The 72,089-nt window shown below is 43.6% G+C and overlaps 1 protein-coding gene across 2 annotated transcripts; it reads left to right on the top strand.

Annotated features, from left to right (window-relative positions):
• The first annotated feature begins 32,866 nt into the window (after nt 1–32,866).
• CNR1 (cannabinoid receptor 1) lies at nt 32,867–66,416 on the top strand. Of its 2 annotated transcripts, none has more exons than XM_081186994.1 (2): nt 32,867–33,839; nt 58,250–66,416. In XM_081186994.1, exon 2 carries the CDS (start codon nt 58,309–58,311, stop codon nt 59,728–59,730), a length of 1,422 nt encoding a protein of 473 aa, XP_081043120.1. In that variant the 5' UTR covers nt 32,867–33,839; nt 58,250–58,308; the 3' UTR covers nt 59,731–66,416. The 2 variants fall into 2 exon arrangements, with proteins under 2 accessions (XP_081043120.1, XP_081043121.1); XM_081186995.1 differs by lacking the exon at nt 32,867–33,839 and adding an exon at nt 53,762–53,904.
• Nucleotides 66,417–72,089: the final 5,673 nt, after the last annotated feature.

The following is a 72,089-nucleotide window of genomic DNA, read 5'->3' as shown; positions in this document are numbered from 1 at the left end:
GCAGATATTGGGCAGGACTTGGGCATGGTGTGGTTGCATCCTGCACAGTAGATCCTATGTTGAGCAGCGAGTTGGACTAGATGACTTTCAAAACCCTCCCAAATTTGAAATTCTATTACTATATGAGAGAATTCTTCCTTTCCATAGTGAGGAAAATAGTGGCATGAACATCTTTTCTTGATTTTAGAAGATGGCCTTTTCCATTTAAAAATACAACCACGTAACAACTCTTCACTTAGATACAGCTCCTTCCTTGGTATGCAAGACTGAGGGATGGCAGCGGGAGGATCCCATTCAGTTCACATTTAAAAGTGAACCTCCCCTTTTCAATTTGCCTTTTTCAAAACAATATGCAAATCAAAACACAACCATTCTCTCTAAATTTTGCAATGTGGTTCTCCAACTAATTAATGTGTGCAAAAAGTCCATATACTAAAGTGTGCACATAAATGCATACTTCGGGAAAACAATATTGTCAGGGGTTCAGGAGCAGAGACGCAGAGAAGGGAGGAGACAGAGAGCGAGGGGGAGGAATACGAAGGAAAGATGAGTGGGGATGACGAACCGAGATCGCCGAGCTTATCCAGTGAGTCCGAGGATTCCCAGAAGGGAGCGCCAGCGGTCAGAGCAAGGGGGGAAAGCAGGGGGACACCCCAGGAAGAAGGGTCCAGAGAGGAATCAGAGAGCAGCAGTTGGAGATCGGGACCCACGTACCCAGCCGGGAGCAGCGGGGAGAAAGGGGACCAGATATCGGGTTCCGGAGGCTTTCAGAAGGAGGGAGGGCATGAGTCAGGAGTAGTCACGCCCACCTCGGGGAGCGACGAAACGATCAAGAGGAAGGTTGAGAGTTGGGCGCGCGCGCCAAGTTCAAATGTAGCGGAAGCTGGCGCAGTAAGCAGCCCAGAGAGTGAGCCAGGTCCCAAAGCCCGCCGCAAGGAGGCGGAAGGGTCAGGGGGGTCCGCGTCAGAAGAGAGTAGGAAAGAAGAGACCCCGGGGGGCAGAAGGACCCAGAGACGGAAGGAAAGGCGCAGGAGGTGGAGCAAGGCTAGGGTATTAAGCTGGTGTGCTAGAGGCGGAGACTCAGACGGGTCTTCGCCGGTCTGACCTAGAAGAAGTAGGGCTGCACGTTGCAGTTTGGAAATGGAACCTGTAATCCAATAAAGACTCTTTTAACCTGAACGCTGGCTAACGTGGTCCTATGTGAGCTGGGACTGAGTGGCAGCCCTGACAGTAAGACCCGTCTCATTAAAGCTTCGGACACCTGATACCTCGCAGCGGAGGCAGAAGCAGCGAGAGGAGGAAATTGGTGTTTGGGAGCGAGCTCACAACGGTTGGCAGAGATGACGGAAGCAGAGAAAATTTCAGCGCTGCAACAGGCAGTGACCCAATTGAACGCGGAGGTACAGGCATCCAAGAAAAGGGAGGAGGATGCGGCAGCCGCCTACAGAGATCTCCACGCCAGGTTTGAAGCATTGGTTAAGCATGGGCAGCCAGGACCCAGACCGGAGGGGGTTGGGTTGGCACGGAGAGCAGGAGGGCTTGTGGCTCACTTCGATGGGAATTTACAACAGTACCCCAATTTTCGAGCAGACGTAATGTGCGCACTGCAACTGCTGGCGAAAGACTTTAGGGATGAGGAAGAGAAAGTGGGGTTTATACTATCCCATTTGCATGGGGATGCTAAAGCGTGGCTACGCAATTTGTGGAGGGATAAAGATCCGGCGCTTCAGAATGCAGATGCCTTTATCAAAGCGATGGATGCGTGCTTTTTATCTACCATTGACGTGGATCTTGCCCGACGGGAGATTCATGGACTGAAACAAGGGAGGGCGAGCGTACGCCAGTATCACGCCCGCTTTTTTGCGCTGGTCAGTGCCTTGGAATGGGACCGGGATTCGCCCCCAGTCAGAGACCTATTCTGGGAGGGTTTGAGCAGTGCTGTTAAAGACGAAATTGCGAGGGGGGAGAGGCCCCGGAGCACGCAGGAGGTGGTCCAAAGGGCGCTGACTGTGGGGGTGAGGCTGGAAGAACGTCCGTGGTGCAGAGACGAAGGACGTGGAGGGCGCGAAGCAGCGAGAAGTTTCTCTTTCGTTCCCAGGGAGGCTGCGCGTGCGCAATCCACACCTCCGCCAGGAGGGGGAGTGGAACCTATGGAGGTGGGAGGCGCCAGGGCTCAGTCAGCTACCAGAGCCCCTGCACCGGCGGCAGTCAAGACTAAACCTCCTAGAGGGACCAGGAAGTGTTATATATGCGACAGCTCTCAACACTTGGCGAAAGAGTGTCCCCAGAGGAGCTCCAAGCACACTGCAGCCTCCGCAACGGTGAAAGCGGCCACGCAACACAGCGAACACCAGCAGGGAAACGACGATGTCTGGCTGGAGACAGAGGCACTGGGGCCCAGCCAGACGCATCACTGAAGCAGTCCCCAGCGATCTTGCAACCCACGGACCCCCTCCCACCCAAACCAGTAGTGCAACTCACAGCATCTCTCCAGCTGCCCGATGGCGTCACTATCGAAGTGCCGCTTTCTGTGGATTCTGGAAGCAACGCAGACTTTATAGCACAGGATTTTGTGGAGCAGCACGCTATACAGCTATTACCGGCCACTCTGCCCCTGCAAGTCGTCACAGTGGATGGCAGGGAGTTGCTCGGGGGGCAGGTGGTGAAGCAAACGCCGCCAATGGTGATGCGCCTTGGCAACCACAGGGAAGTCATCAGTTTTAACGTCACCCGACTGTCGGACACACCCATTGTGTTGGGCATGAGTTGGCTGGACAGGCACAGTCCGACACTGGCTTGGTACCAGCGACAGCTGATCTTCGGCTCCTCTTACTGCGCAGAACACTGCATCCTGCCCGGACAGGAGGGAGAGGAGGAGGAATCACAACTGCAGTTGGGAACGTTGCAAGCAGTCCCCCACAAATACGCAGACTTTCTGGAGGTCTTCTGCGAGAAGGAGGCAGACAAGTTACCACCGCACAGGCAATATGACTGCAAGATTGACCTCCTACCAGGGGCGACGCTACCGAAGGGGAAGCTGTATTCCATGTCTGAGGATGAACTACAGGAACTCAAACAGTTCATAGATCACAATTTGGAGCGCGGTTTCATCCGGGAGTCCAGAGCAGTAGGGGGCAGTCCTGTTTTCTTTGTGAAGAAGAAGGACACGCCCCAAAAAAGGCTGGTGGTGGATTTTCGCCTCTTGAACAAGATGACCAAGCCCTCTGATTTCCCCATGCCCAGGATTGACGACCTACTGGCGACGGTGCGCAAGGGACGCGTGTTTACCAAGTTGGACCTGCGAGGGGCGTACAATCTCATCCGCATGAGGGAGGGCGATGAGTGGAAGACAGCCATGTTCACGCCTCTGGGCACCTACGAGTACAGAGTGATGCCGTTTGGATTGCAAAACGGTTCTCACTGTTTTCAAGCTTTCATGCATCATGTGTTGGCGGGACTCCTCTACAAGAAGTGCGTCTGCTTTCTGGATGACATCCTGATATTCTCCGAGTCGCAGCAAGCGCATGACCAAGACGTTCGGGAGGTGCTGGAGAGGTTGCAGCAGCATAGACTGTACGCCAAACTGGAGAAGTGCCAGTTCGACACGACGGAGGTGGATTTCTTGGGTTACAAGTTGTCGGACAAGGGGCTAGCCATGGACAGCGCCAAGGTTCGGGCGGTGTTGGATTGGAAGAGCCCGCGCAACCGGAAGGAGGTCCAGCGGTTTGTCGGCTTCGCCAACTTCTATCGCAAGTTTATCAAAGGGTTCGCGATGCAGACGGCGGCTATTACGGACACGCTAAGCTCCAAGAAAAAGAAATTCATCTGGACGGAGCAGGCGGAGCAGTCCTTTCAGGCACTCAAGCGTCTCTTCGCGTCGGAAGAGCAACTGCTGCATATCGACCCCAGCAGACCGATGCGGGTAGAGACGGACGCGTCCGATAGAGCAGTGGGAGCTGTCCTGCTGCAGAGGGACCCACAGGGGGTCTGGAGGCCGGGAGCGTTCTACTCCAGAAAGCTCAGCAAGTCGGAGCAGAACTACACCATCTGGGACAGGGAGTTGCTTGCCATTCATGCAGCCTTCAAGGCGTGGAGACACTTCCTGATCGGCGCCAAGCACACGGTGCAGGTCTGCACGGACCACAAGAATCTGGAGCACTGGCGCACGGCGAAGTTCCTGAACCAGAGGCAGATATGTTGGGCGGAGTTCTTTGCTGACTTCGATTTCCGAATAGAGTACGTCCCAGGCAACACCAACATCATGGCGGATGCACTGTCCCGAAAACCACAATACCTCGAAGAGGCGACGCCAGCGGCAGCCATGCACATCTTCGCGCCAACAGCGTGGGCGTGCGCTTCAGCCACAGTAGACCTGGATGCGGTGCGGCGGGCGTTGCAGGACGACTCATTCGCGCAGGCGAAGATGGCCGAGGTGCACAAGGGCACGGCGAAGAGCGACGAGTTCCAGATACGGGACGGCTTGCTCTTACGTAAAGGGGCCATCTACGTGCCGGGAGATGAACTTCGCGCCAAGGTACTGCAGCAGTTGCACGACGCACCCACGGCCGGGCACTTTGGCACGGAAAAAACGGTGGAATTAGTCGCAAGGGACTTTTGGTGGCCCAGACTGAGAGGGGAAGTCGCGGACTACGTCGCGAGGTGCGACACCTGCCAGAGGGCCAAGCCGGTGCACAAACCACCGGCGGGACTGCTGGAACCGCTGCAAACGCCGTTTGAACCGTGGGAGAAGGTGGCCCTGGACTTTGTCACGGATCTACCCAGCTCGAGAGGCAAGACAGCTGTACTAGTGGTGGTGGACTTGTTCACCAAGATGGCACACTTCATACCGTGTGCGAAGGTGGCCACGGCAGAACAAACAGCCAAACTGTTCATAGATCACGTGTTCAAAGTGCACGGGCTGCCGCGGTCTATACTGTCCGACCGCGGTCGCCAGTTCATCTCGAATTTCTGGCAGAAGCTGATGGGCTTCCTGAACGTCAAGATCAACCTGACATCAGCGAGACACCCACAGACCAACGGGCAAGCGGAGAGGGTCAATGCCATCATGCAGCAGTACCTGAGATGCTATGCCAATCAACAGCCGGCGACGTGGGTGGATTACCTGCCGCTCGCCGAGTTCGCCTACAACAACACGAAGCACGTGTCCACAGGGGTGACGCCGTTCTTCGCCAACAATGGGAGGAATCCCAGAACCTTCCCGGGACTGGACAGAGTGGGGGAAGGGGAACCGCAGACGGCGGACGCTTTCGCGTCTGAGTTGCAGGAGGTCCACGATCAACTCCGACGGCAGCTGGAGCTAGCGAAGCACGCATACAAGGTGCAAGCGGACAAGCACAGGCGGGTTGGCGAAGAGATCCGAGTGGGAGACTGGGTCTGGTTGGCAGCCCACGCAGTGCCGACCAGATCGTTAGCCAAAAAGAAGTTGGGGCACAAGCAACTCGGTCCATACCAAGTCGAAGCGCAGATCAACCCAGTAGCTTTCAGGCTGGTGCTACCGGAGGGTTCCAGGATGCATCCGGTGTTCCACAGGTCGGTGCTCACTCCCTACAGGACACCTCACAGGTTCCAGGAACCAGGAACAGCACCGAGTCCGTCTCAGGAGCGGACGGAGGCGGGAAGATTGCCACAGCAGGACCCCATCAACGAAGTCACGGAGATTTTGGACTCCAGATGGGGGGAAGACGGAGTGGAATACCTCCTAGCCAGAGAGGGCACCCGGGCTAGTGCTAATAGCTGGGTGCCAGACTACGCTTTGGAGGAACCCCTGCTCAAGGACGAGTTTCATGCCCTTTTCCCACACAGACCCATGCCAGCAGGCTTCTTCGACGACTGGTTGTTCACGCCCACACTTTCCTCCAGCACGTTCCATGGCTTCGACTCGGACGGGGAGCCCGCACAGCGCGAACGTTCCCCAGAGGGGTCACCGGAGGGTTCGGCGTCCGACACCTCGTATTGGTGGGACGATCGGCCAGAGGAGCAGTGGCGCCGGAGGTGGCTGGGGATGCCAGGTCCAGCGACCGACGCAGAGACTGACATGGACGTGTGCGGGGAGGATCTCGGTTTCGAGCACGGCGGCACTGAAATGGAGGCGGAGCAGCTCAACGTTGACGAACGCGAGGAGGAAGACTCGGAGGTCTTCAGTTGGCGGCCAGCGACGAGGAGCGAACTGTATCCGGCATTCACTCCTGTGATGATGGAGCACCCAGCAACCACCCTTGAAAGTGGGGAGGGGGGAAGGGGGGGCTTCGAGGGGGGGATGGATGTCAGGGGTTCAGGAGCAGAGACGCAGAGAAGGGAGGAGACAGAGAGCGAGGGGGAGGAATACGAAGGAAAGATGAGTGGGGATGACGAACCGAGATCGCCGAGCTTATCCAGTGAGTCCGAGGATTCCCAGAAGGGAGCGCCAGCGGTCAGAGCAAGGGGGGAAAGCAGGGGGACACCCCAGGAAGAAGGGTCCAGAGAGGAATCAGAGAGCAGCAGTTGGAGATCGGGACCCACGTACCCAGCCGGGAGCAGCGGGGAGAAAGGGGACCAGATATCGGGTTCCGGAGGCTTTCAGAAGGAGGGAGGGCATGAGTCAGGAGTAGTCACGCCCACCTCGGGGAGCGACGAAACGATCAAGAGGAAGGTTGAGAGTTGGGCGCGCGCGCCAAGTTCAAATGTAGCGGAAGCTGGCGCAGTAAGCAGCCCAGAGAGTGAGCCAGGTCCCAAAGCCCGCCGCAAGGAGGCGGAAGGGTCAGGGGGGTCCGCGTCAGAAGAGAGTAGGAAAGAAGAGACCCCGGGGGGCAGAAGGACCCAGAGACGGAAGGAAAGGCGCAGGAGGTGGAGCAAGGCTAGGGTATTAAGCTGGTGTGCTAGAGGCGGAGACTCAGACGGGTCTTCGCCGGTCTGACCTAGAAGAAGTAGGGCTGCACGTTGCAGTTTGGAAATGGAACCTGTAATCCAATAAAGACTCTTTTAACCTGAACGCTGGCTAACGTGGTCCTATGTGAGCTGGGACTGAGTGGCAGCCCTGACAAATATGCAAAAATTCACTTTAATGGGGGAAATGCTTTGCAAAAATGTATCTGTTTAGGAAAATTGCATACTACATGTGCCCTAATATGCTGGTGAATTTTCATGAGGACTCTTTTTTAGTATAAGAAAATCACAAAGTAATGTGGAAAATTGAATTTAAGATTGAAAAAATGGGAAACTGAGAGAAACCACAGTTGACATCGTTGCTCATCCCTATGCAAGAATCATTATTTTAGTAAGCCGTAACGATTCTATCCCCCACATAGTATGATTTCCAACCTTTCAAAGTCAGGCTGCAGTCATAAGCATACTTAATTGGAAGGAAATCCACACATACATGCCCTGTCAGCTTTTACTAGCAACACTGCTATGTTCAGTCCTGAAGGTGGGGGAAGGAAAGGGTATTCAACCAGTCCAACATGTACATTTGCTTGATAGACTTCAATTGTAGATGCAGATTTGAGACACACCAGTCACTGGTATATACATAGGGGGTGAGGACAGAAACAGGTACTGTAGATTATCTAATTTTGAGTTAAGATGCTCCTGCACTCCCACTGAACTGGTCTTGCATTTAAATTCTAGCAGCTTATTTCCTCAGCACATCATCCAAAGGATAGTTAATGGGTTGTTGCTTTTTTGTGACATAGAATTGATGGAACTGCATAGGCAGATGGTTTGTTTCTTTGCACTTGCTAGGACTCTGTACATGAGATAAGTATGCCAATGTTTTGCCCAGAGATCAGTCCTCTGAAGTTTCCCATGAGGGGCTGGGGAGGAAAGGAACTCAGCTGTCCCAATAATCATGAAATTAGAGTGACAATGTTCTCTTTTCAAATAGATTCTTCTTCTGATCAATTATTTTCTTTCTTGGGAATTATGACTATTTCTCCTTTTTAAGCCCAAACTCAGTGTAAAGCAGTAGTTAAATTAACATGTGAATACATTATAGAAACCAATATCAGAAAATGAGCACTGGCTAAGACTTTTGCCCTCTAGATAAATCAGCATGGTAGAGGCAGAGTTGAATGAAGCATAGAGATGGTTCAGAAGGTCTAATCCAGGTGTGAACAATCTTTTCATCCTGAAAGGGCCACATGCTCTCTTTCAGAGGCCACTTGCTATCAGCTGCACAGACAAAAGTCTTCTGGATTAACTAATCTGGAATAAAGATCACCCTGCTTTAAGTTAGGATTAAATTACCCATCCTATGCAGGTCTACTCAGAAGTCAGCCCCGCTTGGTTTGCTGGGGCTAGTCTTAGATGCGGAGAATGAATATGATAATGATCATTAATTTACAACAGGCTAATACAGCTAGCTACTGTTCTGGAAAGCAAGTGACAAGTAATTCCTTTTTTACTTTAGTGTGCGACACACGCACACGGCAGAAACCTACCAATTTATTCTCAGACAGCTGTGGAAGGGGGGGGGAGGCGATTTTCTTTTCCCTAAGCCAAAAAAAGAAAGAAAGAAGTTTTTAAACCATCAATTTATTTCTGTCAAATCAAATACTGCCCCTTCCAATTGTTCTGAAACTATTGGAAGAGGAAAAATGCATTTAAAATAACTCAGAAAAATATGAAGCAAAGGTACTCCTGTGAAATGGGGGGTGGGACTACTTAAAATTGAGGCTGGGGGCTGCCTATGGACCCTGGAATGCTGATCGGCCCCTAGAGAATATCTATCTATCTATCTATCTATCTATCTATCTATCTGGGACACGGGTGGGACTTGCCGATTAGCAGGTTGGCGGTTCGAATCCCCGCAATGGGGTGAGCTCTCGTTGCTCAGTCCCTGCTCCTGCCAACCTAGCAGTTCTAAAGCACGTCAAAGTGCAAATAGATCAATAGGTACCACTCCGGCGGGAAGGTAAACGGCATTTCCGTGCGCTGCTCTGGTTCGCCAGAAGCGGCTTAGTCATGCTGGCCACATGACCTGGAAGCTGTACGCCAGCTCCCTCGGCCAATAAAGCGAGATGAGCGCCGCAACCAGAGTTGGCCACGACTGGACCTAATAGTCAGGGGTCCCTTTACCTTTATCTTTATCTACCATCTATTTATCATCTATCTATCATCTATCATCTATCATCTATCATCTATCATCTATCATCTATCATCTATCATCTATCATCTATCTATCTATCTATCTATCTATCTTCATCATCTATCTATCTATCTATCTATCTATCTATCATCTATCTATCTATCATCTATCTACCTATCTACAGCTGCACTAGTTGTGTCATTTGTGAACTAAATCCATACAGCGGAAGCACACAGGCTGGAGACAAAACAGTATTTTCAAAGAGGGTTGTCTGAGAGGTACACTGCTTCCCATGGTGTACACACATGCACAAACACTTTTCTAATGGCCCCATTTATCCAAGGTGAATGTGGAATTGAGTGTACACTTCACAAGCACCAATCTCTCCTTTAAATTGCTTCCAACTCTCTGGGAGAGGGCAGGGAAAGATAATCTGTCTCATGCTCCGGAGCCTCTTCTCAGGAACTGTAAGCAACTGTCCTCTAGAAATTCCAGGAGGAAGCACTCCTGAGACTGACCAGTAACTTGCCCCTATATGGAGGTGATTACTTAAATATAAATGTAAACCAGCTTTCCATACAAAATGTACTCCCCGCAACATACACACTGTTTGAAGTTTAACCTGTTCACTCTGGTTAAATGGAGCAGTTTTAGCTGACTGCCCTACAGAAATATGTCAGTTTGCCAAGCATTGTGTAAACATCTGGGTTGTTAGTCCTTGGAGCAGCAAGTATCTCCCCATATGTGTTAGCAGCGCACTGGCAATGAGGTCCCAAGTGAGCCACCGGAATGTTATACTCTGCAGACAATTAAGCTAATGTTTTGCTTTTTGCGGAAGTTATACACTATAGGAAATCTATGACCTAAATGCAGGGGCCAACATCCATTACATCATCTCTCTGGTTTGTTTGAGAAACTTGATTATAATGGACAATTGCTGGACCTCATTAACCTATTAATACAAGGAAGCCTCACCCTGTTCTCTACAGAGGATGCAGAACTTCCATTACCCTTCAGTTTTGTCTTTTTGTTCCCCTCTGGTGCTTGGTTTTAGAGGAATTGTGATTATAATAATAATGCTATAATAAGCCATGCACAACAACATAAATGCTTCCCCGAAAGATGCTTCCCTTCAGGTTTAATTTTTATCCTCAGGGCAGTGGAGGTTCATCTGTTGGGCAAAGCACGGCACAACATTCTCCTATGATTCTGAGCCCCTCAAAACCTCCAAGGCCATACATAGTCCAGTCTTCCTCCTAGCACTGACAGTCATTATTAATACATTTTTCACTGGCTGCGCAGCATCCTAGATGCTTCTGCCAATCTCATTTGTTTAGCCAATCGAAATGTTTAGGTTGGCAGCCCCCCATGTCTGCATCTGGCCCCAATCACTGCTAGCACACAGCCCCTAGAGAAGGTTGCATGGGCCGAGGAAAGGCTCCTCACTTGTGGACTAGAGGGACAAGACTAGAAAACCAGGGAGGATGAAGTAACAGGAAAGTCTGTTGGTTGTGGAGGAGCAAAGAAGAAAAGGCTAAGGTGATTCAGATGAGGAACTTCAAACCCTTTGGAAGCTGCAGTCCAAGCCAGAATGGAGCTGAAGGGACACAATCCCAGCCCCTGAAAAGATTAGTGATATTAGCCAAATTATTAAGATGAGGTTCCGTTTTCGTTTTGCACTTCGCCAGCTGTCCTGAAAGAACCATTATCAACAAGTTTGTTTTTGAAACAAGGCTATTGAAAATTAGAATATTGTGTGTTCTACAATTCCTAGTACTGTTTGTTCACTCAAGTCGCTTACGATATTCAAAGTACTTTTAGGTTTTTTGGGAAGTTAATGGGAAGGAAAATTGTCTTTCTGTCAATAGAATGAAAGCAATTGGTTTCCATCTGGGTAATACTTACTCGCAAGAGCTGTGTGCCTGTGACATTAGGAACATGGGATGCCACCTTGTGCAGAATCAGTCCATGGGGCCATCTAGCTTCTCTTTACTGACTGGCAACAGCTCTCCAGGGTTTCAGGCAGGACTATGAAAGGCGGCTTCCATGTTCTGCTACTGTTTTAAAATCCAAACAAATAGTTCCAATAACTCTAAGACTTTCAAATGAGCATTTTCCTGTTTCCAGGGAACACCCCTCTCCCCAGTCTTTATTGTTTTTAATAACCACTCTCATACCAAACCCTTTATCTAATTCCCATAATGTTTATTATCAAGGTGCATAAAGCTCCAGAAAACCACCAGCAATATTCTGTACTTCTCTAAATAAAATGCTTGTCCTATGACTGGTTCCAAAAGCAGACTTGCAGTGCAATTCTATGCATGCCTAGTCTAAGAGGGTGGAGGTTTTGTCCTAGGCCCTGTGCTATTCAAGGTTGTTGTGTGTGTTTTTAATAAAAAAATAAAAAAAATGTGGGTGAGGGTATAGAGTAGGGGTGGGGAGCCTTTTCTGGTTGCAGGGCTGGATCTTTAGTTCCCACCCTGCTGGGTCAAATTTGAAAGGTGGACAAGGCCATGAACCTGTCAATCACTGGGCATCACTATGGCATCCAGCAAAGCTGTGCTTTGAAGCTCCAATTGCCAGGACTTCAAAGTGCAGCACAGGGTCTTTGAAAGCCCTTTTACAAGCAGCCTCGTGCTGCTCTTTGAACCTCTTTTTCAAAGGTTCAAGGAGCAGCTTCGGGAGGCAGAAGCAGTTTGTATTGAATAGAAGCTGCTTCCCCTTCATAGAATAAAGTGTGTTCCCACAACCCATCAGTCCTTGTGCAGTGGGAGCATGCAAAGGAACAATTAGGAGTTGACTTTCAATTCTCAGTTGTTTCTTTCAAGACTCGCCCTTACCTGCTCCACACATGACATCATTAAAAGCCTTCAACAAAATACCAAACTTACCTGAGTAAGTTTGACAGTCATGGAATAAGAGGAAAGGTCTTCTTGGGATCAGGAATGTGTCAAGGAACAGGAAGGAGAGAGTAGAACTAAATGGGCAGTTCTCCCAGTGGAGAGTTGTAGAATGTGGAGAGTTATTGGGATCTGTGCTTTTTAACTTGCTCATAAATCATCTAACGTTAGGGGTGAGCAATGAGTCAGCCAAACAAAGCAAAACAAGATTGCAAAGAGCTCTTATCTTAAAGGACCTCTCCCAACTGAGTGAACTGGTAAAAAAATGGCAAATGCAATTCAGTGTAAACAAGGGTAAAGTGATGCATGTCAGAGCATTGAAAATATTCATTTCACGTATTCACTCATAGCAGCTCACCAGGAGAGAGAACTTGGGGCCATAGTGAAAAGTTTGATGACAGTGTTGACCCAGTATGTGGCTGCTGTAAAAAAGGCAAATTCCATGCTACGGATCATTAGGAAATGAACTGAAAATAAAACTGCCAAAATAATAATACTAAATACTAAATAATACTAAATACTAAATAATACTAAAAGGAAAGGGAGCTCATGATGGCTGGGAGTTTGTTAAGAGGGAGATAGTAAAAGCACAACGTCAGGCAATACCAATGAGACGGAAACATGGAGGGTGCCTAAAGAAGCCAGGGTGGATATCTAAAGAACTTTTAACTGAATTAAGATTAAAAAAGGATGTGTACAAAAAATGGAAAAGGGGGGAAACCACCAAAGAGGAATTCAAACAAATAGCCAGCACGTGTAGACACAAAGTCAGAAAAGCTAAAGCACAGAATGAACTCAGGCTTGCTAGAGAGGTTAAAAGCAACAAAAAAGGCTTTTATGGGTATGTTCGTAGCAAAAGGAAGAACAAAGAAACAGTGGGGTCACTCAGAGGAGAAGATGGTGAAATGCAAACAGGGGACACAGAAAGGGCTGAACTCCTCAATGCCTTCTTTGCCTCAGTCTTCTCCGATAAAGAAAACAATGCCCGACCTGAAGAATTTGGAGCAAATGATTCAGCAAAGGAAACACAGCCCAGAATAACTAAGGAGATAGTACAAGAATATTTGGCTAGTTTAGATGTATTCAAGTCTCCAGGGCCAGATGAACTGCATCCAAGAGTCTTAAAAGAACTGGCAGATGTGATCTCAGAACCACTGGCAGTCATCTTTGAGAATTCCTGGAGAACAGGCGAAGTCCCGGCAGACTGGAGGAGGGCAAATGTTGTCCCTATTTTCAAAAAGGGGAAAAGAGAGGACCCAAATAATTACCGCCCAGTCAGTCTGACATCAATAGCAGGGAAGATTCTGGAGCAGATCATTAAGCAAACAGTCTGTGAGCACCTAGAAAGGAATGCTGTGATCACCAATAGTCAGCATGGATTTCTGAAAAATAAGTCATGTCAGACTAACCTGATCTCGTTTTTTGACAGAATTACAAGCCTGGTAGATGAAGGGAACGCAGTGGATGTAGCCTACCTTGATTTCAGCAAGGCATTTGACAAGGTGCCCCATGATATTCTTGTAAAGAAGCTGCTAAAATGCGGTCTTGACTATGCTACCACTCAGTGGATTTGTAACTGGCTGACTGACCGAACCCAAAGGGTGCTCATCAATGGTTCCTCTTCATCCTGGAGAAGAGTGACTAGTGGGGTGCCACAGGGTTCTGTCTTGGGCCCAGTCTTATTCAACATCTTTATCAACGACTTGGATGATGGACTCAAGGGCATCCTGATCAAATTTGCAGATGACACCAAACTGGGAGGGGTGGCTAACACTCCAGAGGACAGGATCACAATTCAAAACGACCTTGACAGATTAGAGAACTGGGCAAAAACAAACAAGATGAATTTTAACAGGGAGAAATGTAAAGTATTGCACTTGGGCAAAAAAAATGAGAGGCACAAATACAAGATGGGTGACACCTGGCTTGAGAGCAGTACATGTGAAAAGGATCTAGGAGTCTTGGTTGACCACAAACTTGACATGAGCCAACAGTGTGACGCGGCAGCTAAAAAAGCCAATGCAATTCTGGGCTGCATCAATAGGAGTATAGCATCTAGATCAAGGGAAGTAATAGTGCCACTGTATTCTGCTCTGGTCAGACCACACCTGGAGTACTGTGTCCAGTTCTGGGCACCACAATTCAAGAAGGACACTGACAAACTGGAACGTGTCCAGAGGAGGGCAACCAAAATGGTCAAAGGCCTGGAAACAATGCCTTATGAGGAACGGCTAAGGGAGCTGGGCATGTTTAGCCTGGAGAAGAGGAGGTTAAGGGGTGATATGATAGCCATGTTCAAATATATAAAAGGATGTCACATAGAGGAGGGAGAAAGGTTGTTTTCTGCTGCTCCAGAGAAGCGGACACGGAGCAATGGATCCAAACTACAAGAAAGAAGATTCCACCTAAACATTAGGAAGAACTTCCTGACAGTAAGAGCTGTTCGACAGTGGAATTTGCTGCCAAAGACCTTCTTTGGAGGTCTTTAAGCAGAGTCTTGACAATCATATGTCAGGAGTGCTCTGATGGTGTTTCCTGCTTGGCAGGGGGTTGGACTCGATGGCCCTTGTGGTCTCTTCCAACTCTATGATTCTATGATTCTATGATTCTATAATGCTGCTATACAAAGCTGTGGTGTGACCACTCTTGGAGTACTGTGGTCGGTTCTGGTCATCTCGCTGCCAAAAGGATATTGTAAAGTTGGGAAAAGTTCAGAAAAGTCACAATCAAGATCTGATCAAGGGATGCAGCAACTTCCCTATGAGGAATCATTGTAGCATTTGAGGCTTTTAAGTTTGGAGAAAAAGGCAACATGATAGAAGTATATCAAATTATACACAGCATGGAGAAAGCATGGAGTAAAGGTTTTGTCCTTGTCTCATAATACTAGAATTCATGAACATGGAATGAAGCTGAATGTCGGAAGAATCAGAATAGACAACAAACAAACAAAAACCCCCAAAACCTGACTTCTTCCCAGAGTGCATGTTAAATTCTTCCGAATTCGCTCTCACAAGGAGAAGTAGAGCTTTCAAGTCATGACATCCACAGAGAAAATACAGCGCAAAACAGGCAGTGTCCTCTAGAGACACTTTGTTACAATGATGGGCATAGGGGGAAATCAATGCATTTTTTACCAGATCTCTCTCCCTGCTCCCATCAGTAATCTTATTACCCATATGAATCAGAACTGTGGGTGCTTCCAGACAATCTTTCTATTGAGCATTTATCCAGATTTGCTCATTGGGGAGGCTATTTGACATTGCATCAAACCAATGTATTCCTTATCCTAAAGAACCTGGTTCTTTGGCTAGGTTGCACAAGAGCTAGAAATCAGCTTTAACCACACAACCTGAATTTGCTGTTATGTAGTTGAATCTCACCTGAAAAAAACGACAGCCTGGAAGTGTCCCATGAAGCTCCTGTGGCTGCTGCTGAATACTGATTGCATTATAAAATTTGTCCATCCACAAAATGGTTGGGTTATATAGTAAAATATGTTACTGAACCTACCCCTAGACCTCTGCTTGGAGCCTAGAGTGACTGTTCCTGCTTCATTAAACGGACTCCTTGTCTTACATACACTTTGGCGTTGGTGCTTTTTGATCCCTTCTGCCTCTCTGCTTGAGGCGTTCCGGAATCTGCATGCTCATGGGGGTGCTTAACCTCATTTTCTCCTTAAATATTCTATATTTATATGTCTCAACTGTTTTCCTGGTTGTGCAATTAATTTATCTCAAAGTCACATAATACAAAGAAGCACAAAGGTTTTAAAGCAATTTTAGGAGGCGGAGAGTGAAAAAGGCAAAACAAAGAGTTCGGTATAAAGATATGCTAATGATTTCTAAATAAAAGCTGCGAGATGATCTGAAGGGATCTGCAACAACAACAACAAAACTGCTTCCTCCCGGCTTCTGATAATTCCCTAGAAAACTAGGTGTGCAGAAAATAACTGGGCAGCTTCTGTTAACTGATAGCACTACATTTTCATGGGTAAATACACAGGTCTCTAAACACTATTTCATGCCTTGTACATCCTTCTGAAAACGGCCAGCTTCTCCCCTCAAATGCACAGTGGCAAGCATCTTAGTATACATTAGTTGGTCAAAATTATTGGCCTGTGTGATGCTGAATGTTTGGCCCATTGCACATTTTTAAGATCAGCATGTGGGCCTCTTATTATTGATCTGCTGAGTTATTCAGTACATTCCTTTGTTGGTGTTGCCTTTCACTAGATATTTTAAGTATTTGATTAAAATACATGGAGAACCTATGCAGAACCATATGATAAGGCCCCATTGCCTTCTGATTAATACAGAGCCGGTCGGTCTTAAACACTCAGAAACGAGCAAAGGTCCTGTCTTGCCTGCTGCCTTTTAGCATGTGTGGTCATTCTGCTCTGCAGAGCACGATTGGCACATGCTCCACAGAGAGGTGCTCTCAGATAATCGCTCTCCAGCAGAGGCCATTATAACTGAAGCTCTGTTCTGCTCTATGGCATTCTTAGCATACTGATTAACCCAAATCTGTTTTCTTGTGCTCTGTCCAAGGAGTGTTAAAAGCCTTTAGTGCCATAGGCCCAGAAGATGGACACAAACCGTTGCTGTAAGAATGTGCTTGGGGTTATTTCCAGTCAAAACCTTTTGCTTCCACTGCCTCTTCTGCTTTGTAAATCATTAAGGCTGTAATTCTGTATCTGCTTACAACTCAACAGGAATTACATTTTGGTCGACATTTATAAGTTTGTGCTGTAAACATTGCAGATAGATGTTGAATTTGTTCCAATCAGTTCTCCCTCACCAACCAAATGCCTTTTCTTCTTCTTTTAAAAGTCTTATTTCTGTGAAATTAGATAGTGTAAATAAAGTATGGCCAGCATTTTTGGCATTCATGGCTAGAAAACTTCATAATTTCTTGTTATTATGTGTCCTACTCATAATAGAAACAAGAAAACATATTCTCTTGCATCTATATGTTTTTATTGCTGGCAAGTATGTTGTATTTATGCATTAGTTCCATAAAATGAGTATATTGGGCTCTTTATTCCAACCTTGACTTTGCTATACATATCCTGGACAAAATCTTTGTTAACCTGGCCAGTTTAGATTAAGTATTTTGGCAAAAGAAACAAAACGAGAGTACATTCTGATGTCAGCACAACCTACAAAAGTTAAAATATGTGTGGGGTTTTTTTTTTAAGGCTATCACCCTCCATGGCTGGTGGAATGTTGAGAAAGTGCCGTGGGTGCTGACAGTGGTGGACCTACATTTTGGGGGGCACTGAACTGTAATGGGGGCTCCTTCACAACCAGCAACGTGATCTGAATACAGGGCTGTTCCATGACAGATCAACACACCTTTACAACATCTGTGCTACTCTCAAACTTTGATCTTTGTTGTTATATGTATTTCAGCTATCCCAATCAATTTGAGTTGGGTCAAAATGATAGGTGGGTCCATGAACCGGGTGGAATCATCTGAATTGCTGATAGTAGGGTCTAATGAGAAACTGTGATGATCTATTTCTAAATGTACCTGTATTCAATTAACCCAAGGCTCTCTCCGAAGCCAGTGCAAGGATACCTGCTAGTTTAATGGGGCTTTCTTCCATAAGATATAGGTCTTTATTCCCCCTTGTTCCTTATGTAGATCTTCACTCACCACCCCTTCTTCGCTGGCAGGGGAAGCCCTGCCATTTTGTTCTTCACCTCAGGTGCCGAAATGTCTTGGGCCGGCCCTGTCCATTTGGCCAGCAGAAGTATTGGCGCTACACTGAATTCCGCAGTGTTTGCTTATCTCCCCTTCCCGGTGTAAGAGTTTTCTAATTAACTTTTGAAAGCACTGGTCTGCTGGGCTTGAAATCAGGGTTCTACTTTCACAAGAGAGAAATACATTCCCTCAACACAATGCACACATCAGCTGAAAATGCCACTGGGTTCCCCCCTACTTGGAAATAGCGGAAGCTGCCTCTTTTTGCATTTTGTGCTTTTTATCATATTTTTCTGTTGTGAACTGCCCTGAGATCTGCGGATGAAAAGCAGCATACAAATTTAATGAACAAAATAAATTAAAAAATGCAATTCCCAGCCCTACCTGGAGCTGTTGCGGATTGAACTTGGGACCTTCAGCATGCAAAGAAGATAGTCTACCACTGAGTTATGGCTCTGCCCTTACCTTACCTCCACCCGCCCGCCCCCCCTCCACCTCATCCTACTTTGTTTTTTATCCTTCCTTGCCTCCTGAGATCTCTACAGTGCAAGATCTGTGCGGCCATTCACCATGATACATGGTAGGGATGACAGTGTCATGTTTAACTACACATTTGAATGCGAGGGGGCAGCTCAATCTTCCCATGTTCCTTGTGGGTTTCTTGTATGCAGCTGTGTACCGTTTCCTGCAGATGTCTACTCGTAAGCTTCAACACAGTGATGACAAGTCAAGGCAGAATGTGCAAGCAGAGACTGCAGGAGGATGTGTGTTTTGGAAATGCCAGGACACATTCAGCCCATAAAGCACAGGTGCATCCTCTTGTCTGTGTGAGTCAGTATCTTTTAAGGTAGACAGGAGACAGAGTACATCATGCACAGAGGTTGATGTGGTAGCCGCCAGTCTTGGGGCCATGAGCCTATAAGACAGAAGGAAGACAGGCAGACTACATTTGTAGCTTCTATCAAGCTGGGCATGCCGCAAAGTCTGCATCACTTGCCCTGCATTTAATCAGGGCAGAGTTAAGCCAGTCTCTCCCTTTCTATCTTGGGCCCATTAAGGGCTCAGTAGCTCCCCTGGCTCTAGGGAGAGGAAAAGAACAATACTGAGCTAAATTTGTGATGCAGCACTCAACCAGACACACACCCAGCACAATTTTTCACTCCGCAGCTCTGCATAGGTAGTAGCTCTTAACATGATCACAAGCCTTTTTGATGTGCGAGAGAAACATGGTATGTGGCATGGCTGTAGCACTGCAGATTTTGCCCCTTGAGCACTAGTCCAGGCAGTTTCTGCTTGTGCCAAGCAATTATAAGGATGGCTTGGCAGCATGAGTGACACCCAAGGCTGTTCAATGAACACTAAGGTCAAGCAGGGATTACCATGTTCAGTCTCAGAAGTTTCTCCACAGTTGTGCCACATTAGCTGCCCACAAACACCTAATCCAGGGATGAGGAACCGCAAGCTCTGGGGGTGAATGTGCTTTTTCCAGGAATCTTTCTGGTCTTTGGGAACACCCCCAGGCCATACCTCTTCTCTCCAGGCCACACCTAGTGAGTACCAGCCTTGCTATGTGGGCAACTGAGTGTTTCTGCCCTGCTGGAATCTGTTCTTGAACGCTGATCATGCTTCTTGGTTGCCTGGATGAGGGACAGAGAGAGTAGGGGAGGTGTAAATTAACATTTGTTGCTCCACCCACCTTTGCTTCTGTCCACCACTGGCATGTGGCCCCTGCAAGGTTGCCTAGAAGGGAATGTGGCCCTTGAGCTGTAAAAGATTCCTCACCCTTGATCTAGCCCAAGCAATGCACTTTCAGTCATGGATGAGCCAGAAGGGAAGTTGGGACCCCTGAGTGTCAATGACTTTTGAATGCGCATAACATTCCCCCCAAATTTTACCTTATAGAAGGCTTCACCAACCTGGTACTTTCCAGATGTTATGGACCACTGCTTGGGAGAACAGACTGTGGCCCAGTGGCAAAACATCTGCTATGTATATGAAAGTTCCCATGTTCCATTCCCAACATCTACAAGTGGGTCTGGGAGAGACCTGGAAAGCCACTGCCAGTCAGTTTATAGATAACATCACACTATTAGACAGCTTTCTATGTGCCTAACTCCATTCTGCTCCTTCCAGCAGAACCAGTATACAGGGACAATGTGAGTTGTAGTCAGAAACATCTGGAAATCACCAGATTAGAGAAGACTGCCTTAGATGGTGCTATCCTAAACAAGGAGAAGGTTGAGAGCAGAAATCTGGCTTTCAAAGAGCACTGACCTACTCCTGAGAAACACAGAGAAACCTAGACTTCAAAAGTAAAAATAAAATAAAATAATAAGTGTCTTGGTAAAGTATCTGGTCCCAGGTCCCTAGCATCTCCAGGAAGAGCTGCGAAAGACTCCTGTCTGCAACCTTGGAGAGCAGCTGCCAATCAGAAGAGACAATACCGAGTTACGTAGACCAATGGCCTGACTCACTATAAGGTAGTCCCATGTACCTACAAAAGAAGGAATGTCACCCTCTCCCTCCACATGACCAGTGATTCCAGGAGCATTGGTGCCACTGTTTTGAGAGCCTCCCCATCCAAAGTGTCACAATTTAAATTACAGTAGTGGGTTTTTATGAAAGCAATAGCGAGTGAGGTACTTTGTATATAATCCTCACCCACATTGTGTATTTGCATGCAGTCAAAAATGTACTGAGCCTATAATGTAATTGTACACAGTTGAAGAGTGCTGAAGATTGACTGTGAAAGGTCATGTTTCCCCCGCCTGACATAATGGGGGGGAAAGAGCCTTTTCAGGGAGGAGGAGGAGGAGGAGGGGGGGTCTATTTTCTATGCAGTTGTACAGACAAGCTGTGCTTATTAGACTAGCGCACCTTCATATAATTTGGCCTTGACAATGATTCTTCACAGAGCAACACTGGAAGACAGAACGAAATCATAACAAAAGCAGCAGCAGCAGCAAAATATCCTGCTTTTTTCTGTACTTTCTATTCAAGGACTTCAGAGTGCTATACCATTATTGTTAATCTCATTCTTCTGTAAACCCAAAGGATTTATTCACACATAATTTATATTTGTATTTATTTGTTTAAACAATGTTTATGCAACTTAATTCTAGTAATCCAAAGATACAAAAAATAAAAATAAGTTAAAATGATAAAATCATGCTACAATTAAAATAAAAAAGTCTTCTGGAAGTGCCAGAAGTTCAGTAGGAAGGGAGCCTGTCTGACGTAACTGGAAGGAGTTCCATAAAATTGACACACACACACACCGTACTAATAGTTTATAGTATTCTGGAGGAAAGCATGGCTGGCTGGCTAGGACCCTGAAGAGTAACATTTTTATTAGGAGGCAAGACTCTATTGCATGTTTTGTTGCAGGTCCCACTTGTCCTACCTATATTCCTTCCTAACACACCAATAACTTTAGAGATAACTAAGAATCCTGGGGGGGGGGGAATAGCAATCACCCAGCACCTCACTCTACAAAAGCAGACTCATGGCAATTCCAGTAACCTTGCAGCCCACCAAGCCAAACTAAACTCATAGCCCATTAAAGAAAGGGCAAAAGAAACCCCCTCTTTTTGCCATCTAACTGAGGCAGGCAAAAGGAGATGGTCAAAAACCTGGCAAATCACAATAGGTGATTGGTGGCTCTACCCTTTGGTGAGCTACAGAGTAGTAAAACCGCTAGTACAAAATCAAGGGTATGCCTCCCTTGTTTGTCACCATTCACTGCTATATCAGGGGCAGACTCCCATCTGCTCCCGTTAGCTTAGCCAGTGTGGAAGGGTGATGGCAACTGTAGTCCAACAACACCTTAAAAGTCCCTCTCCCTGCACTAGGTCAATGGGATGTTGCGGGGCTGCAGCAATAGCCTCCTGGCTTACTGGGAGGCAAAGTGCTGGCAAGGCTGGGGCTGTGTGGATGCACCCCTGGATAGCTCAGTTGGTTAGAGCATGGTGCTGATAATTCCAAAAGTCACAAGTTCAATTCCCGTATTGGATAGCTGCATATTCCTGCATTGCAGGGGATTGGACCAGGTGGTCCACAGGATCCCTTCCAACTCTATGATTCTATGATTTGGCACTCCATCAGGTGCCTTTTCAATGCTTCGCTCTTCACCCTCCTTCTCCTGGTAAGTGGCAGCACAGCTGCTGCCTGGAGGCTATTGTTGTGGCTCTGCCTTACTGAGCAAGCTACTCCCTATAAGAGCCTGAGCCTGGAATGAAAGAAGCAAAGCTGGAGCCATTGTCCTCTCAATAACCTTTCCTAGGAACTAGGTTAGAGAGCAACCAGTAATTAGATTGATCCCTTGCCTCCAGCTATAGTTGTCTGATTGACTGACATACTTCTCAGTGCAGTAAGCATCTCCCAACATCCTACGAAACACTGACCCAAATTTCTCCCTCTGTCCTTGGTCAGCCATGACGGCCAAGAATGATTCTTGTGAGGAGTAGGTCTAAATAGAATCAGGACAGACCAAGATACACAAAGGGCTCATTTGATTTTTGAGAACTGTTTTGGGGACCATTTGGCAGCAAAACTCTTCTGGGTTTTCTTTCCTCCACAAAAGAAGGCAGAAAGGAAAAATCAAGCATCGAGCAATGGAATATTCTAATGGTGTTTTCAAACTGTCCTCCTCAGTCAGACTTCAAACGCACTGAAATATTTTCCATGCCCATTTCTTTGCATGATTAATAGCCAAAGCCAAAATTACCTTCTTCGTTCGTCTGTATACTCTCATAAAGCAAATAAAAGATAAGCAAGGCCATCATTCTGTAAAAAGAATTCTACCAGCATCTCTTGCCTTAATGTTTCATACCTTAAAGATTGTCTGGTAACCAAGGTGACCTGTAAGGATAACCAGCAGGTGTGAGGTGCCTAAGAGCTGCATCATCAAAAATAGCAGAGTGCATCCAATTCAATCTTGTGGTCCTAGCAAGATGACCACTATTGCTGTACAGTATCCATTTGTAGGAGCCAAATCATGCCCAAGATCAAAACTTGATGTTACAAGGTATATGCAGCTACCACTGACCTGTCATCTGGTTAAAGATGATGTCTGTCATGATGTCAACATGCTCATGGTTTTTCTGCTCCTGCTGCAATCATTGGCTGGCATTTGCACACACACAAATACACCCTAAATCTGTTCTTGGGTTCATCCATCCCTTATATTTGTTATAGCTCCTACTTGTGTCCTCTAATGTCAACATTAAAAAAAAAGGAATTGGAATGCTAGGTTGTAAAACAAACAGCAATAATAGTAAATAATATTGCTTATTTTGTTTTATTGATAACCTGCCTTTCCATCAAATAATTCTCAAGGTGACTTGTAATCGGTTGTAATAATACAAAACAAAAACACCCCAAACATACACTCTCTCACACACAAGCCAATAGCCCTTAGGCTAATAGATGGAGCTCCCTTCTGCTATGCAGTCTCAGGGAAATTGGTTGTTGTTGTTTTGGTTTCAAAACAGAAAGAAAAATTTCCTGCAGCTGCTCCTTCTCTGACCAGGTCTTCCCCTTGCCAGAATATTCTTCCTGGAAGGAAGGGGGTGAACCCTTGGTCCTCTAGCAGGGACTGGAGTGTGCCCCCCCCCCCCGCTTCATAAAGGTAAGCCTTATTTCCTGTTAACTTCTGGGGCTTTTGCTTGCTAACTGCTTCACTCTGTTATTCTATTCTCAGTCCATATTTGTTCATTGGCATAATTGATCATGTCAACAATAACATAAATAACTTAAAACTATTATAGTGAACATAATCAAGTTTATTGTTTTGCAGCCTGACAATGGATTAAGGCCATTGTGGCACATGCATTTGCCATAAACCAGGTAATTTTCATCCATGCAGCAACAATTCAAGGTGCTAGCTCAGCTAAGGTGTGCGGAAGAGAGACAGATACATATTATTTCCATCTGAGAAATTGGTATTGAGGGTTGTCTTCATGCATACAAAGAACAAGGAAAGGCAAATGTGAGGAATAACCAACAGAAACAAAACCACTGTGTGTGCATATTTATAACAAAATAAATCTACATTAGAGTTGTTGTTTTAGTTGCAGGATACATTTTTTCCCTTTTTTGTGGTTTTGGGTGATCTATATCCATACCTTTGAATTGATAAACATGTCTTAAGTTTGCTTCAGAAAATGAAGAATTCACAGCTCCCCAAACCCATTTGGGAAATTTCTTGATACTGATGTTTATGTAGTCATGAGGCACAGTTTAGATACATTCTGGGGGAGGGGGATTTTTTGCTGTACAAATTTTATGAAAAGATGATCTACACGCAGCACTCTTCTCTGGTGCTCAGTGATGGAGGGGAGAAACACATGTTAACAAAGGGGAGGAAAAATGCTTCTCAGTCAGCTCATAATGTCCCCTGCTGTTCAATTGGGATTGTAAAGGGTATGCCTTAATGAAGGCAGGTGAGAAGGTGAAAAAAACTAATGAGGGTGTTCCCTCTGCATTGAAAGATCACTTAGGAGCTGCAGGAACTTCTTTTGTGTTAGGAGAATGCACAAATTAGGTCTGAAATCATCACACGCACACCAAGGTCACAAAGGACTGACTCTTGGTGCAGCAGAGTCCCTTTCTCTCCCTCATAACCAATTTTGCACCTTGTGTCATTTTTTTCTTGTTCCTCAAGGTTTGAATTTATGGTGATCTAGTGAAAAGGGACCTAATTTTATTGTCCCTTTTTTTTTGCTTAGTGCATAAGGAACGTGGGAGAGAAAGTGTTCTCTACTGCATGCTTTGTTAAAGGAGTAGCTCTGACTAGCCAGTAGCCTGTGCAGTTTTTAAACTCCTGGAATAGTCCCCAGGGTGAGTCACACCGATACACCGATTTAAGATACAACTTAAGATACGTTAAAAAGCAGTTTAATTGGCTTTGGCCACAGTGCAGAAGTTTCTGTTCTTTAAAAGGCTCGTAAGAACAGTGTAGGGGCTCTCCCTACCCACCACACTCACAGATTCCAAAATAGAAAACATATAGAAAATCAGTTTTTCATGAACATTTAACACAGACTTTATACAGGCAGTGACTGCTTTGCCCTACGGTTACATTCCTGACCTCCATGTACGTTAGCAGTGCATGCATAAGCCTGCCCTGCCCCCTTCTCTGACCACTTCCTCGTCACTGCAATGTGCACACACAGTCGTGCATCACTTGGACGTGCATAAATCAGTCGCTGCCTGTACAGTGGTACCTTGGTTTACGAACTTAATCCGTTCTGGAAGTCCGTTCTTTCCCTAATGAGGCCTCCTGCCACCGGTGCCCTTCCACTATTCTGATTCCGTTCTTAGACCAAAGTAAAGTTCTCAAACCAAGACACTATTTCTGGTTTTGCGGAGTTCGTAAACCAAATCGTTCTTAAACCGGACTGTTCTTAAATTGAGGTACCACTGTACTGAATACTGTTTTACCCTATATATATATAAACTCATGGAACATGGAGGGAATGAAGAGGAGCAGACAGCAGCACTGCCTCAGAGAGAAAATTTGACAACAGTTTCCCCCTCAGAATCAGGCACCCTCTGAAATATTCCAGATAAAAATGTTCCAACTGGTAACCTTTTCATTGTTATAAGAACCAATCCTAATTCCTCTGTCTGTCACTTGCCTTCAGATATACTTTCCCCTGTGTCAAAGAATGGGGCATTTGAGGAGAGCGGTAAAAAGAAGAGAAGAAAGGATTAGCCTTGCCATCAAAACAGCAAAAGCAAAAAAACAAAACAAGCCACTCGTAACTTCTAATGCCACCCATTTAAAAAGTAATAACTAAATACAATAAATACATTGACAGATGATTATTCCCACCACAATTGGATCAGCTTACCTATTAACAGTTCTGCCAAGAATAGATTAAAAAAAAAATCAGTTAACTATACTCCATGTCTTACTCATCTTGGTTTCAGTGAATGCACAACCCAAATTATCAAGAATTGCGGCTAAATTGGTGTACTGTCACTCAGGTCCAATTTAAAAGGACAAAGCAGATAAAGAAGACAGGAGAGAGGAATATTGGGGGGACGGGATAGCTTCAGGGTATAGTTAATGATAGGAAAGAAAGGCTTTAATGCCTGCATCACTGGTTTTAATTTGTTTCAGGTCAGTAGCGGTAGGAAGTCATTAACATATGATAGCTATTCCTTTTCCTGTGAGTTTACTGTCTCAGCCTTTGTCCTAATAAACTGATATCCACATTACAAAAATCGCCAGCCTAATTGGCACCTTTGTGACAGCAACAGTACTCAAACCACTAGATATGTAGGCAATCCACCTCGATATGTGCTGCTTTTGTACCAACCCTGCTGAAAAGAATATGAATAGCAGGTGCTTTGTGGATTTCAACCTTGAACTACATCCCTCCCCACCCACAATCTGAGGAGCATTGGGTAGGTTGGAATGGCACGAGAAATCCCTCTGAAACACTGGTTGGGTATTTATCTCAGGGTTCAGCAAATTAATGGAGCACTTTCAACAAAAATTAAACTTGTGCAAGGCAGCAAGGAGCACTTCAAAACACTTTACAAAATGCAAATGGTTCCTTATTGTCCAGCTCTTTGTGCAATTAAGTTAGGCAATTAAATTATTCATCAGGGCAACGTGGGGTCACTCTTTTTTCCTTCTTCATTTTGCGGATGTGCTTCTGGCACAATGGATGACAGCGGAGTTAGCTCTCAACAGATCTGTCTGGTAATGGCTTGTTCCAACTCTTTCTATTGCAAAACGCTGTTCTGCAACAAAGAGTCCAGATTCTAAAGAGACAAAAGACTAGGAGGAAGAAAATGTATGGTAGGATTATTTCTGATTTTCAGACATTAAACAAAAGCAGCTCCTCCAATCCTAAGCATATTTATTCAGAAGTCCCATTGATTCCAAGCATGCATGCTTAGGATTGTGGCAAATTCTCAGTAGAGAATTTGAGAGCCAGTGTGGTGTAGTGGTTAAGAGTGGTAGTCTCGTAATCTGTGGAACCAGGTTCGCATCTCCGCTCCTCCACATGCAGCTGCTGGGTGACCTTGGGCCAGTCACACTTCTTTGAAATCTCTCAGCCCCACTCACCTCACAGAGTGTTTGTTGTGGGGGCGGAAGGGAAAGGAGATTGTTAGCCGCTTTGAGACTCCTGAAGGGGAGTGAAAGGCGGGATATCAAATCCAAACTCTTCTTCTTCTTCTAGACCCAACCAGTTTCTCAGAAGGGGTTCCGAGCACTGCATTGTGAGCATGGAAAACACAATACCATTGGGCAGTTTGTTGAGAATGTTTCTTACTGCAATCCCCAGGGAAGGTTCACAAAAGCATTACTCCGCTATGTTCATTTGAGAAGGGGAAAGTGCTGGAGAACTGCCTAATGGATTTTCTTCCGGAAGGAGCTAGAGGGGAAACCAACCTGTCATGAAAAGGTGTCTGGGAGTGAGGTGCAAGGCATTCTCACCTACATTCCTACATGAAATCAGTACCAGGAAGAAAAGTGTTACAGGGCAAATGCATGAAGGGAAAAGTAGACTACCTAGAACCAACACATACCTCACCGTCTCTTGCTGTCTGTTGCCATGACAGTTGCAGTTGTCAGCCCAGATACTGAAGAAGCTAACTGTTCACTGTTTAATGAAGTATTCCTAGTAATTTTCCTTCGAAGGACATTAATTTAATCCCGGGGTCCAAACTCTGGCTAGATTCAGCAGCGCTTGTGTTTGCTGGCAAATGGAGCACTGAAAAACATTGTTCCATTCAGTTGACTTGGAAGAATCTCTTCATGTATACGACAGCTAGTTTCTCTATATATAACTCCCCAATGGCTTCTACCACTGGATCAGTAGTAGCATGAATACTTTGGGAAGTGGAACTTTTAAGAGTATATGACTCACACTTTAACTGATGGCTACAATGTGCACTCACTAGTCTTAGAAACAGAAGTTGGTAGCCTGAATAAAAATGAGTGGAATAAACCAACTAAACACTAATCCTATGGACATTTATTTGCAAACTAATCTCCTTGAGATCAAGAATGATTTGCTTCTGAGGAAGTATCCACAGGACGCTCAATATAGGTAAGGAAGGGTCTGGTGCTGAGAACCACAAGAGTTGTGTCTGCACCAACTCTTACATTGCATGAGTACTGACATACAGTAACCCCCAGACTGGTGTTGGAACAGCACAACTATCTGCACTGCTGCAACAGGGCACTGTATTCAGGCATTGTGCACTTCCCCAGTTAGGTACAACCAAGCTTCCAGCCTCCTCGCTTCTTCTCTTTTCTTAGCCGAGGAAAAACACTGCTGCAGGCCTGTGTTAAGAGCCCTGCAGGGCAGCTGTACAGATTCCTGAAAACAAACCAGCTACCACATGGAGCTTGAACTCAGTGGCCAAGTTTCAACAGTTGGGGAAGAGACAATACAAAGATGTCCTAGGCCACAGGGTTCAATCTTTCCTACCTGAAGGACTATTTTTTCTCAATCAGGGGTGCCAATCGAGCACACAATGTGGTACATGCATACCATTTGAATGGCAATGCCTATTAACTTGGGGGGGCACTCAAATGTTTTATTGGGGAAACCGAAGAGACCTTGCCTCCTAGGAGTTGACTTATGCTTTCAATGTGCTAACAGTATCCAGTAATACTTCGCCTCTTTTAGAATTATCTCCCGTGACTGCGTTATGCTAAACTAATAAACAAATTCAGCTGTTAAGGGGGGAGAAACTGCTGAGATGATAGGTTTCTGCACTGAAAAGCCCTTTGTTGATGTATCGTTATTTAGAAGTGGGGGGGGGGGGAGAGATAATTATCCTGCTGTTGGAATCTGTTCTACTAGTTGAGGCTAAGCCTGTTTAACAAGCAGTAAACATGGTGGAGGATGGGCCAGCGAAGGAGAGAAGCACCCTAGAGCATTCTGTGGGCTGGTTCTGGTCTGTTGGCATTTACACAGAGAATGTTTTACCTTAGGAAGGGGGAAAGGTGGCCTTTGGTGAGGCAAGCAGAGCCTAACGGGTTTTAAATTAAATTAACAACAACAACAACAACAAACCCTGCAGGTGAAAGCAAACTGGTCCCTTTAGGAAAAGAAACGTAAAAACCAAGGAAATCTGTTATGATTTACTGCAGTGTAAAACGAAGGGTGTTTGTTTGTGTTTTGTTTGCACAGCAGCTTCACTGAATTTTCAGATATACAGCAGATACTCTTCTTGGGCACAAATGAGGTAACGCTCCTCTTTCCTCCAGGTAGCGAAGCCATTTCTAAAATAAATATGCTTCTCTCTTCATTGCACTTTTAATAATTGGATTACCATCAGCAAGAGGCTTGGTGGGTAAGAAATACATGTAGAAAGCTAGGATCAAATAGACTTAGCAAGCATCTCAGAGTCAGTACTAGGAAGTCTCCAGCACAGTTAGTCTTCTTGATTCTGAATTGCTGTCAATCTCAAAGGTGTTAATGTATTAAAAGGGAGGGGGAGGCAGAACAGGCAGTTTTGGTCTCTTTCTTCTTTGAGAACCTAGTTATTTTCAGAGGGCAACCATTTCATGCAAAAGGATACGTTTCTGGCTGCTGTAGTAAGTGCCAAATTCTCCTTGACCTCAATGTTATAAATATGAATGATTAATAATAATGATTTTATAATATGAATCCCCAATTGGAATAGGAAAAACTTAGCCATCTTTCTCTGTTTGCCCTTCCACAAAATTTACTGCTGCTGGGGCACATTTCTTGAAATTTATCAGTGAAAAAGAAATTGCTAGATTAATGATATCATCTAGATAGAAAGCTGTCTATCATTATCATTATTTTATAAATTTATATACCGTACCACCCAATACCTGCAGGTCTCAGGGCGGAGGTTCCATTCAATGCAAGGTGAATCCTAACCCACATTTATATCTCTGACACAGTGATGTGCATATTTACAGTGGTACAACAGTGGCTTCAAGCACTGCTGCCATTAAGAATGTAACAATAGTTTCACTGGATCAGGCTAGTGGCCCATCTAGTCCAACAGGGGGCAGGCAGATGCCTTTGGGAAGCCCACAGGCAGGACCTCAACACAACAGCACTTTCCGCTCCTGCAGTTTCCAGCAACAGGTATTCAGAAGCATACTACAGTGGTACCTCAGGTTAAGTACTTAATTCGTTCCGGAGGTCTGTTCTTAACCTGAAACTGTTCTTAACCTGAAGCACCACTTTAGCTAATGGGGCCTCCCGCTGCCCGATTTCTGTTCTCATCCTGAAGCAAAGTTCTTAACCCGAGGTAATATTTCTGGGCTAGCGGAGTCTGTAACCTGAAGCGTATGTAACCTGAAGTGTATGTAACCTGAGGTACCACTGTATATCCGACCATGGAGGCAGAGTAGAGCCAGTTAGTCTCAACCTCTATGAATTTGTCTAAAGCCATCCAAGTTGGTGGCCATCCCTGACTGCTGCGGGAGTGAATTCCATAGTTTAGCTATGCTTTGTGTGAAGAACTGCTCTCTTCTTTGTCTGCCCTTGTACATTACTCATCTAGGCAACCGTGCAACTTGCCGCTAGTGGTGCCTGGTAAGGTGGAAGGCAGGGAGGTGAACAGTAGGTGGCGCCAGAACCAACGACAGGCAGAGCCAACTAATTACGGTGGTACCTCTGGTTGTGAACAGGATCTGTACGGGAGCCGTTTGCAACATTAGCAGAACGCAACCCGAGTCTGCGGGTCACGATTCGCTGCTTCTGCGCATGCATGTGACGTCATTTTGAGCATCTGCGCATGCGCGAGCGGCGAAACCCGGAAGTAACCCTTTCGGGTACTTCCGGGTCGCTGCAGGACGCAACCTGAAAAGATTTAACCTGAAGCAAACGTAACAAGAGGTATGACTGTATTGTGTTGTCCTCATCATCTCCCTACAAAGTAAAAACTGAGACTAAGGAGGAGAAAGCTGCTCCCAGGATTGGTAGCTGTAAGAAAGAAGGCAGGTGGGGATTAGCAGAGGGCAGACTGAGTGCACTAGTCTCCACTACTGCTACTTGCTGGACAACAAACCCTTACTATCAGAAAAGCCTGGCACAATGTTGCACAGGATAAGCTTACCTAGGTACATCTGCCAGGGGTGGAATGCCGTTAGGAAACTGACGGAGAGGACCTGCCTCTTCCCCATCCCTGGAAGTGTTGTACATATAGAATCATATTGTAGAGTTGGAAGGGACCCTGAGGATCATCTAGTCCAACCCCCTGTAATGCAGTGATATGCAAGTGTCCCACACAGGAATTGAACCTGCAACCTTGGAATTATCAGCACCATGCTCTAACCAACTGAGCCACCCAGACTTGGAATGCCCCAATACAGCCTTGTGCCTTCATAGCAATTCCAGGCACTCTAATGATAGGCGAGATAGATCCATGCGACCAGACCGCAAATCCAATATTTATTTAGCACTGTTTAGCATTGTTACTCATTAAATCATTGTGTAATATTGCCATGATTATAGAATGGCAGGCATGAGAAAAGCACTGCAGCTTTTATAATATTCCATGTATTTATTTTCTTCATTTCAAAAGCTCTGTGTTGGTTCCATTGGGTTCCCAGTGGCTACTGGTTGTCTGCACTCGCTTCCCTTCAACAATGCAAATTACATTAAGAGCTAGTGCAGCATAATGCTAATACAAAGAGCCTGAGCTGCAGACCTGGAAGTCTTCTTCCAAAACGTGCCTCTGACATAATATGATTTTGTTATTTCTTAAGGCCATTGGAGAAAGCAAGGTGCTGCCCAGTGTAAAACGGAATGAACAATGACAATGCCAGCATGTTGTTTAAATAAATGGAAGGAAGGAAGGAGGAGGTAAGGAAAGACAACGGAGGAGGCTTATTTGGGAATAAGCCCTACTGAACACAGTGGGAGTTACCTCCAAGAAAACATGCATACCAATTGCATTGCATATTAAAATCTCAGCAGGCCAGGGAAAACAGAGATGTTTTAAGGCGACACTTAAAGAAGTGTGTGGACCGAATGCTGTCACTAATATGAGAAAAATGATACAGCCTTGCCAGGTTATTGGAAAGAATTACTGAAATCTGCCTGCAAAATGTTTTGCACGGAGAACTCTAGAAGCACCATATAAATACGGCCTGTCACGTGCTTCCCAGTCTATTCCCTGCATAACAGATCATACGGGACTGGAATATGCGCCAGAGTGTGGGAGGAGGATTCAGTCTAAATGCGTTGCAGTTATAGCTGTAGTATTGATCACTGAAATGGGGGTGGAGAAGGGGGGGAGAGAGACGCTGCCGGAGACAAACATAAAAACACCACCACCCACTCTGCGCTCCTCTCGCCCCCTCGCGAAGAAGGGCAGCCAGATCTGCGCACATGGAGCGCAGCAGAGGCCCGGCGGCGGCAACTGCGCCCGGCGGCTTTCCTTCGCGCCTTTCCCGCGCCCCTCCTTGCTCCGGCTGCTGCAACAGCCTGCTCGTGCGCTCCCAGAAGGCGCTGGGAGAGGAAAGGAGCAGGGTCCTCTCCCGGGCATATCATCCCAGTCAGAAAACTGAGCAATGGTGTGGTCACAAAACCCACCGAGCCAGATTTGTTTATGGGGTGGGTAAGAAGGCCGCGAACAAACTCGCCTCGAGGGGTGGCCGGGCAGGGCGGGAAAACGCGCTCCCTGAGGAGCCAGCCGTGTTATGCAGGGGCTGGGAGAGAAAAATAATAATCTGTAATTCCAAAGAGAAACCTGCCGAGATGATGAGGGGAGTCAAATTAGTATGAATAATGCAAAGCCCCTCACTGGATGGAGGAGAGGAGGGGGCCGGAGTCGTTGCTAGGCTGTTGCCGGTGGCTCCGAGCAGAGGTCTCGCCCTCGGCACGAGGAGCCTCAGGTCACTTTTCAAGATTGAAATAAAGCAGGTCTCTCGTGAAAGGCCTCCCTCGCAGCTTAACTTTCCTTCAACTCTCCGCCCCTCCAGCGCCCTTGGGGCCTCGAGCCGGAGGGCATCCCGGTCCCGCGCGGCTCTATTTCTCCCGCCTCAGCCCGCCTGCTGTGCCCCGCGCCCCACGAGCTGCGCTGGGGCGCCCCACTGCGCCGACCCCTCGAAGCCCCCTTGCCCCCGTCCATTCCGCCTTCGCCAACCAACGCACGCAGCGGCAGCAACCGGTATCTTTGCGCCGGTGCCAGTCATCGATACGGCCTCTCGAGAGCGGGAGCGCGGGCAAAACGAGCCGCACGCTTTGCTTTCCAAGGAGAGCAGCCGAGGCACGAATGCCGTCGCCCCACAGGGGACTTCAGCCCCTTAGCAAGAACAACAGCGTGTCCCTCAGCACTCCAGAAACGGCCCCTTTCCACTGACCCCCACTCCCCCTGCGCAGTCCCAGGAAAGAGCCCTGTTTTCTCGCCCCGCCGTCCCTCCACGCACGCGCGCACAACACAGCGCGCCTCCCTGCCCGCCTCATGCGTCGCACTCGCGAAGTTTGGCGCTCTTACCTGGTCCCCCACCCCCCACGCCGTCCTTCCTTCCTCCCTCCCTCCTTGCCTGCCTCCCTCCCTCCCTCCGCGCTAGTTACTGTTGCCGCGCTTCTGCTGCCGCTGCTGCCAGCGACAGGACAAAGGCACATTAACACGTGATGGCAACTGAGCTTCATAAATGGGACCAGGAGGGAAAGAAGGGGTGTGCGGCGAGGCAAGCTGTTGAGGAGGGGAGACGTCGGGCAACAAGCCGCAGCAGCCGAGGAGGAGGAAGAGGAGGACGGGGCTTCGGGGAGGGCGCTGGGCACAGTTCCTTTTCCTCTCAGAGCTCCAGGAGCAGCGCAGAAGAGAAGCACATGGCGAGCGGCGCGGGAGACCGAGGCCGGCGCCAGACCTGAGGGGCCGAGAGGAACGCGGAGCTGCTCCCCTCTCCTCTCCCTTTCCTCCTACCTTCGCGCCGCCTTCTCTTCCCCCATCCCTCCCCGTCCAGCCCTCCGCTCCCCTCCCCTCAGTCAGTGCCGCCGGGCGGAAAAGCTCGCCCCGCTCGCTGCCCGCCGAGGGTCAGCCTTGGAGCAGCAGCGCGCCTCCACCGCGAAGGGAGCGCGAGGCGCGAAGACCCAGCGCGCGCTCTCCGGACCACCCCCGCCGCGCCGCCTCCCCTCATCCGAGGGAGCTGCGAGAGACGGGCCATGTGAACGTGGGGAAAGGTAAGGACGTGGGGGGGGGGGGCAGCTTCTCTTTGGGCAAGGAGACCCGGGCGGACAATGTCTATAGGTCAGCAAGGGGGAGCCGGGAGCGCGGCGTTGCTGCTCGCGCAGGGCTGGATGGAGAACCCCGCCTGGAACTCAGACCCGTCCGCCCAGGATAGTTGCGCGTGGAGCCGCGCGGTGCTCCGAATTTCAGGGGCGAACTCCTTGGAAGGCGAGGACCTCGCTGGACTCGCCTCAAGGTGCCGGTTTCAAGGTGTTCCTCTGGGTAGACGCAAGCCCTTGAGAGTTCAGTCCTCAGAGCAAAATCTCCACTGATTCCTCTGTCCGGACTGCACCTTTGGATCCCGGTCATCAGCAGACGAATCGGTGGAAGTTGCTGCCAAGTAGCATTCTCCGAAATGCCAATTAATGCGTGATCTGTTTCCCCAGGGGATGGATTTTTGGAAAGCTTTAGTTTAGGAAGATCAAGTAGTTTATGTGTCACAGATAGGTAGCTCACTGTGTGTGTGTGTGTGTGTGTGTGTGTGTGTGTGTGTGTGTGTGTGTCAGAGAGAGAGAGTGAGCGCGAGAGCGCGCGCATATGTTTATATACATATATCCCACCCAACCGCTTTCTAATTATTGTTTGTATAGTATCTGTATTGTTGTAACTATGAATCTTTTGAGAGCCGCCTACAGCAATTCAGGTATCGTACCAGATGCATAAATGCTCTGCACTCTCAAACTGGGCAATTTTCTACATAGGATCAGTGTAGGCATCTGTTTAAAAAATGGTCTGAAACGGAAAATCATAACAATTCACTGGGGCTTGTATGAAATCCACAGCACCTGATGAACCAGGAAAGTTTTTATTTATGTATTTGTGGCCCCAGAATATAAATGTCCCCTCTAATGTCCTTTGTTAGGGAAAGAAAATAACCAGTCTGGAATTATACAGGAGCATAAAAAGGCAGAAGGTGACCTCAATTAACAGTCATTGAATGAATTAGTGCTTTATAGGAGAGTTATTTGTGGACACTGAGCCTGAGACCTCAGCCTAGACTTTGTTGCACTTCACCCATTTGAGGTTAAAACTGCAAAGCGGTGTTCAGGTGGCTTCGCTAGATTTTGGCGTGTCTTATTTGTCGTTCCATTGTGTGATAGCATAATCAAAATCAATGGATTCTTAAAAGCAACCAGAAATTTGCAGATGCTGTGTTGTGTTAATAAAGGTCCTTTGCATATGGCAAATGGTGCACTGCTCTTTTATTTCCTTCGTGTTACAGGTATCATTGATCTGATCCAGAAGAGATCAGGGCAGAGTGACTATGTAATGAGGCAAGATTGAGTGAATGGAAAATATATTTTCTCCAGGTTCATTTCTTCTGTTAATGGATGTGATCTTAACGGGGATGGGGGGGCACAGGGGGGGTGGAGGGATGTGAGATCTGACAAGAGGCAGCTTTGTAGAAGCTAAAGACTGGTAGTTTTATGGCTAATATGCATTCATTCTTCTCCATACAGAACCTTTCAGAGCAGTCAACCTCTAGGTTCCCATAGGACTTTGTCTGACATAGAGGGTTTCGTCTTTAATCCTAACCCTTTGGTGATTAATAATGGAAGACATTCTTATTGATTTTTCCTGTATTATCTCTTCTCTCGCCTCTCCCCTTCCCTCCCGCCTCAACTCCCAACAGTTAAGGTTCTAAACAGCAGGAAAAGGCAACTATAGGGTTTTTGTTTTTTTGAACACTGGTGGTTATCCTGGATGCAGAGATGCTCAGTGAGGTATAAACAAAACACTGAGCATCCAATAGCCTCTAAATATTTTATGATTCCTCCCCACCATCCAGTCTAGTAGAATTATCTACAGCAAGTAAGAAATGGTTAAATCTTTGGTGTTAAGCATCAGGTATTTTGACAAACAAACTCTTCTTTGGGTGGGCTTCTATCAAAAGTACAAGATACAGTGAAAAGCTTCCAGGGCGAGGTATGTCTCAAGCCTTGGATGAAATGGTGATTTCTGACATCACTTTACTAATATATATATTTAACTATATAACAATATTAGATGATAACTGCCATTATCTTGCTTTGAAGAATGCTATGAATTTTACTTTTAAGGAAAAAATATGCCTTCAGCATGCAATATGGCTTGGTTGCCTATTGTGTGGTTACTTTGAAACCATCTAGGAAAATAAATTCAATTAATCAGATTTTTTTGGGGGGGATCTCTTTGGAGGTTTATTTGTACATGCTAAGCAATAATGATGCAAAGTTTTATTTGTATTATGATGATTCTGATTTAAAAGGCTTAAATATGGTGGTGGGTCGTTCTCACTCTTCCTGTATGTTCCTCCAGTGTTATTGTTCTTCCTTGCCTTAAAGAACAAGCACCTCTCTGTCTGCTGGTATTATTGCTGTTGTTGTTTGGCCTAAAGAACCCAGCCAGAGCAGCATTTTTAAAAAATGCATTTTAAGTAATAAGATGGTTAACACTGCAGCAATTAGCAGAGCTTATTTTTACACAGACTGCACATAATAGAAATTACAGAGATGTTGCCTCTTCTACTCAGTAAGAAGAAGAAGAAGAAATAGCAGTCATTATGGTGATAGGTCATGTTATGCAGCAAGTGTAAATTTACAATAAGAGAGAAAGCAGGAGTGTCTAATTAGTTTAAGCCAAATATGCACATGTAAAATTGCATTAACTCAAAATTGGCTTTGCAGCAAAAACACACACAGTCACCTTTTAGAATATATTGGGATGAAGTATAGAACTTACCTGAATAAAATGATCTTGAGCTGAATTTATAAAACCAATAATTTAATTTCAAAACTAATGAGCACTGAAAAAGAGAGAAGTCTTCAAGGAATGTAAGATATGTTTTCTATTAATATACATCATCAGCCTCCTCTAACACCTCAAATTGGAAAGTAATGGAAAAATAACAAATCTGGAAAAAATCCAAGATCATGAGTAATATCCAACATTAATCATACTCAGTTTATACCTATGGAATCAAGGAATTTAAGTGCATTAATTGATTTCAGTGGGCCTACTCTTGAGTATGACCAATGTTGGATGTCACCTGCACTCCTAAACATGTTTACTTGGGAATAAATTCAATTTCAAATATAAATGCAGCGTATTGCACTGCAAGAGTGTGATGTCTTTGACTTTATTAGCTGTTCTTTAAATAATTACATTGGTTCCATTGCATAAAGGGCATCCTTACAAGTTTTTTTTTTTTTAATGCTTTGCTAAACGGATGATGTGTCCTGGGCAAACTTTGCCGTTGTGATTCTGAATTCAAATTTCTAATTGAATTCTTCCTACTTTCATAAATAAACATACTGTAGTTTTGATTAAGAAAGCTCAGAGACTGAGATCGAATAGAAATTTTCAGTGCTGCTTTCATAACTGAAACTTTGAGTACTAGTCTCTGTTTGTGACTGAAGCAGTTTAGTCAAGAGATTAAAATGAAGCAAAATCCTAGACAGCATATAAAACAGCATATCATACATAGATACGGTCTAAAGGCTGTTACCCTTTCTGAAGTGAAGCAGGTCTGGATCTGGTCAGTGCCTGGATGGGAAACCTGGTTCACTGATGAAGGAAAGGGGTGATATAAATGAATTCTAAAAAATTAAAAATAAAATAGCTAATAATTTTAGAGTTAACCCCCCCTTCAACTGTACAATTCTATTTCATCCACTCACTCCCACGCATCTCACTAATTTCTTATGGGGAAAGGTGTTTTTTTTTATAATACCCTAAAAGATTCACGTCCTTTTCAAAGCAACTGATTCTATGAATTTTCTCCACCAAATCAATCATACTTCAAAGCATCTTCAGAATTCATTTTTGTCTCTTGTTAAGGTGTGAGTCTTTTCCCGACTCTCCTTTGTTCGTGGCTATATTATTAGTTTTCAAAAACGTTCACTTTCAGAAGGATGCCATTTGGAGCAATTCCTCCATATTTCAGAGTTGCACCCCCCCCCCAAGCCGTCCCAAAATAATTCCTATGTATTCATTGTGAAAAGTTGAATATTTTACCTTTTTTGAAACTCAGGCATTGTACGGTCAACTGCTGCCAACAATCCTAACACTGAGACTCGTCCAGGATTAAAGCAACTGTACAAATGGACACAGAAGACAGAGAGAAATGGGCCCTTAATTGCAACAATGCTGCTCTTGTTTTCTTACTTGTAGGGGACTAAACGTCTAGTTCAGAGCAGTTTTGCAAGCGTGCCAAAACAGGCCTAAAATGACATTATGTTAATAAATTTGAATAGAAGCTGTGATAAAATTTAAGCTGTTCTGTTCTTATACTGCTGGCACATATGATGTTAGAACTAAGAGTTTGCTAAGGCTGCAGTCCTATACTCACCTGGGAATAACCTTCACTGGACTCAATGCAACTCATAGCTGAGTAGACGTAGTTATGCTTGTACTGTAAGGCTGCAGTCCTATAATGACTTACCTGGGAGTAAGCTCAAGTGAACTCGGGGGACTTGCTTCTAAGTAGACAAGAACAGAATTGCTCTCTCAGTGTGCATTTGGGGTTATAGTTCTGTGTATATAGTTGTGTTTCAAAGAACGCTTGATCTCAATAGAATAAAATATGTGAAGTGATATTGTTACTGAAATCCAAAAGCTAAACACATCTATTTGCATGGAATTATTTGGGAATCAAGTCTATGGAACTGGTTACAAGTCTAGGTTTGTAATCTGGAAGAACATTTTGTAAACTTTTTTCTTGAATTAAAAGAATACAGTTACAAATTGTAGCATAGTCTTCTGTTTCTTTCTATGTAATAAAAGTAGCCTTTATTTTGCTACATTCCCAAATGCACTAGGTCCATGTTTTTCTAGTATGTTACCCCATGGCAGGCCAACCAGATATAGTAGAGATCCAGACATCTCTACCTTTATTGATTATGTAGGAAACTTCAAATGTGCATCACCTACCTAAATCCCCCTTCTTACGCAACAATTAAAGGTTCATGAACCCTGTTTTCTTTTGCATCTGATCTTCTGGCATCTGATCTCTTGGCAGGCCCCTGCAGAGCTTGCCTGAGGCCTGAGGTGGGAGTCTTATAAGAATAAAGTTATTACCTCAAACAAAAAGCAACTGGTCTAGCTTAGCCATCCAAGACCCTGGGCAAGAATATCTGGCTGCCCCCCCCCCCCCGCCCTCCAGCACAGACCCGTCTGTTGATAATGAACAAATTAGGTACTTCTGTATATCAATTTTATTCACTGAAAATGTACGAGGAAAAGGCCGTACCAAAGCTGTAATATTTTACATGGTCTAGAGATGACCTTATCTGAAGCAATCATGTGTATTGAGTTAGTCATGTTTACTAGAAAGACTTGAGTAGACGATGCTGATTAAGTAACACTATAAAAATCTTATTTTAGCCCAGCTGGAGTAAATTTTCACACCTGCATTTTAGGAAAGCTTGCAAAGCTCTTCTCCCCTTGATGACTATGTTAAATTAGTACGGAATCGTTATTTTTAGTCACGTCTGCCTGTTTTTAACATAGTGTGCAGATAGGTTAGATCTACTGTATCCACCATGAGCTAGAGAAGGGGAGAAGGTGATATTTGCTGATGCAAAGATCTTCCCTCTGCATTTCCCCATGCAGAACAGCTTGGGAGTGAGGGCATGGGCCCCAGGGGTCGAGAGAACCCTCTTCCACTCAATCCAGGGGAACCTGCTTCTGGATCTCAGTCCCTCATGTGGACAGAATGAGCTTTTCCACTTGCAGAAGAGCAGCTCTGGATCCAACTTGGGGTGCGGAGAGCAAATTAAACGTCTTAGTATAATCTCAGTGGAGCCCTTCCACCCCATCCCTCTTCTGTATTCCCTCTTTTCAGAAAGCTTTTTTGTATGAATTTCACATATGATAGATATTCCACATGAAGTGTCTCTGGCATGTATTAAAACACATTGGATATTTCTCAGCTTCATTGTTTGCACTTCAGCATAAACAATTTTCATTTGCTGATACCAAGAACTACCTCAATATCTGTAAGCTTTTCATTGCTCAAGTGAGCTGACATAATAGTTGTTGTTTATATGTGTGCAGAGTGAGTTAATCTACTCCCTTTAGCATATGGAAATGCATTTTTACATTAAACATATTTTTTTTTTGCAGTTGAGGCTTGCAGATGTGACATCACCCACGCTTTGTTGTTCTGAATAGTATTATCCACTATAATTCTTTCTTTTTACATAAGCAGAAGCATCTGCACGTTTTCAATGTATGCTGCGTGGCCCAACAATCTGGTGTGATATCTTGAAACGCTAGGAAGTATCTGTTTCACCAGCTATTTGTTTCCCTTAGGGTATGTATCTGAATACCTACTTAACTTGAATTCAGCTTTGAAGAGAGGCATAAAACATCATCTTGAGAAGTGTTCATCACTTAAGCGGATGACAGAGAGTATGTTTTCTTTCTTTCTTAACAGCAGAGTTTTACCAAGCGTAATAATGCATCAATGATTTCCTCCATCAGTTTAATGTTAAGAAAATGTGTTTGCAGTTGCGTTCATCACTACTTGTAGTCTAAAAAAACAAGACCGCAACTGGAGGTTCTTGGGTTAAATCCAGGTACCAAAGAGGTGGCACCTGTCCCTACACTTGCCAGTCTAGAAGCAAAAGAGGTGAAGAGGTTTGGATAAGATGGCATCTGTGGCAACAGCCTCTTTGACAGACCTGCACTAGGGTAGGTGGCTTGAAATATTGTCCCAAATCCCTTTTCAGAGTTGATATTGGGTCTATGAAACTTTTACATTACAGTATGGCCCGTACGGGCAGGGGTACCTTTACCTTTACCTTTATTGCCTCATGGCCCATTCATGTCTCACATATAAACTTGTATATTTAATCATTCTATGAATAATTTAACTTCCCATTGTGGATTGAGTTCTGGATTGTCTCCAAAATCATAAAACACCAACAATTTCCTTAATGAGTAGTTTGTGCTCTTTCAAAATCAGCTCTTTCTTTGAGAAAACTGACAATTATTTCTCAGCTTTTTCTTGGTGCTATTACATCAGATTCCATTTCACGCCTCTCATCAGACCAATCTGCATTTATCATTTGACAGTATGCTGCAGTGGTTCTCAAACTTTTCTCTAGGCCACAGTTTCAGAATGAAAACTTGCTCGCACCACAATTGAATTTTTAATTGATCAGAAATGCAGTGGAAAACAACAAGAAACAACTCCCGGCAGTGCTTGGTTTATATCACAGTACACAGTCACTTTATAATATGATCACAGGACATCCAGAAAGTATAAAACAATAGCTTTGTAGGAACATGACTCATTCCCAAATATAATATTGGTTGCCTTTGAATCTTCCCACTACATTTGCCACCCTCTCCTGCAAAACCAGTGTGACACACCGCACCCTTTGAAAAACCACTGGTACACTGCAAACCTATTACATTGAAAATACTTCTCTCCATGTCAAATCTGGCTGGGAAATCAATGATACTCATTATAGTTTTGCTGATACGTTATATCAAATATGTTAACCATTCTACAAATGGACTTCTGAAGTATACGCTTAAAATAAGGCACGTAGTCAATACTTTTTACCTCAGTTTTACTTTTGGTAGAAAATGGCTGTTGTTCCCAAAATTCATGATGTGTTTCTTGCCTCTTCTTCCGTCCATAACCCTGCCACCATCCATCATGCTGGCTCTCCCTTTCCTCCCACATAAAACAATTCACTACTTCATCTGCAACATTACCTTAGGCCTCCAGCATCTCATTTGTACTGTCTGATGAAATCCATATCCATACTCCAAACATTATTGTCCAGAAAAAGGGTCATTTCTTAAATATAATTATACATGAATGAAATACAGTGGTTTATGGTTTCCCTCAAGCTTTAACTCTAATCTTTAAGCATGTTTAGTTGGGTCAAAGGTTCAACTTTCGATCATTACCACCTTTCCATATTACTCGTCTTGTGTCTTTTTATATTACATTTTTAATATTTGCAAGATATTGTAACCCCCTTGAGCCCCTGAGATAGGATATAGCTTAGAACTAAATAAATAAGCGAGAAGACATATCCTCAAAAACCTTCAAATACTCTGTATTCTTTATAAAATTCAATTAAAAAGTGCCCTTTTTAAAGTCGTCTGTCAACCTACTTTAAGCTAGCTCAAGAATCTTCCCTCTTTTTTTCCTTCAACAGCTTGATTAGAGATGTAAAATATCTGGAATTTTTGAAACCATGGGGGATCTTTTTTCTGGAAGAAAGCACATTTTCCAGAAATTTATTTAAAAATTGAATATTTCATTAAAGCACTACATATCAAAGGTCACTTCACTACTTAAGGAACATAAAATGCATCATATATAACTTGGTTTGCCATAGAATGATCATGTCTGGTACATTAAAAGTACAGTTAATTCAGACAGTGATTACAAATTAAATTTATTCTTTACATATTTTGTTACAAAAGTAGCTACAAGTTGATGAGCACTAAGGAAGCTAGAATCTCTTTGATTTTGTCCGTTTACGAGGTACAGGCAAAAACCCAAGAAAAATATAAACCAACAGTGTTATAGTAAAACAAATTATTATTTATTCTGCAAATTATTTTGTCTCTTTCCAGTCCTTCACAGTATCAAGCAGACATAAATCATTCATTTTCATAAAAGGCGGGGAGGGAAAACAATACTAAATGACCACTGCATGAAATTCAAGCAGCGTCTTTTTTTAAGCTACCATTATCCATATCCGTTTCTTCATAACTGTCATATTTATCATGAATTACTGAAAACTGAAGGTTTGCCCAATTTCAAAAAGTTTCCTACCTTTTCACATTTTTGTTTATTTTTTGATTTAGTGTTAGTATTTCCAAACATAGATCATTTTCTTTAACATAATGCAGAAGAAGATGGAGGAACCTAAAGTAGGTAAGAAGCAAGGAGATTTGGGAGGCTGTGTTGTACAAAGGCCTTGCCGCCATGTTGCGGGACGAATATGCCTGGCAGAATCTCAGACTACATTCCTTGGCCAAATACTTGAAGATGTTCTGCAGTCTGCAACATTTGAAAGTCCCTTTCTAGCATCAAGCGTGCTGCTTGTTTTGTAATCCAGTCAAATGCAGAAATAGTGCTATGATCACTTACATTTCTTCTTTTGAATCTTGCATCCAACAGATTTACAGCAGTGTGAACTAGATGGCAACAAAATTAATTGCTTTGTACTGTCTCCCAGTCCTTTAAGTTTTGAGTTTTTAAAAATATTATAATTTAGTACATTTACACCGCACTTGTCTTCCATCATGGAACTCAACAAGTACACCATCAAGATATACAGCAGGGATGTCCAACTGGTTGACCATGATTGACTGGTCGATCCCTGGGAGGTTTTGGTCGATTGTGGTTGATTTTTTTTTTTTTTGCGTGGGAAAAAGAGGATCCAGCCCCACCCCCTTGGCCCATCCTCCATTTGCGCATGATCGCTAGAACAGAAGACGTTGTTTTCACTGTGAGGCCATTTGTTTCCTGATCAACAACTTTTACATGAACCCCCCCAAAAAGGTCAACAACTTTGACCTTCCTCCCTAAAAAATGCTCAACAACTTTGACCTAAACCCCCGCCCCCAAAAGGGTAGATCACTGCTAGTTTTTTATTCTGTGAGTAGATCACAGTCTCTTGGGAGCTGGATGTCCCTGATATACATGTACTAAATAATAATAATATACCTTTTACCAGTTTTAAAGCCAGCAAAACCCCACCTTTTTATTTTAAAATATACAGTGCGGATGGGGTATAGCCATAGCAGAGAGGTGTTTTTTTGTAATGGTCTCAGTGCAGCTTCTACAAATGTGGTTTGTTTGTTTTTTTATATTTCTTTACTTTTTGCTGAAAAAAACGGGCCTGCTTCATTTTTGCCTGGAAGATATTTTTTTGTTTGCATCAGCACAAAATCTGTGGAACTCACTTCTACCAACTCTAGTGCTCAGTAAATTTGTACAACAAATACGTTAGCAACTTTTAAAATGTCAGTCAAACTTCTTTTTCAGTCAGAGATAAAGCAAATAGCTGAAGCTTGACACTTCATCTGGGCCACTGCTTTTAATTTTTTTGAAATAGTCCCCCCCCCCAATAATAATAAACAGATGTTTTGTGACTAATATTAGGGCATTCTTAGGCAGTCTTACTTTGATTAACTTTGTGTGGGTGGGCATTTCTATTCCCATAATCCCACTATTAACTTCAACCATGCTCTCTGGGAGCATCAGAGTGCACAACCTCAGGGCCAGTGTTCTATCCTTACACAGAGCTGATACATAGAACCACAGAATTGTGGAGTTGTAAGGGACCATCTGGTCCAGGGGTCAGCAGACTTTTTCAGCAGGGGGCCGGTCCACTGTCCCTCAAACCTTGTGGGGGGCCGGACTATATATATTTTTGGGGGGGAATGAACAAATACCTATGCCCCACAATAACCCAGAGATGCATTTTAAATAAAAGCACACATTCTACTCATGTAAAAACACACTGATTCCTGGGCCGTCTGCAGGCCGGATTTAGGAGGTGATTACTAATAAGCAGTTGTAAGAGATTTAAATAAGACCATAGTATTTTGAATGAGCTTGTACACACACACACACACCACATAACACACGGGGGGGGGGAGTGTCCAAATGCTCTATACTTTCCCCATGTGAAAAAGAAATGCAGAAAATAAGTAATAACAAGTGTTTAATCTTATGAGTCACTGCAGGGATAATCATGAAAAAGCCCATATCCATTCTGTGATGCTTTGTATGTTCAGTTTCTGTTAATTGGTTCTCGTGGGAAACTTGCAGATTCTAGCTTCACCAATTAACTCAAGCTGGTGTCAATTTACTCTTGGCAGAAAGCCCAGGTCTGCTTGACCTAGAAACTACTCACTCTGATTGGTTAACGACCAGCACTCAACTCTGTTATCAAGGGATTGCTAGTTCAGTTTGGTGGTGAGGTGTGTTAGGAGTTAGAAGTGCTGTGTATGGTTATGAGAGAGAGAGAGAAAGGAAGGAAGGATTTATTTTGCTTTTATTTGTATGCAGAAACTCTGCTGGTTTTATTTTTCCTTTTTTAATAAATCCTGTAAATAGTTATTCTGAGTCTAGCTGACTAGTCATTACTGCCGCAACTAGCTTCCTCGCTGTGCAGGAAAACTCTGCTACGTTTGGGCTAAAGCCAGTAGGGCTATGCCTGACACTCCAAAGTTCCATGAGGTTATGGGCATTGTGCTGCCAGCCTGAGTTGCGGTGGTGTCAGCATCAACGGCGTTGGTTCCAGTAGTTCCAGAGGTTGTTGTTCCTGGCTGGTTCCTGACCGTGGTGAGCTGGTGACGCAGTGGACACTAGGACAACAGCTGCAGCGTGTGAGTGCTGGGTGCTGTGGTTCCTGTTTTCTCTCTCGGTGGTCGTGAGTAGCTGGTTCCGGGTTCCAGGGACATCGCTCTCAAGATGGCCTCACAACCAGTTCAGATGGCTTTTGAGCGTCTGAATGACTCCAATTACTTGCTGTGGTCGGAACGCATGCAGGCAGTGCTGCAGAGGGATCGTCTCTGGCAAGTGGTGAGTAAGTTTCCTGCGAAGCCTGATGATGAAGACCTCGATAAAGACCAAAGAGCAAGGGCCACAATTGTCTTGGGGCTGGAAGATTCCCAGTTGCCGTATGTGAGGGGAATCAAGACAGCTAGAGGTGTGTGGCAAGCACTTAAAGAACTCCATGTGCGTGAGACAGCGGTTTCCAAGCTGTTCATTCGCAAGGCATTGTACAAGGCAATGTTACAGCCTGGGGTTACAATGCAGGAACACCTACACAGTTTACAGTTAAAGTTTGCTGCGCTACAGGAAAGAGACTGTGCATTAGACCAGCAGGAGAAGGTGGCTATTATTTTGAGTTCTCTCCCGGAAAGCTGGGATAATTTAGTTTTGTCTCTAGAAGGCATACAGGAGCGTGACTTATCAGTCAGTTACGTTACTGGGCGTTTGATTGAAGAATGGCAGAAGAGGCAAGAAAGGTCGTTGGCTGCAGAGGCTTCTACAGGCGGGCTGTTTGGAAGGAGTTCTCATGCCGTGCCAGAGGTGAAGCAAAAGCAGCATACTGGTGAGGAGTCAGCGTTTGCTGTTAGGCGTTGTTTCCGATGTGGGTCTTCAGCGCATCTAAAACGACAATGTCCGGAGTTGGTCAAGTCTCAGTTGCCGGTGCAGGAGCAGAGACAAGATCAGCAGCAGCAGCAGCGGAAAAAGAACTTCTTCAAACGAAAACAGTCGGCTCAGCTGGTGACCGGCGAGGTCAAGATTGCTGATGAGAAACAAGCGGTCTGGGTGGTCGATTCGGGAGCATCTCGCCACATCGTGAATTCAGATGAATTGTTTGTTTCCAAGAACTCAGCACAGCGCAGCCAGGTGGCTCTAGCAGACGGAAGTACTTCCGAAGTGATTTCGGGGGGTGCAGTTTTTGTTCCTTGTCTTCGTGAATGCCTGCAAAATGTACTTTGTGTGCCGTCATTAAGGAGCAATCTGATGTCTGTAGATTGTTTGCTAAAAGCTGGGTTTAAAGTGTATTTTGAAGGAGACAGTTGCATTATTAAGAAGGCTGGTGAGATTTTAGGCACTGCTAAGTCAGAGGGAGGCTTGTTTTGGCTTAAAGCAGGATCTCAAGTTGCAGCAGTAGTCAGTAAATCTCAGCCTGATAACAAAGCTATACATGACAACTGTGTGCACTTATTGCATAGGAAAATGGGGCATGCTTGCTGGAAAAGTGTACTAAAAATGTCTGAATTGGCTGATGGGGGTAATTTAAAGAGTTGTAACAAGTACCTTGATTGTAATGTGTGTAAAAAGGTTAAAACCCACAGAGTCTCTTACCCCAGAAGTGACAGAGTTAGTGAGTCACCGCTACAGCTGGTTCACATGGACGTAATTGGTCCATTTGCTGTAAGCAGGGGTGGATCGCGTTTTTCACTAACAATTGTGGATGACGCTACGCGTTACTCCTGGGTTTTTCCCATGAAGAATAAGGGTGACGTGTTCACTAAGTTTAAAGGCTGGGTGGCATCTGTGGAAAGATTTCTGTCTGTTAAACTCAGAAGGATTCAGACGGACAGAGGCGGCGAGTTTATGTCAAATGCCTTTAGAGATTGGTTACAAAAGCGTGGCATTGGGCATAGAAAAACGAACGTTTTTTCCCCAGAGGAGAATGGCGTTGCAGAGCGGAAAAACAGATCTTTACAAGATATGATGTTTGCCATGCTTGATGATGCTGATTTACCCATGTCTTATTGGGGGGAGAGCATGCTCACCGCGTGTTATCTCCAAAATAGGCTCTTTCATCAAACAATAGGTACAACCCCGTACTTTAAATTGTTTCAGAAAAAACCTAAAATTGACCATTTGCATGTGTTTGGATCAAAAGCCTGGGTATTAATTCCGAAACAAATGAGAAAGAAGGGAGATCCTAAGACCAAACAGCTAGTGTTTGTGGGTTACCAGGAGCTGGGAAAAGGTTTCCGCTTTGCTGAAGGGACAAATGGCATTGTGATCTCCAGGAATGCCAGTTTTTGTGAACATAGTGGCTGGGAGAGACTACATGCCAATACTGAGGTTTGGTTTGAACCTTCCCAGGAGCTTCATGACTCTGAAGGTAGACACAGGGAGTCAGAGTCTGAGGGGGAGGAAAGTTCAGATAAGAGCTCTCAGGAAAGTGAAGTTAGCCAAAGACCAGTTGCTAAGCAACAAAAGAGAGGTCGTAGTTCTGAGGAGGAAAGTGGGTCAGAAGAAAAATTTTCTCCCAGAAGATCTAAAAGACAAAACAAAGGAGTGCCTCCGGTGCGTTTTTCTCCTGATACTGCAAATGTGTTTAGTGTAAGTGCAGAACCCAAGAGTTTTCAGGAGGTGTTAAAGTTACCAAAAGAGGAGGCAGAGCGCTGGAAACAGGCAATGGAGGAAGAGATGTCCTCTCTGAATGAGCACAAGGTTTTTTCACCAGTAGCAGCGCCTGAGGGGGCAAAGGTTGTAGGCTGCAGGTGGGTGTACAAACTTAAACCTCTGGTGACAGGAGAGTACAAATACAAAGCTCGTTTAGTTGCTCAAGGATACTCTCAGAGGCCTGGAAAAGATTATGACGAGACTTTTTCCCCTACTGCTAAGGGGGACAGTGTAAGGCTGATTCTAACGCTTGGAGCAAAGAGAAAACTCCTGTTAAACCATTTTGATATCCAGACTGCATATTTACATGCATCAATATCAGAAGACCTGTATCTAGCCGAACCGCCTGGTTATGAGACAGGTTCCAATAGAGTGTTAAAATTAAACAAAGCTCTATACGGTCTCAAACAGGCTGCAAGATCTTGGAACAAATGTTTCCATGAGGCCTTAGTGTCATTTGGTTTCAAGCAGAGTACAGCTGACAATTGTGTTTATGTACGTGGTACAGGCAGTGATCAAGAGTTTTGTCTGATTTATGTAGATGATGTATTGTATGCCTGTAAAACAGATAAACAAACTAAAAGGTTTGCCAAGCAATTGTCCAGTAAGTTCAAAGTGAAAGACTTAGGTCCGGTTAGGACATATCTAGGGTTGGAAGTGTGCTGGGCCCAAGATGGCAGCTGCCTAATTAGTCAGCAGAACAAAGTTAAACAACTACTGACTACATACAGGATGCAGGATTGCAAAGGGGCAGCGGTGCCTATGGATCCAGGTTTCATAAAAACACTTCATACAGATGAGAGTCCTGAATTTGAACACCCTGATGTATATCACTCTGTAATTGGAAGTTTATTGTATATAGCACAGTGGTCCAGACCTGATATTAGCTATGCAGTAGGCATATTAAGTAGATTGGTCTCAAAACCCACACTAAATGCCTGGAAAGGGGTAAAACAAGTTCTGAGATATCTCAAACAGACAATTGGCTATATGTTACAATTAAATTCTTCAGAGGATGAAATGTTGAGTTGCTACTGTGATAGTGACTGGGGAAATTTGCCAGATAGAAAATCTGTCACAGGACTAGTCATAATGGTCGGTGGAGCTTTAATCAGCTGGCGGTCACGCAAGCAAGACGTTGTAAGTGTGTCATCAACGGAATCAGAGTACGCCGCATTGAGTGAATTGTGCAACGAGGTGATTTATTTCAAGCATTTGTTAACAGATTTAAATGTAAATTGTGGAGAACCAGTACAAGTTTACATTGATAATCAAGCTTGTATAACATTAAGTAAAACAGAGGGTTTCAAATCGCGTTCAAAACATATCTCTGTAAAATACCAAAATGTACGTTGCTGTGTACAAGACAATGTAATCACCTGTACTTATGTGTCAAGTGAAGAAAATGTAGCAGATGTATTAACTAAACCATTGGCAAAGATAAAGAACAAGCGAATGTGCAAGGGTTTAGGTTTGCTGGAAAAATAATCTCCTACATAGGTGTATTTGGAGTTAATTGTTCAGCAGAATCTGTGAGGGGGTGTTCAGTTTCTGTTAATTGGTTCTCGTGGGAAACTTGCAGATTCTAGCTTCACCAATTAACTCAAGCTGGTGTCAATTTACTCTTGGCAGAAAGCCCAGGTCTGCTTGACCTAGAAACTACTCACTCTGATTGGTTAACGACCAGCACTCAACTCTGTTATCAAGGGATTGCTAGTTCAGTTTGGTGGTGAGGTGTGTTAGGAGTTAGAAGTGCTGTGTATGGTTATGAGAGAGAGAGAGAAAGGAAGGAAGGATTTATTTTGCTTTTATTTGTATGCAGAAACTCTGCTGGTTTTATTTTTCCTTTTTTAATAAATCCTGTAAATAGTTATTCTGAGTCTAGCTGACTAGTCATTACTGCCGCAACTAGCTTCCTCGCTGTGCAGGAAAACTCTGCTACGTTTGGGCTAAAGCCAGTAGGGCTATGCCTGACACTCCAAAGTTCCATGATTGTAGAGTTAGGTACCATAAGTAAAATTTCCCCAGATTATCTAGTTGATTTTATAGGTCTATAACAGCAAAGTGACTCATGGCAAATTTTATTATAGCTTATTTAGACTTTTGTTGGGTGCAATCCCCTTTAGATACATGAAATGTTATCTTCAGTTGCAGGCCTATATTCAGGAAAAGTTTTTCTGCTTGATTCTGTTTGAAAAAGAAAGACTTGACACTAGATTATGGAGGAATAACACTGGAGATCTTTGAGGGACAGGCATCCTGCCTTGAACTCTTTGGATGAAGGGCAGAACAAAAACGCACTAAATAATATATAACGGTACCATATATAAATAATACATCTGATGAATTATGCCATTGCCTGTGAGTGTTCATACCAGAAAAAGGTAAGAAAGACATGACCAAGCACATAAGAGTGTAATCTTATGTGTGCACACTCAAAAGTAAGTCCAACTGAGTTTAATGGGGCTTACTCCCAGGTAAGTGGGTAAGCCACCAGTATATACTGAATACTAAAAGGTAATGATAGGAAAACTTGGAGCAAAAAACCCAATATTCTGAGGTAGTGACACTGAGTTTTAGGTGGCAGAGAGCCCATATGAGTGATTCTTTTAAGCCACACATTCTACCACAATTTTACTCATTTAATTTATTCAGCCTTTTTGGCATAATTTAGAAAATAAGATCATAAAAGAGGGGGGAAACGCATCCATAAAACATTGCTATCGTCCACTACAGGATGATAAGAGACACCTAAGCTGCTCCTGGATAAGAGAACTCACACTGAGTTAATATTATTTATGAAATGTCTATTCTGGCCATCATCCAATGATTACCAGGCGGTTTACAATATAATTGTCTTCTGTGTCAGCTCACACTGGAAAAAGCTGATTTCCCATGTTGGGCATAAGATTACCAGGGGTGGTTGTCTCTCTAATTTTATATTAAGCCACACCCCCTCCATGGTGGTCTCAAAATTAAAAATGTAACCACTAGACCAAAATGGTTGGCAGCCCCTAAAGAAATCCAGCAGATATGGTACACAAAGCAACACCTGCTACAGGTGTTTTCTTTTCATGAAGATGCTTTTCTGTGCCTTCAAAAGCTGCCTGTCAGTAATTCAGGCACTTTATACTTTGTCATTATTTAGAATTGTTCCCATGGGGCATTCTAGCCCCTGTTTTCACAGAGAGCAGCGACCTGGATGGTGTGCTGATGCTTTAAAAAGAAAGGGAGGAACAAACTCCTCACCTCCCTCATCTAAATGTAAACACAGTGCATCTGAAACTACCTCCCCCAGATTAATACAGTCTTCTAATTTCCAAGTACCGTAATTAGACTAATAAATTAATAGCAGGTCAAAGATTAATTAGATAATATACATGTGCATTAAACAACCATGTAAATATAGGCATTTGATAACTATTTTCAACTCTTCACCTCCGTTTATCAAGTTAGCTGTAAATGTTGTTCTCTAAACATAAATACAGCATAGTCTACAGTCATCCATACTCTGCTGGCATGTTGCATTTGTAGATTTGTCTGAGGAAAGAAGGGAATCTGCACTTGAGAGACGACAAGGAAAACTGGAGGGCTGAATCTGCAGCCTGTTCCTGATCGCCAAATAAATAGGCCAGGACGACTACACCCTGCCTTGGGAAGTGGCCCCAGAGATCATTAAATTTGAACTGTTCACAAATTATTTACAGAGAATCTCCCTGCACAACCACATGATAGTTAACTTGAGGGCTGATTTTGTGAAGTGCAGGAGAAATCCATTTCAACGTTTTTAAGTTTGCAGGATGTGAGGAATGCAGGAACAAGCCTTACATTGATCTATACAGGGCTTCCTAACCTACCCTTTAGCCTCTCCAGGGGAGGACTTCAGTATTTCACATTTCAGTGGCACTGAACTGGTCGTGCTGCCTTAACCTACCTCTGAGCCTCTCCCAGCCAATGCTATTTGGCCAGCCATACAGCTTACTATTGATAACAACTGTGGTGTTTAAGGCAATCATGAAAATTTCTGTTTTGCATACATTTTAGTTCTTTGAAGATCCATGTCATCTTTTCCTTGCAATACATCCCCTTGAGAGATAAACGTCCTTCACAAGTCTCTTGGGGGAATCAGATCCACACTGTTCTGTCCGTCTACTGTACTCTCCTCTCCACACATAGAAGTAAGAATGCTGACGGTTACATATTTCAAAAGTTGCATATCAGACTCTCACTTTTCCACGCACCCCACCCCCAAATCTTTCATTTCTTCTAATCTCACATTTTAAGTTTTCTGTCTCTCTCTGCTTTAGAGTTTGGAGCACTTTTTAATGCTGTACTGGTCAAAAAGCTTAAGAGTTCAGGCATCCTTTTTTTCAAAAAAGCTGTCAACATAAGCTTCCACATCTCAACAGCAAAGGCTTGCCATTTTGTAAGGCTTGGGCTGGATCCAGAAATGTGCAAGCGGAAGAAATTCTGGTGCTGAAGCTGTTCTGCAAACCTTTGCCCAAGAGATAGTGAAAGGCATTGTTCAGCGCAAATGGTGGAAGCTTGTACCGCTGAGTAGACTTGTGCAAGAGATACACAATGCCTGCTAGATTTCATTTCCCTTTTTATTGTGTAAGTATCTTTTCTTTGTTGGAAAAAGGGTATTCTGTTCAGAGAGGAGAACTTCTGGATCTAACCCCCTTTGTTTATTTTATTTATTTAATTATTTGAAGTCTATGCATGTTGGTTGTTTGTTTGTTTGTTTGAAGTGACAAATGTCAGGTTTCCCCTTGATGCCCCCTTCTTGTTGTCATCAAGTTTGAGACAGGATGAAGCGCTACTAGCACTTGAGTATGCTTGCATGAAGCAAGCACTAAGATTTTTTTTTTTAAAGTATTTTGAAGGATCTCCAAGACCAGTAATGGGTTGGTCTTATACTCTTCACATATCATAGTTTAAAGGCATATGTACCTAATTTATATTAATAACAAACCCCCAAATTCATTGTATGATTTGTTTTGATCCGGCTTTAATAAACTTTCCCTCCTATTTTAATAGGTGCATTTATACACATTGCTAGTGATTTGCAATTATGATAGTCCCAACAGCAAACAAAACAAAATTAATGTCAGCAGCATCCTCCAAAGTCTAAACTCTGTTCTAATGAACTCCCTGGTACTTGCAAATAAATTTCTGTCTGCAAATACAATAACTTGGAAATTACTGTAAAAATCTAAATGCACGGGTGTGGGGGGGAATTGAAACGCAGGGTGGGATTTGCTTTTCATGATCCCATTAACTATGGTTCTGGCAAAGCATATGCATACAGAGTAGTACTTTGCTGAACGTTTGTTAAAACATAAGAGTGTCTTATTAGCATTTTCAATAAACATATGATCTCACACACTCTTGTGCTTCAAAGGTGGGGAAAGGGGTATTTATTTTGAGTAGACTAACAAATCATACTCACTGCAGCTTTATCACTGAATACTTAGGCTTCATGAAAAATTGAAAAATGTTTAAAAAACACTTTCCTAACTGTCTGCTACTGAATGATTTAAATAGCAACCCCTTGTGTTATAGAAATAAACATATTTAAGTAAAGTCACTTCTATAAATTTTTAAATGGTTAATTGAAACATTATGTACAACACTCTGCCTGTATTATAAATGAGTGAGGTTATTTTTGCTTTTTGTTTTTAACTGTGTGGCAGTTTAAGTCACCAGAAAACTATTTGTTTTCTAGCATTTCTCACTACATGAAATATTGATACATTTTGCTTCAAGAATGGCTATAAATTATAGCAGTCAGGGAATTAATTTTGATCACCTGTATAATCTGTCACGAACATTTGTGGATGAATGCTACATTGATTCCAAATTCAGTCTCACATATTTTAAATCTGCTCTTTTAAAAGTTTACTTAGGTTTAAAAAGGGTTTATTTCTCCTTCCGTTCACATTCTCAGGATTTTGTGTCATAAAAAGCAGACTTTGGGTAGAATCCAATTGACATGCCTAGTGCTGTTGCTAGGAAGCAGAATCGGCAAAAATGGCGTCACCTCCTCTATTAGAAGATACCTTCTACTGGATCAAAAGCCCCTGGCACTTTATGCAAGGACACCAATGGTACAGAGCTTTTTTAAAAAAAATAAATGTTACTTTGTTCTTGTAGTGATGAAAGCTCCAGCATCAATTGGCTAAGCTCCTGTGATGACATGGCATGTTTGTGAACATTCTAGCTTCTCAAGAAACAAAGCTGTAAAAAGTGCTTTCTCATCAATTGAATTAAAATACAAACAATTGGAATAATACAAAATGCAGTTAACAACAGCATAATAAAAATACAGAGTGATAACCAGCTGAAGTGTCCATCTTAGGAGAGTCTATCTATAACAGTATTTCTGAGACGCTTCTATCTCTATATTTTGGAAGACTGAATTATGAACCAAGATTTGCTGAGCCAGCACTAAATCATATGCAGGACTTCCCTGCTCATCATTAGCAACACTTCCTGTTTTCTACCCTGATTTTTCTTTATTCTCCATTGAGTCCACTGTCATGTTGTATAGATTTTAAAAAAACTTTCTTTCAAAATGAGAGGTGGTACTATTCCATTTGCATCTTTCAAATGTATGTCCATATTGCTTTAGGACCCACACAATCTTTTTCTTCCATGCCTTAGAATTATAGAATCGTAGAATTGGAAGGGAGCTCGAGGGTCATCTAGTCCAGCCCCTGCAATGCAGGAATCTCAACTAAAGCACCCATGACAGACGGCCAGCCAACCTCTGCTTAAAAACCTCCAAGGAAGGAGAGTCCACAACCTCCTTATGGGGCTAGGGAGCATTGGGCCTGGAGGTGGAATGTAGCCTTTCTGGCTCACGAAATTCTCCACAAGCCACACCTCCTCCGTTTCCTTCTAAGGCCACACCCCTCTCTCCAGGCCACACCCCTTCCTGGCTCTGATCTGACTATTTTTGCATGGTTGCTATGTGTCCTTGAACTATGTTAATGCTCCTTGCTTGCCTAGAGGACGTTTAAAGAGGTGCGTGTAGAAACGTCTGATTTTTGTACAGCTGGAATGTAGCCTACCATGCAAAGGGTAAGAAGCACAACCTTTGCTCCACCCACATTTTGGCTCAGGCCCCACCCACTTTTGCCTCTCCCCGCCTCCACTGGCATGTGGCCCCCAGAACGTTGCCCTTGAGGGAATCCTTCCCTTGGGCTGTAAAGGTTTTTCCACTCCTAACTGCCCTGAGATCAACAGGTGTAGGGCGGTATACAAGTGTAATAAATAATAATAAATAATACCTTACCCTGACAAATATCTGTCATAAAATTTGCACTGCAGCAAAGGGAAGGGAAGTTGCCAGTTTTGTTGGGATTAAGATATTACACAGGATCCAAAGAAAGGAGTTAGCTGTATGAAGTGTAAGAAAGCCCAGAGACTTTGGTAGGTAGAGTAAGGACTGACAGAGAAAGAGGAATCCAAGGAAAGTGTACGTTAAGGAGAAGGAAGATTGAGGAAATGAGCAAAGGGGACCCAAGAACACAGGCAAAAACAGACTAAGGGGTATCTACTACCAGACTTCCACATATTGATTCGAATAAGCTGCAGGCTATCACCCCAGCTGGTGCCTCCCAACACTCCTGTACATCCAGCCCATGACATTGAATGGATTAGCTATTTTTATATATACTCTTGGCAATTAAAGGCAAATTCCCTATTTTGTTTACTGGCAGATCTATGGAGCGCATCACAAATTACTGTATCTGGAAATGCAGCACAAGTCATTTGCTTCTGTTCTTCTCAGCTCCCCGTCCCCCCCCCAAATAATATTAATCCATGTTTTGTTGCTTTGATGTTTATTTATTTATAATTTTTTTTTATCTTGTCTTAAACAATTTGCTGAAGGCAGCTCATAGTCCAAACATAAAACATCAATAAAACCACAGTAAAAATGAGAGTTAAAATTACAATGACATTTACAACAACCATAAAATACCAATTTAAAACAGTAGAACCACAACGCAATACAATAAAAAATGCTTGTTAGAACAAATGAGTCTTACTTGCTCCACCCGAAAAGCAGGCGAAGAGTCACAAGTACATCAACAGGGTGACAGTTCCTAAACCTTGGGGCAATAATGTAGAAGACCATGTTCTTGCCTCTCAAATTTGACAAGACATAGGACATTTGTAATTGGATTTCCTAACATTTTCATTTTTGCCTAAACGCATCCAGGGGATAATCCCAAATGAGAGCAAGCAAAGGCAGTAAAGGGAATGGGAGGTTAGCCTTACCCTGATACTACTTTCCCCATTTAAATTGCCCCATGAAGTGTATGTGTTCTGCTGCAGGGCTAATAGCAGCATCAGATTACATGGGAACATGATATGGTGGTTAGCTCCACCCGTTTCCACACTGTTTTCATAAAACATTGAGTCCCCCATGGATGTTTTCCAGTAAAAATTAAGGTGTCATGAAATCCAATGAAGGATCTCCGCCATCTTGGCTGGCCTGTCTTCTTTGTCATGTTCTGTGAACAGACACCCTTTCTCACTAGATCTTTTAAGAATGGTGCCAGGACAGAACTACAGTTAGGCACTTGCGCATGGGGCTGCCCTTGGAGATGGTCTGGAAGCTGAAGGTAAATCAGAATGTACCTTGTTAGTTTGACTGGGCTTCTGGCCCAATTCAAGGTGTTAGTACTAGCTTACTAAGCCCTAAACACCTTGGGAGCCAAGTACCTCAAAAAGTACCTCCCTCAGTATAAACAATCTCAGGCCCTATGATTGCCAGGGGAGGCCCAGTTGGTATGCCACTGCTGGGCACTGACCACTTGGTTCTGACCCATAGCTGGGCCTTCTCAGTATAGTTCTCCATTTTTTCCAATACATCTCCACCACCCACGGCCCTAGAGGTACATATGTCATCCTCATTATTAACATTCAGGAGGAATTTATACCTTCCAGGCATTTTGATGACTGTTTCTGGAAACTGTGAAATTATTAGCTATAACAATATGTGACTGCTAAGAATTTTTATTCATTCATTTATTTCTTTAAAATATTGTTTTGTTTTCCTCTTTTTTGTTGTTTGCTGTCCTGGGCTCCTTTGGGAGAGAAGGTGAGATAAAAAATGATTAAATCATTGTTGTCATCATCTTGTTCTGCTCCATTTGCTATAAAGCTGGTGCAGAAGGTCTACTGTTAATGTAAATATGGACGTGTGGAAAAGGGGAGTGAAACCTAACCCCTCCCTTGTGTCATTTCACTGTTTTGGGGTACTTCTGAATACTTTTCTCCCACCCAGCTCATTCCCCATATTGGAGCTGTGCTGAGTGAGAACATCTTAGAGCACCTGAGCAATAGCAAGAGCAGTAACAGGCAGCAAAACAGGACAGGCCACCCCTGCCTGCTGGACCTCATGTGATTAACTGGTCTTGGGTGTTTGGAATAGTAGAGACCCAGCTGTAACAAGTGTATTGGTGACATGTCATTCCAAAGTTCTGGATGATCTCATTCAATGGCTATAAATTGCACAGTATACATGTCAGTGTTTACCCGCCTGTGGAACTATGAACAAATGTCTCCCAAGATGCCCAGCAAGCATGTGCCAAGTTTACCCTCTGGGGATTTTGCTGGAAAGAATGAAATAGAACCATTGAAGTCCTTTGAGGGCTATAGCTATTCTAAATAAGGCATCAGAACATTGCTATCGATAGTATCAAAAGTTGTGGAGCAATCATAGGTGATTCACATTTATTCTAGGGTGCAGCTGGAGTAAGTGATTGAACACAATTAATCACTCATTAGTGAGCCTACCCAATACTTCTCTACCATCGTCATGTATTCCCAACACTGCACAGTAGAGCTCTTCCCTGTGATTTGGGCCTTTTCCAACTTGGCCAGCATTGTGATGCAACAGAACTCTCCGTGATCTGCTGTGATTAATTCACTAAGCATTTTAAGGATAAAAATGCTAACATCCTCCTTGATCTGATGTTACTGGCTTGCAGATACATAGTCCTGCTTTGTTGGATAATTTATTTGGTTGTGGCTTAAGGATTTGGACAAGATTTTTGGAGGTGTGCATGCTCGCATACCACTTCCCTGTCTAATCGATTTGGATGAAGGAATTGAGGGGGCTCTCATCAAAGTTCCATTTAGAAAATGTATCCAGCAGAACTAGCTATAATAATTTAATAAAAATTAATATATTTTCTAATACTTCTGCGTGCCCTACCTTCAGTCATTGCATTGCATAACCATGCCCAGCAGTCTAGACATTCTACATCTGAATGAATGTGCACTTGATGTAAAATATGAGACAGATCCACCATTAGGTAGAATAAGCTTTGCAGTATTGTTGGATGTTACTCAGCTAAGCTGTTTACAATACTTTTTGCCCTTTTTCTATAGTTTGCATATAGCTAATTAAGTTTGGTTTTCTTCCCTCTCTACTAGGATTGCTGCCTTTTCCTGTCTTTCCCCCCCACAAGCCTGCATAACTGACACCTGGGGTTATGAAGTCAGTCCTAGATGGCCTCGCAGATACGACCTTCAGAACAATTACAACAGATCTTCTATACATGGGTTCCAGCGATATCCAGTACGAAGATTTCAAAAGTGACATGGCTTCCAAGTTAGGATACTACCCACAGAAATTCCCTCTGTCTTCTTTCCGAGGCGATTTCCGACCAAAAATGACTGCAGGAGAAGATGCCATCCTGGGTGGGCACCCACAGGATCAGATCAACCTTACAGATTTTTACAACAAGACCTTGACCACCTTCAAGGATAATGAGGAGAATATACAATGTGGGGATAACTTCATGGATATGGAGTGCTTTATGATTCTGAACCCTAGCCAGCAGCTGGCCATTGCAGTACTGTCCCTTACTCTGGGCACCTTCACTGTTCTGGAAAACCTTCTGGTCTTGATTGTCATCCTGCAGTCCCGAAGCCTTCGCTGCAGGCCTTCCTACCATTTCATCAGCAGCCTGGCCGTAGCTGATCTCCTGGGCAGTGTAATCTTCGTCTACAGTTTTGTTGACTTCCATGTTTTCCATCGGAAAGACAGCCCTAACGTGTTCCTGTTCAAACTGGGTGGAGTTACAGCCTCATTCACTGCCTCGGTGGGCAGCCTTTTCCTCACCGCAATAGACAGGTATATATCTATACACAGGCCCTTATCTTATAAGAGGATTGTCACCAGATCGAAGGCTGTTGTAGCATTCTGCGTGATGTGGACAATAGCTATTGTAATAGCTGTCCTTCCTCTGCTGGGCTGGAACTGCAAAATGCTCAATTCTGTTTGTTCAGATATATTTCCTCTAATAGACGAGAACTATCTGTTGTTCTGGATTGGGGTCACCACTGTACTCTTGCTTTTTATTGTGTATGCCTATATGTACATACTGTGGAAGGCTCATAGTCATGCTGTTAGGATGCTCCAGCGCGGCACTCAGAAGAGCATAATAATACATACTTCAGAGGATGGCAAAGTGCATCAGATTACTAGGCCGGAACAAACACGTATGGACATTAGGTTGGCCAAAACCTTGGTCCTCATTCTTGTGGTTTTGATCATCTGCTGGGGTCCTCTGCTTGCAATTATGCTCTATGATGTCTTTGGGAAGATGAACAAGCTTGTGAAGACTATCTTTGCCTTCTGCAGCATGCTCTGCCTGCTGAACTCCACCGTGAATCCCATCATCTATGCTCTCAGGAGCCAGGACCTGAGACATGCTTTCAGGAGCATGTTTCCACCTTGCCATGGGACTGCACAGCCTCTTGATAACAGCTTGGAGTCTGACTGCCAGCACAGACATGCTAACAACCCAGGTAATGTCCACAAGGCTGCTGAAAGGTGTATTAAAAACACAGTTAAGATTGCCAAAGTGACCATGTCTGTCTCCTCAGACACAACTGCAGAGGCGCTGTAAAACAAAGACCTCTCGACACCGTAAGAGAACATATTAAGAGAAAGCAAGAGAAATTCATGGCTTCTTTCCTCCAGTGTAACCATTTTTTTAAGTTTATCATTTCTAAGTGACTGTTTTTATGAGTCTTGAGCAGTAGCCCCCTCTTCTGAGTTCTACAAATAAGAAGTCAACTGAAGTTTTTAAAAACAGATTTTTTTCCATTAGCAAAATGCTAATTTACTAATAATGGCTATTATAGTATACAAAAAAAATAATCACATTAATCAGTGAGCAAGATATACACACTTTAGGAAGCTTATTGAAAATTGAAACATACAACAGTTTAATTAGAACAAAAAAGTAAATTTTGTAATCATAGGTTTTTGTTTTTTTCTAGTGTGAACTATGTTAATTGTCTGTAAGCAGGTTTTCATCCCCCCCCCACCCCCAAAGCGGCAGTACTGGATTGTAAGAAATTTTGTACCATGTCTTGTGAGATGTATGATGTTTTACTGTATGTTACTGATATTTGTCTAACCAAAGTGATTAGGTAGACTTGTGTGGATGTAATGTAAAGTATGTGGTGATGTAACCCCTCCCCACCCACCCCCACCATGAAAATACTTCCTGTATTTTGAAGAATTCCTATAAGGTATTTTGAAATTTTTACATTCTTAGTGGTTTTTAGTGAACTTAAAAGGAAAGGCTTTGCATTTCTTCTGCTCACATTTGAAATCCCTATTAAGTTTTTTAAAACAAGCAAACATGTAAATATGGAAATAACAGAAACAAAGGAACATAGAATACTTTTGGGAAAAAGGAAAAATACACTGGCTCAGACTGAAAAAGATGTGTGTGTCTCTCCCCTCCCCTCAAAAAAATGCCATCTTTTGTCTATAAGACTGTTGGCTTTTTATTGGAAATTGTGTGAATGCCAACATGACCCAAAAGAAAGTTATTAGGCAGTGATGTCTTTAATAGGCAACTGCTTTTTCATTGGTCTGTTGCTGGCATTGGATTTGCGAAGACAACATGTGTTCGGTTCCATGTACAAAGTTCAATCACTGTGACGTATACTTGAAAATGTGTTTCATTCCTATGTCCCAGGTTTAAATAGATTTCAAACCTGAAATGCCAAAACATCAGTCTTCAGTAACAAGAGGATAAAGTGTTAGTATTAGATTTAAAAAATGAATGTGTATATATAATTATTTAATATCTATGTAGCTGTGTGTGTCGTGTACGTATTCTAAATAACCGTGGTTACATTAATATTACTAAGATAAGAAACTGTGACCAAATGTTTTCTCTGTACTCCTTACTGCATTCTTTGCACATGAATTCTGTTTCTAAAAGTGAGTTCTTCCAACCAATCAGCAATGAGCTTTCAGGATCTATTGAGCACACTTGTAAAATCATAATGAAAACAACAACCCAATATGATAACTGAAGAGAAGTATTTTAATATATGTAGCTGGCAGCCTGATTAAGATGGCAGAAATACTGTAGCGCTTAAAAACTCGACTGGCTTAATGTGAATTCGGCCACAATAATGACAGGAATGATTGGAGGAAGCCGAGTGTCTCTGTGAACAAATGCAAGGAAATTTAAAACAGTCATCCACTCGTGTCAGAATCAAGCCCCCACTGCAACAAAATTAAGAACCCTCTCAAATTGGATGCTCCACATTTGTAGCTTCTTCTTCTTTTGCCAGAACTAAGAATGCAGGAGACAAAAATTGAAATGCCAACCATCTGAAAGGTAGCAACCTTAAATCACATTTATAGTAAGATAGTTGGCCTCCTGTTGCTAAAAGAAGGTTACTCTGATCCAGCAAAGGCAGCTCAAACAAAGAAGCAGACTGCTATATTAAGATCCCTCTTTTTGATCAGGTCCTACGTGTATGGGGGGGGGGGACTAAACGTGGGCAGTTTTCTTTTTTAGATCCTTGCATCTTGCACCAAGGATTGTGTGTGGGGTTCCAGTTGCTGGGTTGCAACTTATAGCTTGCGTTCCAAGCACCAGATGGACAGCATTGTGTGAATCTAGTGCTGTCACACATCTGCGTGAAGGCAGATCACGAAGAGCTGTGGGGGCCAGTCAACAGTAGATAAAATGGACACTGAAAGAATTAAAAACTGGGAACAGGCAAACTTAATGCCATCGTCTAGCAGAATGTAAAGTGAAACTAAAGCTGTAGCTAGAATGTAGCCTGCCGAGAACTAAAGATCCCGAGTAACCTGAGTTTGGAAGCTGACTAGGGCAAATCGTTTGCTTTTAGAATCCATACAAGTTGATCCTTTGATGCTCAAGAGAGGAACGGCAACCCTATTCAGGGTTGGGAGCTGAGCAAGTTATTAAAGAGCAGTTCTGATATGAAAAACTTCTCCATCTCCAGTCCTCTTCCTCCCTGCTCCACATCTGAAGAGTTTTACTAGAATACGGCTCCTTTCGGAAGGAGAGTATATGGGGAAAGCCTGCCTATACTAGATCTCAGTATGATTTTGATGTAAGATGGAGAAGGAGGTGCCAGAACAAGTTTCAGGAGCATCTAGCAATGAAAGCAAGGAAACACCTCCTCACTCACAGCTTGGGAGTTCTTTAGTAACATTGTACAGTAGGGAATTCCTAGCCTGCGGTGGCTCAGTGATTCTTGGAAGCCCCAATCTATCAGAAAGAAGGAAGCACAGGACTATAGAACAGGGAGAGAGATACGAGTTTGTGGCATGCTGCTTTTAAGTTCTGTGACTAAAGGGGATCTAGCAAAGAAGAGAGCTATCATTCCTGGGTGAAGTGCTTGACATTTTACCACTGCTCACACTAGTTCTTTTCCAGAAATGGAACTATCATAAAAAGTGTTACACCAGAAATGGCTCTGCCACCTCTATGGAGTGGGCAACCTTTTTCATCTGAAGTGCCACAGTCCTTTCTGGACAATCTAGGGGCCACAGCAGTGGAGGTTTTAACATGTTCATTGGTTCAGCATTGTAAGTTAGGTGGTCACCTACAGAACGAATTCTATTTGATTTGATGTTTGTATTCTTATCCAGCAAGTGTTGAGCTCAAAACAGCTCACAATAATTGCAGTAGCATTAAAAAGCAACAGGCATTGCAATCATTATAATATCAAACAGAGTAGCAAACCAGTATAACAAATTCATCAAAACAGTCAATGCAATTCAATGGAGGCATGGTGATTCAAAATATTGGAAAGAGCTTCTGGGCCTTGTGCAATAAAACAATTCCATCCAGGGGAACAGCTTGCCAAAACTACCAGGCAAGTTGCTAAAAGGCAAGATGATGATAAAGATAAAAATGCAAACCTTATTTGTTCATAACTATGTCAAAATACTGTACAAAATGTTGGACTTGGTGTAGAACAGATCTGTTCTATTCTACCCATGTTCCTGAGAGGTGTAGCTTGGCAATCGAAAGGGACTGGATTATTTCTGGTTTGCTTCAACACATGCACAAGAGGGATATGCCACGACTTCTGCCAAGAGGGCAGCTGTGCATTTGTTACTTATTTCATTTGCAGAGCTGCCCCCTCCACTGAAGCGAATTCGCAAGTCCTTGCAAGCAAGCATCCTCCATATGTGCATTGAAACTTCCCACACACACACTTGAAATAGCACACTTGATCAGGGTGTGTAACTTTCAGTAGCGGTGGAAAACTTTTATTGTCCTCTATTTAAAAAAACAGGAAAGGAAAGGAAAAGATAATTCTGGTAACTACTTGGGTACCTCCAGATGATGTTTACTGAATATTCTGAGCTCAGTGCAGGCCACCATGGATGCAGCACATGATCAGAGGTTTCTCTGGGGCATAAGCCTCATTTTCCTACCCCCTGCAGCATGTACATTCAAGCAGCCCCATGTGGCAGGCCTTTCTGTGGAATTGGAGACTTGTGCTATCTTTCCATATCCCTATACAGCACCTTGTCTTTCTGATTGGTCAAAGAATGTGAGGGCCCTCCCCCGTAATAGCATAGCCCATTCAATTGCTTGTGTGTACATACTGAAGGGGGAGAGAAAATAGACTCCTGTGCTGTAGGAATTCTTCTGTGTGCAGGTGCTGGGTCTATGGTGGGCTGTAGTTTGAAACTACTTTCTTCCTTTGACAATACATCTTCAATCTGAAACAGTTTGGGAGGAAAGAAAACCCAGAGGAGGAAATAAAAAGATAACTTTAAGAGCCATTTTTGAAACTATTCTTGTGGTTTTAATGCACACTGTATGGGTTTCTGTTTATGTACAAGATCTTAACTTCTATGTAATTAAAAAAACAAACTACGGGACAAAGGGGCTGTCTTGGCACTAAACATGGTGCTTCTTGATATAATAAGAAACAACATTCTGTGAAATAGTATGTATTCATCAGTATATTTCATTCCCATATGTGAGTTTAAAGAAAAGTGCTTCTAGCTGTGTGTATTGTCCTAACAACATTTTTCAACCGAGCTGGTGGTGATGTCCCTACAAAATGAGCGCAAAAATGCAACTGCTGCTAGATACGCTGCATAAATTAGCTGCACTTAAGCCATGTTTTAGAATAGTATTTCTTAAGGCTGGGAAGCTGCTTAGGGAAGGAAAGTTCATTCAGCCAAGGGAAGGTATAAACTCCACTCTGATTCCTCCCAGTGGGTGCCAGGAAACAAGCTAGTCAAATGCCACCCTCTCCCAACCGACACATTATTATTTCTATCTATTGGAACTAAAAGTATGTATAGACACTTCTGTGACTTCTGGGGACGGGTGTGACACCTTTTATTATGGCAAGTGTTTTTAAAACAATTCTGCATCACTATTATCTGGGACCCTTAAAGCATATTGTGGCCAGTATGTCCTTTTGGGGGGAAATATATATTTTAAAGTATCTTTCTAGGCTGAGAAAAGCAAGCATTGCCGATGGAATGGTCAGAGTTCTGTGCACATTCCAGGGGGTACACAGAGCTCTTATGCAAAGAGGATTCTATTCCAGTGCAGGGTGCTTCTGTACATGCATGCCTCCACGTCTATGTCTGGAAGTACTCATGTACATGAAGAATCATCGCAGGTGATGGTGGTGTTTTTCCTAATCTTACTTGGGGAGATACAATACCTGTGACCCTTGGCACAGAGGTTTCATTGAGCAATGGCCTTTCGCTATATATACCTAAGTTCAGCAACAACCAGAAAGCAGTAGATGAGTGCCACCTCTGAATGGCAACCAGGAGGGGAAGGAGCCCTGTAGCTTTTGCATGGTGTGTCTGGTGGAGGCAGCTGAGCCATGTGGAGGAGCTCCACATGGTTAGAAGTGCCCTGTAAGTGCCATTAATGACATTGGCTCATAGCTGTGCCTGGCACTGCTGGCCATTCGCCAGCAGCCACCTGCATGGTGCTGTGCAAGCTACCCCTTCCCTCAACTGCCTTCAGTAGATACCCAGAGCATGACACCCCCGCTTGTCTTGGTCACTGGCTGCAATTTTCACAGCTCACCACTGCCTAAATCAAGGGTAGGAATTGGCCCTAGCCAGCATGGCCAACAACATCTGTTGGAGCCACTGGTTCCCACTTGGCTTAAATAGATAAATTTTGAATATGGGTAATCTCAGCCAATCAGATGCTCAGCATAAGCAACAGGGATGAGCAACACCTGTTAAGCCCTGCTTGTAACTTCTAGAGACATCTAGCTGGTCTCCTGCTGGAGACAGAGCAATAGACTCCATGGGTTTTAGTCTGAGCCACTAAAGCAATTGCCCTATTCTTAGGCAGCATGGACAGGCAGTTTTTGTCATTGAGGAAAGCTTATTTTGAAAATAAAGCTTCCTTTAGATCAGGGATGAGGAACCTACAGCCTCCCAGCTGCTGTTGGAGTCCTTTCAGTCCTGGCCATCATGCCCAGTGGTCAGAGATGATGGGATCTGTTGTACAGCAGTATTTGAAAGGGTCATAGATTCCCACCCTTGCTGCAGATAATGCCATTTTCAATTGTTCACATCCCCTTGGGAATAGCCTGGCAGCTTATTCTCACACTGTTTCACTACTCACATACCCACTCTCATGAAATGAGTAGCTCTGTGGTTTAACAGTTCTATGTATTTATTAACTTTAAATGTTGTGTATATCTGTACCAGAGACCATTTGTATTATGTGCATATTAGATTCTCAGCAGTCTTGATGTATATTTGTATATTACCTCCTCAATGCCGTGCAATCACTTATGGATTTCTTTTTCTTGCACTGATTAAAATGCCTCTTGTATGATAAATAAATCCTTTCTTGTGGTGATATAGGGTTGAATGTATGTAAATAAAATTAAAAACATTTAAAATGTCAGCTATACAAGCAGTGGCCTAAAAAAATAATAATAATCAAGTCTGTACTTGTAGAATAGAACAAATAAGTTGCTGTGACATCTCAAAATGTTCCAGGGATGCAATGTCGGAGAAAGGAAAGTCTTTCCTTGTGATAATATGAAATTGCAAAATTGGATTTCTGTAGCTTTTTATTTTTATTGTTTCCGAGTGGAGAGCCTATCTCTTTTAATGTCTGTAAATCTAACATTATTACTTTTCACTTTGAAGTATATTGTATTGTTAGATGTTTGTTTGAGCTGGTAACATCCTTGCAACTGCTGCAATGTTTCTGTTGGCAACTTGTATATTACTTTGTACACAAGTGTACTGGTAAGACTGTCATTAAAAGTAGCTTCTACCATTAAACTACCTATAGCGGAATAGTACTTCTGTAATATTACCAATGTATTACTACCATACCATATTTTATTTCTTCAGTGTAATTAAACTGTTATTTATTCAAAGTAAAATTATGATTATTTGAATCTGAAACTATGAAATTGTCATGTGGTGTCCCCTGGAGATTCCTTTTTAGATCGCATGTCCAATTTTTCTACTTCCATAACATTTTTCAAACCTCACAGATTTTTAAACGCCCAGATTTCTGAATTCTCATTCCACCAGCATTTCTTTAGGGTATCTTGTGGTATCATGGAGGCAAGATAACAATATCATTAAGAAAAACAAAGCTAGACTTTCTGCCCTTCTCCTGGTTTTTGGGATGTGTAAACCCTTTTCCTTTTTTCTATAGCTATTTCAACTTCCCCTAAATTGAGACTGTGTGCTTATAGGACACATCTACAAAGCAGGCACACAGTTTTCACATGGCTAGGATTGTCAAAATGGTAATTACTCCTCATGTTAAGTCTGGATCTGAGCATTATTCCACATTTATTTTAAAGGCACAGAGACTTGGCTTAATTGTGCATGGTTCCCAACTGAAAGACACAAAGATGAGCGATCCATTGTGTTTCCATCTGGTGTAAGTGGTACTCATCACATTCTCCATTCAAAGCAAAGGCCAGCTAGCTATTTTCTATCCAGCCAGTATAATTACAGCTCATCATAGTTCCAACTCAATTGCTAACCAGCTTGATATTGCTTCCCTGCTCTGTGCAATTGGCTTAATTACACAAAATCTTGCACAATACAACACGATCTTGGGCTGCTGCTGTTGCAGATCTGAGATAACTGGTTGGAAACCTGTTGCTACTTTAGTGCCATTCATCCTGGGAATGTTTGCAGCAACCTTACTTAGTTTGAAAAGCCCCGTGGTTTTTTCGACTGTTGACTTTCAGACTTGTATGTTAATACATAATTGTAGAGTTGGGAGGGACCGTGAGGATCATGGGGCTGAGACCCACCACCCTGAGATTTAAGAGTCTCATGCTCTTTGGCTAGTCCATAAGCATCTCCTGCTTGACTCGGGGAAACTGCAACACAGTAATAAATGCATTGCATCCATAGAGACACATGCCAGCAGGCGAGGAGATGCACTACTTAGAATACTTAAGTGGTACGCTATACTTCAGGGGTTCCCAATTAGTTAAGTACAGCAGACCCCCCCCCCCCCATTTTTCAAAAGCCAAGTCATGGACCCCCGATTTTTGAAAATTCTGATATCTCTATGGTAGTTTTGTTATGTGAATGGCACCACAGACCCCCTGGGTGGGTTGTGCGGACCCCAATTGTGTTCTATATGCTATAGTTTAATAGCATAGCCAGGTCCTTGCATGAGAGCTCTGTTCAGCAATTAGTGGAGACTTAATGGCTCTGGTTAGTCATTATCAGCTTATACAAAGTTTTTGGTGGAAAAGTGTTGGTCTTCTTCAAATTACCTTTTTTGTGGAGTCTCCTGAATACCCATGATATCTAGGACTAAATGCAAATGATGAAGGAAGATAGCAACATACAGTAGCAAGAAAGCTTGCTACAACATCTATCCAACAAGCACCTAGTATTTGATTTGCAAATTGTGCCTCCTGAGCCACATTAACATGTTTAATCAGAACAGGTCATTCATGTAATTCATTGGAGGACAATCCTATGAAATGGACTGGCCCACAAATCAGATTATCAGTTGACACGGCTGCCTTTGAGCAAGTAGCATAGTCTGAGCACTTCAATAGCTACCCTATAAGGCAAAATATTACCATGGAATAGGGCCTTGATGTTGGCATGAATTAAAGCAATATTCTAAAATGCCATATTAAAGCAAAGTTTTAAAATTCACTGACCAGTCATATGAGGAAATGATATTTTACAAGCTTGCTGCATTATATCTTCCAAGTGAGAGAGAATGTGCAATGGCAGATGCAGGAAATGTCACAAATAAAATGTTAAGCAAGAAGATAGTGAGCCAGCTATTTTTTTCCTGACATATGTACTACACACATATTTCTCGGCCGAGAGTGTTTTGTACAGGAGAATATACATAATATTCAAAAAATGCAACTCTGCCCTCTTTGATCTTGTGGATTCTGGAGTAACCCTTGTGGCAATCTGCCACGTGGGCATCAGCACTGAATATTCACGTGTATTTGTAAGTTCATTTGTTGGCAACTTATGGCACTGGTCATGCTACATTGGGGTGGGGGTGGGGGAATGATAAGACAACTGAGCATAGCTCAGTGTAGATCATGTGCTTTGCATCCAGAAGGTCTCAGGTTTTAACACGCGTCTCTTATTAAAAGGAACAAGTAGCAGATGAAAGACTTTTAGCCTGAGACCTTGGAGAGCCACTTCCAGGCAAACATTGGTGGGGAACCTTTGGCCTCCCAGATATTATGGAACTACAACTCTGATCAGCTCCAGTTTGCATGGTTAAAGGCCAGGGATGGTGGGAACTGTAATTCAGCACCATCTGGAGAACCAGAGGTTCCCCATACCTGCAGTAGATGGATTATGATTTGAACCTGAAGGAAGGCAGCTTCCTATGCAGCACAATTCCTACATTCTTACAAGGATATACTAGGACAGACGAAATGAAGGAAATAATTCCAAAGAAAAACAACACCCTGTCATCTGAAAATAAATGAAAATGCCATCTGACACATGAAGAGACAAGCTGTAAAGCCATCAAAGACACTTTCTGCTTACTAGTTCCATAAAGAAAAATGGGGACTCTGGAAACACAACTTATTTTTAATCTTAGGGGTGGGGGTGGGGATGAAGAACATTAATGAATCTGCATTAGCAATAATGGAAGCGCACAGAAAATTGTCTTAATCCATAAAACAAATGTGTTTTGCAAATGAAATATGCAGAGGGAAATGAACACCCTAATCCTATCAAACATACCACCGGCAGCAGAAGCCACAGAAGCAATGCAATCAACATTTCTGCAACTCAGGCCATGTAATCTAATCCACAATAATTTTCACGTCGAACTCAAAACAATTAGCTGCTGGAAATCCAAAGTGGCGAAGAGGCATTCTCTCCAGAATCGAAGGGCCAAACCACATGTGACGGTAGTGCCTTTAAGTGCAGGACATCAACAATCAGATATAAAGTGGGCAGGGATGGAGAAACAGTGACCCTCCATGTGTGGCTGGTCTCCAACTCCCATCAGCCCCAGCAAGCATGGCCAATGGTCAGGGATGGTGGGACTGCTGGTCCAACAGGATCTGGACAACCACAGGTTCTCCATTCCTATGTGTGGATAGGAATGAAATCACCAGAGGGGTGCATGGTTGGGTCATTTGTGTTTGGATCCATCCCTCAAGTTCTTTTCTCCAAAGCTGGGCTCCTATAGCAAAAGGTAAACCCTGCTGGAAGAAAAGTAGCGGGGAGGGTGGTGGTCATGTATGCAACAAGAAATACGGTGCATGAAGGTCTGCCTCAGAGAAACATGCCCATTCTCCTTCAAGGCACTAGCTTCACTGGAGAAAAATTAGTGGGGCAAATGGCTTCAGCACAAGAAGAGAGGAAGAAAAGTAAAATGGCAGCCCAATCCACAGCATGTCCCCCTCAAAATAAGCCCCACTGAATCTAATATTTATTTCTCGACATCCCACCTCTCTCCCAGTGCAAGGCCCAAGGTGGCTCACCACATAAGCTAAAGCAGATACAGCTCAAAGCATACATATTAAAAATTATACTTAAATAAGCAACCCTACTGAAAAGAGCACTGAAAACCATTTAAAAGCACCTAAACAAAAACGAGCAGCACCCACACTTAGAAGGCCTTGCTTCAAACCAGGCAGGTGCATATTGAATTTGAATTATCAGAGGCCACATCATCCTCGCCATCTGTACACAGATCAGGGACTGCACCTGATGCCACAGAGGTAAGTTGCTGGTCCAGTACTTAATTCAGACAAGAATTTTCAGTCTTCAAGCTTGAGTTCCTCTAAGTGGAAGCTGAAGGTACTAAATAGCATCATTTCACAGATGGAAGGCCTTTATCCATTACCATATGTCAGAGATTTCTAGAGCTTCCTCTAACAACCAAGCAGGCGAGGATCCTTAGCCTTCTCCATATCTATATGAACACACACCCCTGATTCTACTGCAAAAGGAGGGGGGGAGCAGCTTTCACATTCATGCGCTGTTCTTGCTCATTTACAATCTGTCCAAATCTTGCTGATTATGAGAGGTTTTTAAATAGTTGCTTGTGGTATCTAATCTTAGACTCTAAATCAGCTGGCCTCTGCTTAACACTTGCTCCTTACTGCTGAATGTGAAATGATTGGGCAAATTCCTTGGAAATATGTCGTCTATCCCTAGGGCTGAGATTTTATTTTGTTTTTTTAGACAATGAACCACTGTAGCGCATGAGGAAATAGCAAAATATTTATAACTGAAATATGAAGCTGAAGTGCCCCCCTGGGGCATCTGTGTGCAAGAAAAAAAACTGTTAAACTGACCACTAGCTTTTGTCTTTGGCATAATTTTGTCTGCTGCTGATGGGTCAATCTCACAAAGCTCTTTTCCCTCCTCCTCCTCCATCTGCTTCCCTGTTTATGATTTTCTCTCTTGATAAAGTGCATCATTTGAAGGGAGCCCTCTCCTGATACGGGTTGCAGAAGCAGCCCAGAATATCTCATGTATCGGCTAAATACATTGCCCTCATTATTGTTGTTGTTATCATGCAATCCTTGATGCAAATTATTCTTGAAATTTAATGGCCTGCCTTCATATTATTGATGAGACAAACTGATACCTTTTAGAGTAGGAGGAAATAGGAACTTAGGCTGGGAAACAAAAGGAAGTACTCCATCTGCCTAAAGCCATAATGGCTGAGCATCCAGCAAAACAGTCTCCGTACAAAACCACATATTGCTAAAATTCCCCAAACAGCTGTTCAGAACCAGACAAACAATATAAAGGTTGCACAGCATCTTTACACGTTATAATGTGCCACCAAAATGTTGTAGCAACAGTGGTAATAGGAATATAAAATCTCCACTTAAAAAACAGCATAATCTCATAACTGGATCTGGCTAAACCACAAATGTCCGTACCCACTAGGGCATGCGAACACAACAAGACACAATAACCTTCCCAGGCAATGATCCCTGTATTAATTTCTAACCTGGTAGGTTTGCAAGCTCCTCGCCCAGAAATAGTGCTTATAACTTTTAAGGCTGCAAGCTTATGCACACTTATTTATTATTTGTTTATTAGATTTCTTACCCATCCTTCATCATAAAGCAGGTTACAAGAGCAAAGGTAATACAACTTTAAAGCAAAATAAAGCCAACCATTAATATGGAGTGTGGGGGGACAGGAGACAGACATCACATTTGTTTGCAATTTCAAGTAGGTCACAAAAACATGACCGCTGTCAAAGGCCAGGTAAGTGGGCAGAGGACCGCACCCTTAGTTATTTCACTGTTTCCTATACTAACTGGATGAGCTGATACTAAAAAGAATTGACTTACAAAATTTACATTTATCAAGCAATGATTTCAGCTTGCCCATCAACGGCTGCAACTTTTACTTCCCATTTATTTCTATGCCTGAGCGAGGACTCAAGAGTTGTAGGTGCAAATCCCCCCACAGCCACCAACTCATAGGCCAGTCACGATCTTTCAGCCT

The sequence above is a fragment of the Podarcis bocagei genome, assembly GCF_964188305.1.
Source record: "Podarcis bocagei genome assembly, chromosome: 3".
In the NCBI taxonomy this organism is placed as follows: Eukaryota; Metazoa; Chordata; class Lepidosauria; order Squamata; family Lacertidae; genus Podarcis; species Podarcis bocagei.
Note: the sequence above shows the minus strand (reverse complement) of the source record. Positions and strands in the feature narration are given on the sequence as shown.

Excerpts from the sequence above, each read along its gene's own strand:
- CNR1 (XM_081186994.1), top strand. The coding sequence starts at position 58,309 with ATGAAGTCAGTCCTAGATGGCCTCGCAGATACGACCTTCAGAACAATT.